Source organism: Hemitrygon akajei, unplaced genomic scaffold (assembly GCF_048418815.1).
Source record: "Hemitrygon akajei unplaced genomic scaffold, sHemAka1.3 Scf000063, whole genome shotgun sequence".
Taxonomy (NCBI): domain Eukaryota; kingdom Metazoa; phylum Chordata; class Chondrichthyes; order Myliobatiformes; family Dasyatidae; genus Hemitrygon; species Hemitrygon akajei.
The window spans coordinates 3,693,482-3,752,126 of NW_027331949.1; the positions used below are offsets into that span (position 1 = coordinate 3,693,482).

A 58,645-nucleotide genomic window follows, 5' to 3' on the forward strand; every position below is an offset into this window, starting at 1 on the left:
CTTTCCCATTCCTCAATTCCACCCAAATAGCCTCCCTAGAGGAGCTCTGTAATCTATCCTTCCAAAGCACCGCCATAAGATTTTCTCGGACAAGCAATGCAACACCTCCTCCTCTGGCCCCTCCTACTCTATCACACCTGAAGCAACTAAATCCAGGAATATTTAGTTGCCAATCACACCCTTCCTGCAACCATGTTTCACTAATAGCTACAACATCATAATTCCATGTATCAATCCACACTTTAAGCTCATCCACCTTTCTTACAATGCTCCTAGCATTAAAATAGATACATTTAAGATACTCTCCACCTCCTCCTCTCTTTTCATCCCTAGCAATGCATTCAAATTTATTATCCTTTTCTTTCTTCTCCCCTACAACTTCGGGCTGAGCGCATCCCTCCTCCATCACCTGCCTGTCCTCCCTCACACACGGTCTACTTACTTGCTCTACTGGTGAACTAACCTCCTCTCCCATAGTTTCCTCAAATTGATTTCCGCCCCCCCATCTTACTAGTTTAAAGTCTGCCCCGTAGCCCTAGCAAACCTCCCCGCTAGGATATTGGTCCCCCCAGGATTCAAGTGTAACCCGTCCTTCTTGAACAGGTCACGCCTGCCCCAGAAGAGGTCCCAATGATCCAGAAACTTGAATCCCTGCCCCCTGCTCCAATCCCTCAACCACGCATTCATCCTCCACCTAATTCCATTCCTACTCTCACTGTCGCGTGGTACAGGCAGTAATCCCGAGATTACTACCTTTGCGGTCCTTCTTCTTAACTGCCTTCCTAACTCCCTATACTCTCGTTTCAGGACCTCTTCCCCTTTCCTACCTATGTCATTGGTACCTACATGTACCACGACCTCTGGCTCCTCACCCTATGGTCAAAGTAAGATTTAAAAGCTCAACTGTTTAATCACATATTGTGTACTGTTTGTTGTTTCGGGGTACTGATTTGTTGCAGGGGACACATCACGCAGCATCCATCCAAATGAGATTTTTTAAGTTCGGCTCGGCTGGGGGTGGGGGAGGGGCAACCACCCCCATTACTAAGCTGCTAGCCGTAGTGAGAGTTACATAAGGTTAGGTGACTGAGTGAATCGCTTCCCACAGTCTAAGCAGCTGAATGGCCTCTTCCCCATGTGAAGTCGCTGGCGTCTCTGTAGGTTGGATGACTGACTGAATCCCTTCCCACACACCCAGCAAGTGAACGGCCTCACCCAGTGTGACCTCGTTGATGTACCTTCAGTTTAGACGAGCAAGTGAATCCCTTCCTACAGTTTGAGCAGATTAACAGCCAATCCCCATGTGAACAGACCGGTGCGCTTGTAGATGGGATGAATGGGTGAATCCCTTCCCACAGTCTAAGCAGGTGAACGGCCTCTCCCCAGTGTGAACTCGCTGATGTACCTTCAGTTTAGATGATCGAGTATATCCCTTCCCACAAACTGAGCAGGTGAATGGCCTCTCCCCGGTGTGAACTGACTGGTGTCTCAGTAGGGTGGATGACTGAGTGAATCCCTTCCCACAGACTGAGCAGGTGAATGGCCTCTCCCCAGTGTGAACTGACTGGTGTCTCAGTAGGGTGGATGAATGAGTGAATCCCTTCCCACAGTCTGAGCAAGTGAATGGCTTCTCCCCAGTGTGAACTGACTGGTGTGCTTGTAGGTTACCTAACTGTGTGAATCCCTTCCCACAGTCTGAGCAGGTGAACGGCCTCTCCCCAGTGTGAACTCGCTGATGTACCTTCAGTTGGGATGACTGAGTGAATCCCTTCCCACAGACTGAGCAGGTGAACATCCTCTCCGCAGTGTGAACTCGCTGATGTACCTTCAGTTCAGATGAGCAAGTGAATCCCTTCCCACAGTCTGAGCAGATGAATGGCCGCTCCCCAGTATGAACTCGCTTGTGAGACATTAGGTAAGATGACTGAGTGAATCCCTTCCCACAGTCCGAGCAGGTGAACGGTCTCTCTCCAGTGTGAACTCGCTGATGTACCTTCAGATGAGATGAGCAAGTGAATCCCTTCCCACAGACTGAGCAGATGAATGGCCTCTCCCCAGTGTGAACTCGCTGGTGTATCTGTAGATCAGATGATTGAGTGAATCCCTTCCCACAGACTAAGCAGTTGAATGGCCTCTCACCAGTGTGAACTGACTGGTGTCTCAGTAACTGAGATGACAAAGTGAATCCCTTCCCACAGTGTGAGCAGGTGAATGGTTTCTCCCCAGTGTGAACTCGCTGATGTATCTTCAAGTGAGATGAGCAAGTGAATCCCTTCCCACAGTCTAGGCAGGTGAACAGCCACTCCCCACTGTGAACTGACTGGTGCGCTAATAGGTGGGATGACTGTGTGAATCCCTTCCCACAGTCTGAGCAGATGAACGGCCTCTCCCCAGTGTGAACTCGCTGATGTACCTTCAGCTCAGATGATTGAGTGAATCCCTTCCCAGAAACTGAGCAGGTGAACTGCCTCTTTCCAGTGTGAACTGACCGGTGTGTTTGTAGGTTACCTAACTGTGTGAATCCCTTCCCACAGTCTGAGCAGGTGAACGGCCTCTCTCCAGTGTGAACTCGCTGATGTACCTTCAGTTGGGATGACTGAGTGAATCCTTTCCCACAGTCTGAGCAGGTGAACGGCCTCTCCCCAGTGTGAACTCGCTGATGTACCTTCAGTTTTGATGAGCAAGTAAATCCCTTCCCACAGTCCGAGCAGGTGAACGGCCGCTCCCCGGTGTGAACTCGCTGGTGAGCCATTAGGTCAGATGACCGAGTGAATCCTTCCCCACAAATTCAGCAGATGACCAGCCTCTGCCCAGTGTGAACTGACTGGTGTGTCCACAGCTGGGAAGACCAGCTGAATCCCTTCTCACACACAGAATAGGTCAATGGCCTTGTCCCAGTGCAAACTTGCTGATGTACTTTCAGTTGAGATGACCGAGTAAATCCGTTCCCACTGTTTGAGCAGGTGAATGGCCTTTCCCCTCTGTAAAATAACGGGCGTGCCAGTGGGTCAGGTGAGCGATTGAATCCCTCCCCAGAGTCTGAGCAGGAAGGATGATCAAGTGAATCCCTTGCTCCACTTCTCAAATATCAGGATAGAGACAGCAAAACTGGCGTGTTGTGTTCGAGATTCCTGGAGTCAACTTCCTTGTCATTTTTACCCTGTAAAAAAATTTTCCATATCCATCAATGGGTGTAAGACGACATTTCAGATGAGATCATTTCTGCCATCATCAATCTGTGACCAGGCTCAGTTTGACTCTCTCCATTGGTATTATTCCCTGTTCCCACTGAGCTGCATGGGTGCCTGACCCCACAGTAACTGAAACACTATCACACAAATAGCCGGCAGTGCATTCCATGCACCCACTACTCTCTGTGTAAAAAAAATAACTCTGACATCCCCTTGGTATGTATTTCCAAGCACCTTAAAGCTATGCCCCTTCGTGTTAGCCATTTCAGCCTTGGGGAAAAAAAACTGGCTATCCACACTATCAATGCCCCTCATCATCTAATACACCTCAAAAAGGCTCCAAACAAAAACAAGGAAATTATACATCATTTTGAGGATTTGTTACAAGTATACAAAATTATGAGGGTATACATAGGGTAAATGCAAGCAGTTTTTTTCCCACTGAGGTTGGGTTGGATGACAACCAGAGGTCATGGGTAAGTGGGGAAGGTGAAAATTTAATGGGATCATTTGGAAAAGCTCTTCACTGAAATGGTTGTGAGAGTGTGGAATGAGATGTCAGCACAAGTGGTGAATATATGCTCGGTTTCACCATTTAAAATAAGTTTGGATGGAAGCCTGGATGGTAGGGATATGGAGGGTGATGGTCCCAGTGCAAGTAATTGCATTAGACAGCTTAAATGTTTTTTCAGCATTGACTAGATGGGCCAAATAGCCTGTTTCTGTACTGAACTTCTCCATGTTTCTATGACAGAGAAGCTGGCCAAACATGTTTGGAAGGGAAAAGGTAGGAGTGACAATGGAGCAGCAATGGCTGGAGATTCTGGGAGCAATTCAGGAGCTGAGTGATCGATACATCCCAAAGAGGTGGAAGCATTGGAAAGGCAGGAGGACACAACTGTGGCTGAAATGAGAAGCCAATGCCAACATAAAAGCCAAAGAGATGGCAAACAAAAGAGCTAAAACTATTGGGAAGCTTTTTAGAAACCAATAGAAGTTGACTAAAAAAAAGTCAGATGAGCTCAGTGCGTGGAATTATGATATTGTAGTCATTACTGAGTCTTGGTAGCACCCAGCAGTCTGAGACATTTAGAGGAACAAAATATCTGGGGTCTCAATATCTCTTGAAAATCAAGGTTCCCTGCAACAGTTACCTTTCAACTTTTATTGTGACAGGCACATACAGACTCTACACCCTCAATATTTCATTTCTAAAGGCCTCCAACTTACCAAGTATTCCTTTGTTAGAAAACAGCCTGTCCCAAACCACACTTGTCAGATCGTTTCTAATACCATCACAATTGACCTTCTTCCAATTTAAAATCTCATCCCGGAAGGCAATGGAGGCCAGTTCTCTGGATGTTTTCAAGAAGGAGCTAGAATAGGTATCTTATGGATAGAGGAATCAAGGGATATGGGGACAAGGCAGGAACCGGGTATTGATAGTGGATGATCAGCCAGGATCTCAGAATGGCGGTGCAGGCTCGAAGGGCTGAATGGTCTACTTCTGCACCTATTGTCTATTGTCTATTGTTGTCCAGACCTCTCTTTTTGCATATTTACTTTGAATTTTACGGCATTATCATCGCTAATTTCTGTCACCAGCCCGGGATCATTTCCTAACAGCTTACTGCAAACTTCTATGTCGGGAATTCTACATACTGATTAAGGGCAATTTTGACAAACTCTATGCCATCTAGTCCTTTTACAGTATGGGAGTCCCAATCAATATATGGAAAGTTAAAATCACTTACTGAAACAACCTTTGTTTCTTGGCATGGTCTGTGATCTCTCTGCAAATTTGTTCCTCTAAATCCCTCAGACTGTTGGGTGCAATCTCATAATTCCTTGTCCTGAGCTCAACTAGCTTTCCTACGATGCTTCTTGCATTGTGATATACACAGCTCAGCACATTCATCGAACCATGCTCAACCATTTGATTGCTGACTCTATCTGAGGTCTGAACAACATCTGACTGGTGTCAAGAAAACAAACTCTCCCTCATTATCACGAAAACAAAGGAGCTGATTGTGGAGGACAGGAGGAATGGAGACAAGCTAATCCCCATTGACATCAATGGATCTGGGGTTCAGAGGGTGAACACCCTTAAGTTCCTCAGCATAAACATCACCAAGGATCTCACATGGTCTGTGCATACCTGCTGTGTTGTGGAAAGAGCACAGTAACATCTCTTTTACCTCAAACGGTTGAAGAAGTTGGGGATGGAACCCCAAATCCTAAGGACTTTCTACAGGGACACAATTGAGAGCATTCTGACTGGCTGCATCACTGCCTGGTATAGGAACTGTACTTACCTTAATCGCAGGACCCTGCAGAGAGTGTGCGGACAGCCCAGTGCAGATGTGAATTTCACACTATTCACGACATTTACAGAGACAGGTGTGTAAAAAGGGCCCAAAGGATACTGGGGACCCAATTCACCACAACCACAAACTGTTCCTGCTGCTACCATCCAGGAAATGGTACCACAGCAAAAGGACCAACAGACTCCGGGACATCATTTTCTACCAGGCCATCAGACTGATTAATTCAGGCTGATACACTTGCATTTCTATGTTATATTGACTGTCCCACGTACAAACTATTATAAATTACTATAACTTACACATTGCACATTTAGATGGATATGTAATGTAGATTTCTACTCCTAATGTATATGAAGAATGTATGCAATAAAGTCAATTCAATTCAATTCAATTCATCCTCTCCACTATCTGTTCTGTCATTCTGGCTCCCATTCCCTCTACAACTTATTTGAACGACATCACCCTTCCCCTCACACTAGCACTAGCAAGCCTTACCACTAGGATATGAGCCCCCTCTTGTTCTGTTCCCCTATCTAACAAATCCTCTATCACCCCTTTGACTTTCCTCTGCCAGGTAATTCCCCCCAACAGTTTCGAAAGTGTTCCATTTGTTGTTGTGCAGGATAGCAACAAGAGTACTCTGCGAAGGCTGTTTAAACACATTCCCCTTCCTGACTCTAACCCAGTTTCCTGTGTTCTGCACTTTGGGTGTAACTTGTCTCTCTTCATGTCATATCTATCACCGCTCCAACTCCTGGATGATCTGTAATTCATCTATTTCAATTTCCAACTCATTAAAGTGCAGGGCTACAAGCTGCAGCTGGATACACATCTTGTAGGTGAGGGCATCAGGGACACTGGAGGTCTCTCTACCTTCCCACCAATGTCCTCTCTAATTTGTAATGACCAATGAGCACATAAATCATGTTCTGTGCTTTTTTTTTTACCCAGTGACAACATGTGCACAGTGAATTTTATATAGAGAGGTATTCATTTTAACACCTAGCAAATTACTATCAATAAGAACTTTGATCTCCTCTAAGTTCGACTGGGTTCATCTGCACTCTCACACAACCTATGTAGAAGGCTTGTAACGGGTAATGAAAGATGTTCTTAACAGAGCTTTTGCACTTTGTCCATGTGGTTTGTTTGCTATATTATGCTTTCAAAAGTCAGATTTCCAAATATCACTCCACTTCCTCCGACTTGCAAATTCTCCAGCAACTTTTGCATCACTACAATACGCACAGGTAACACCTGTTTCTAAATTGACATAAATATTTCCCTTGAACCCTCCTGAGGAATTAAGGATATATGAAATTCATTTTGAACCAATGTAACCTCTGGCTACAAAGAATAATTGGACTAAACTGAAATTTTTGAACTGAAGTAAACTCTGTCTTCAGCGGTTAGCTAGGAGAGGCTCATTGGTGTGTATGGGGTGTCAGGGAGGGTAGCACCTCTGGTGGGAGGGACATGTCACGTCCTTTTCAAGGCAGTTAGCCCACCTTTGGTCCCCATCTGGCTCTCAGATCTCAACTGTGACTCCCTGTAGCTGTTTGCATGCGACAGCGGCCCCATCCTGTGGCTATGACAAGCCGACTAAACCAGGTGAGGGTAGCCGACGGGTCTCAAACCCTCGGTGAGATAGGGAGTTGTCTCCCCCAGCATGTGAAGTCAGACTCTGGTGGATTGAGTGTACGAGACTAATACAAGGTCCAACGGTCAAGAAGGCGGTCTCTGCAAGTGTTGTGGAACGTGTAGAACAGGACAAGACACAGAAGACATCCTGTTCATCCACTGTGCCTAGCCCATCTCCAGTCATCTCAACTCTGTCTTGCCACTGGATCCAGATGGGAATTGGGAAGAGAGAGTGAGGCTGACGCTATGCAAATCTCCCTCACTTAAATTTAAATCATGCGATAGTCTCATCATAATGCTGTTGAGGTCTTCATCGACGATGACGGACGAACAAGACAGACTCATTACCGGTTCTCTGTGGCTTGCAGAGAGACACACTGACAGCTGTTAACATTATACATTGTACCCTCATTTGAATAAAGAGAGGAGGACAATGATAAGGACAGGAATGAACATCTGTCTGTCATCCAATAAGTATTTTACATTTTATTGCTCTCCGTTAGTCCCTCGCCCAAGGCTGATCAGGTACCTTGACAGGATTGGGAAAGAATCTGTTGGGAGACTCATATAAGGTAGGCAAAATTTTACAAAGTGGAAAAGAAGCGGTATCAGGTAAATTTTACTAAATGGGTAGGAGCTGGTACCCGGTAAATTTTACAAAGTGGGCAGGAAGCAGATGTGCCGGGTAAATTTATCAATTGTGTAGGAGGTTCCAGCCGGGTAAATTTATTAAGTGGGCAGGAGGTGCCAGTCGTGTAAATTTATCCAATTGTTAATTGAGCAGGAGGCTTTGCTCCGGGTAAACTACTTAGAGAACATCGGTTAATTGCCGTCGATTGATATGAGTGAGCCAGGAGCAGCCCTACACAGTATGTGTGAGAGTTCACCAGACAAGGAAAAAGATTTGCGAAACTGGAGAAAAAAATGTGGCGGAGGAACCTGCAATATTATTTCATGAGAACAAGCAGTAAATTTGATATGGAAAAAGAACTGTGGAAATATGTGGAAATTATTGAAAAAGGAATGGAAGGAAAGATAGATGTAAAGTGTAACAGTATATTATCAGCAAGTTGGAGGAATGATGCATGTGACAAGGGGATAGAAGTATGTACTGCAGACGTAATGCCTAAAGGCTGGGAGACGGTAAAGTCGGAATGCGAATGGGTGGATGAGCACCGAAAACGAGAGCGGGAAAAACAATGTAAGCAAACCAAGGCCGGTCTAGATAGGAGAGCAGGGCAGGAACATCAGTCTGAAGTTCGAACTGATAGGGAAACAAGGGATCCCGAACCTATGTCTGGTACACTGATCCTGTTTGAGGACAGTGACCGTGATGAGGAGTGGACACCCACCGTAGCCCCACCCCACCTTACCAGAGGCCAAATGCACCCAGTGCTCCCAAACCCCAATCCTCCCAGTACTCAGATACGGTGGCCACTCAGGTAAAACAGCGGCACAGGGAAGGGGAGGTCCCTATGCCCTGAGATCCCAAAAGGGAATACCGAGGATTATTCCGAGACAGGGAGGGAAGAATCCAATCAAACCCCAAAGTTAATGGCTCCACAAAGACAATTGCATGCCCAAATGCTGCCAAATCCACAAGCAGGAGGAGGAACAGCCCTCAGTGATTCCTGTGTATGCACCCTGGAAGCCTCAAGAAATGATAATGATCATGAATCAGATAGGAAAGGAAAACCAGCACAGTTTGCTCAGTGTGTCCGCAGTATTATACAAATGTTTAATGCGACTCTGCAAGATTTATTCAGTCTCTGCTGCATGATTCTCATAGATGCTGATAGATAGATAGATAGATAGATAGATAGATAGATAGATAGATACTTTATTCATCCCCATGGGGAAATTCAACTTTTTTTCCAATGTCCCATACACTTGTTGTAGCAAAACTAATTACATACAATACTTAACTCAGTAAAAAATATGATATGCATCTAAATCACTATCTCAAAAAGCATTAATAATAGCTTTTAAAAAGTTCTTAAGTCCTGGCAGTTGAATTGTAAAGCCTAATGGCATTGATGGGTGGAAATGGAATGGAAGGCAGAATTGAGATACCAACCCTATCAGGAGTTACTGGCGGGAGACCATAATGAGAATGAACAGATAGACCAGATTATTCAAGCCTTGGAAAGGGCTCTCCAGCAACCTGTAAACATCACTAAAGTACTTGAATGCAAACCTAAGCCTGGGGAATCGGGACCAGACTATTGGGAGTGATTTGTGGCCTGCTACGGCACTTTCGCAGGAGATAAAGCCTTTAATGATTGGAATCTGTCCCCCCCCCCCCCCCGCCCCAGTTTATGCCTTACTGCTCCAATGCTTATCAACTAAGTTAGCCAACATGATTAAGACAAATAATATGGATTGGCCTGACAACGACCGAAATCGAATGCGACAAGCTTTGACATATTATTGGGACCTGACTTTCAAATCACGATCAACCCCAAAGGGAACTAATATTAAAGGTGAATATGTTCAGTGGGAAGAAGGAAGTGAGAGGGCGATATGTAGGAATCAGAAATGGGAACAAAATCCTACCAAGGGACAGGTGGGGACAACAACCTGTTTAAAAACTGACAAGCAAGGAAGCTTTCTACTGTGAGTACCACCCCTCAGGCTCTGATTCGTGCCTGTATCCTAGCAACAGACAAAAGTGTGAATGTTGAAACAGACTCCCGTTATGCATTTGGAATTGTACATGACTACGGGGCTCCCTTTGAACATGGGGATTCCTGAATGCCTCAGGCCACCCCATTAGTAATGCCACCTTTGTAAACAACTTACTCACTGCTCTACAACTACCTCGAGTTTTGGCTATTATTAAATGTGCGGCCCACAACCGCATGTCCAACTGGGTCACTAAAGGCAATGCTTTAGCAGATAAGACAGCAAGAAGTGCGGCACAATCCTCGGTAGTTGTAGTCCTCTCAGGTTCCCATCAAGCAGCCTTCCGTGACTTAAGCAGAACGTGTTTGCCAGACATGCAGGAGGTACGTACTTTTCAGGGGGACGCCTCTGAGGAGGAGTTCAAACTGTAGTTCCAGATGGGGTGCCAGAAAGACTCGGACATAGGCTTTTGGATCACCCCAGTGGGACAGGTTTGTGTTCCTGCATAGTTTTTACCTATATTGGTCTATTACATACATAATTGTACACACCTGGAAAAGGAGGGAATGGTTGGTAACCTGCACCCAGCACACCAGGTACGACTCCCTTGCCAGGTGGACCTTCTTCATGTCTACAATTTGATTTTATTGAATTGCCTAGAGTACATTGCTATAGATACTGCTTTGTTATTATAGATGTGTTTAGTAGATGGATTGAAGCTAATCAACTTCCAATAATACTGCTATGACTGCTGTGAAGGTATTATTGTGGGAAATAATTCCCAGGTACAGCCTGCCAGAGATGCTGAGCTCTGACAATGGCCCACACTGGTGGTGAAAGTGAACAAAGAGGTATGTAACAAACTAGCTACTGAAGGAACTGAGTAGAAGGACTCTCTCTGACTAAAGGAAAATGTTTTGGTTGATAGTGGTGTTCGTGTTTATGTCTTTGAGAGGGCTCACCCCAGCATCCGGGGGCCCCCATGTTAACACCTTTTTGTCTCTCTGTCACACAGATGCCAAACAGGTAGAACTAGGGGCCTGCTGGGTTTATGCCAAAATTCTGCAGCATGGTAAAACTATGATTCCAATGTCAGTAATCTCGCTCAACCAGAGTGAGGAACTCTCAGCCTGGGCTTTCTCAAATAACATCCGGGGAAGTGAGGTGAGGAACTGTGGTCCAGTCAGAGATGACTGTGACTGTCAGTGTTTTGCAATGGTATCTCAGGCTCCCACTAATGGAACTTCCTTTACTGGGAAACATGCATGCTGGCCATACTTGCAGGTGCCCAGCAGCGGAGAGGAATAACTGAGACTGAATGATTTTGGATTATCACTTTTCTCTGCTATGGAGCAGCCAGGAATTTACGAGAGATAATCAATTTGGCTACAGCACTTGAGGAGCTGGCCACAATACTGCAGGGGCCCTGACAGAACCTCAGGCCCCAGTAACAGAAATATCCACTGAAATGATTGCAATCCGGCAAACAGTCGTACAGAATCGTATGGCTTTAGATTTTATCCCAGCTGAGAAAGGGGGAACCTGTGCTATTATTGACACAGAATGCTGCACCTATATCCCTGATGAGTCTATTAACATTACATCCCTCTCTGAGCACACTGCCAAGGGATTGACAGCATCAAGAAAGTAGGGCAGGATTTACACGGGTTCACGGAAGGGTCGAAATGGTGGTCTTTGAAGGCCTCTTCGGTAATATGTGGGACATAACGTTGCATTATGGCCTAATAGTTGTACATATCATTGTTATAATTACTGATGTATGCTATTTTTACCCACCGATAAGTCAATGCTGTACTCGGTTGCTTTCTCTGTAAAAAATCACTGCTTTGTTGATCATGTAATGATCAAAAGGAGGGAGTGATAAAGTATGTAAAAGGGTTAACACTTTGTTAAACAATAGCAGTTTGTTTTTCTGAAAGAAACTGCTGATGAGAAACAGATGTGCTAAGCCATGCTGAGCCATATTTCTTCTTGAGGGTAGCTAGCTAGGGTTTCAGGATGCTCATCTCCTTGTGCACTCACGTGTAGAGATAGGACAGCTTCAGACTGTTCTGTGTGTGTAAGCCATTATGACTATTTTGTAATTTGTCTTTAGGGCCTGTCATGTAGTAAATAACTTTGGGTCCAGCCTGTCTTGTGTGTGTGGGGGGGGGTATCAGGACGAAAACCAGAAGAAGAGGGCCTTTAAAGATGGTGATCGGTTGGAGCTTAAAAGAGTTCAGAAGGAACTCAGAGTACAGATAAGGGGGGCAAAGGAGCAGTATAGGAGGAAGCTAGAACAAAAGCTGCAGGAAAAAATCATGAAGGAGGTGTGGGATGGGATGAAGATCATCACCGGATGTGGTGCAAAGCGGGGGGCAAACATAAGTGGAGATGTGGAGAAAGCGAACCAGCTGAACAACTTCTTCAATAGGTTCGACAGCACAATCTCATCCTCACCGCAGAACTCCACACCAGGCTTACTTCCCTCACAGGAAAATAGCCACTCACAGGAGACCTTGCCCACGCCCAGGATTACGGCTGCACAGGTGGAAGGTCAACTGAGGAAGATCTGTACCAGCAAGGCGGCGGGACCGGATGGAGTTTCCCCACGATTACTGAGGGCCTGTGCAACTGAGCTGGGAGAACCACTACAGCGCATCTTCAACATGAGCCTGGAGCAGAGAAGAGTACCCAGACAGTGGAAAACATCCTGTATTGTCCCGGTACTGAAGAAACCACAACCAAAGGAGTTGAATGACTTCAGACCTGTTGCCTTGACGTCGACGTGATGAAGACCATGGAGCGGCTGATAATACAGAATCTGAGGCCACAAACCAGGCACGCCCGGGATCCTCTTCAGTTTGCGTATAAGGAGAAGGTGGGAGTGGAGGATGCTATCATGTATTTGCTGCACAAATCCCTCTCTCACCTAGATGGGGTCAGTGGTGCTGTGAGGATTACATTCCTGGACTTCTCTAGTGCCTTTAACACCATCCAGCCCAAGATCTTAAGGCACAAACTAACGGAGATGGGAGTAGACTCTCACATGGTGGATTGTATAGTGGACTACTTGACAGATAGACCTCAGTATGTGTGGTTGGGAGACTGTAGGTCTGACACGGTGGTCAGCAGCACAGGAGCGCCGCAGGGGACCGTGCTCTCTCCGGTCCTGTTCACCCTGTACACATCAGACTTCCAATATAACTCGGAGTCCTGCCATGTGCAGAAGTTCGCTGACGACACGGCCATAGTGGGGTGTGTCAGGAATGGACAGGAGAAGGAGTATAGGAAACTGATACAGGACTTTGTGATATGGTGCAACTCAAACTACCTGCGTCTCAATATCACCAAGACCAAGGAGATGGTGGTGGACTTTAGGAGATCTAGGACTCATATGGAGCCAGTGATCATTAATGGAGAATGTGTGGAGCAGGTTAAGACCTACAAGTATCTGGGAGTACAGTTAGACGAGAAGCTAGACTGGACTGCCAACACAGATGCCTTGTGCAGGAAGGCACAGAGTCGACTGTACTTCCTTAGAAGGTTGGCGTCATTCAATGTCTGTAGTGAGATGCTGAAGATGTTCTATAGGTCAGTTGTGGAGAGCGCCCTCTTCTTTGTGGTGGCGTGTTGGGGAGGCAGCATTAAGAAGAGGGATGCCTCACGTCTTAATAAGCTGGTAAGGAAGGCGGGCTCTGTCATGGGCAAAGTACTGGAGAGTATAACATCGGTAAGAGCAAAGGGCGCTGAGTAGGCTACGGTCAATTATGGATAACTCTGAACATCCTCTACATAGCACCATCCAGAGACAGAGAGGCAGTTTCAGCGACAGGTTGCTATCGATGCAATGCTCCTCAGACAGGATGAAGAGGTCAATACTCCCCAATGCCATTAGGCTTTACAATTCAACCGCCAGGAGTAAGATATGTTAAAGTGCCGGGGTTGATTGTATTTAATGTATTTAAGTAAACTACTTAAGAACTTTTTAAAAGCCATTATTAATGCTTTTTGAGAGAGTGATTTAGATGCATATCATATTTTTACCGGAAAGTATTGTATGTAATTAGTTTTGCTACAAGTGTATGGGACATTGGAAAAAATGTTGAATTTCCCCATGGGGATGAATAAAGTATCTATCTATCTATCTATCTATCTATCTATCTATTTCTGTGGTGTGAGGGGAATTGTTAGTCAGTTAGTAGGCTGTTCCTGTTTGAGCAACTAACTGAGTAAGCCCCGGATGCTTGGAGTCAAGAGTTTGTGCCTATATGCTCTCTGAGTGACTCTATCCGGATTTGACTTCGACAGAATGGGAGAGCTTTTAAAGGACTGGGCTGCTGGAAGCACATTACCAGACTTGGAGTGATTGCAACTGGATCTGACAGAGGCATAACTGGTTCTTCTGGGCACATTCAGTCTCACTCCAACTATTTCCTACCTTCCTTTGTACAATTATGTAATGTCTAAAGGACCAGTGTTTGAGTAAAATGAAACTCACCAAACATTCTCCTGACTGAATCACTGGAATCTCCGCGACAGATGGGTCCTCTCCAGTTGATGCTCTCAATCCTCGGGCTGGTTCACTTATTCCTGTTCCCTCATCTTCAGTCGTGGTTTGCTTCCAGTTGGGGTTTTTCTTCCAATAAATCTCTCACCGCAGGTCTAACTTTAATGTGAAAGATAATGAAGCACATTAACAATAAAATGGAGAACCAAATATTCTGCTTAATGTTACTAAGAACAAAATTCACTGAAATTTAAACGTTGAAGGCAAATGCAATGATCTCAGTGAACAAACTTTTATTGTCCCTCACACGTCACAAAACGATATGGGATAAGAAGGAGCCATCACTCAGTCATGGTAAGACACAAGTCACAGGAACAGAGTTAGGTGATACGATCCATCTGGTCTGCCCCACCACTCAACCATGGCTGATTTATATTCCAACACCAGTTTCCTGCCCTCCCCCTGTAACCCTGAAACTGCTTATATTATCATTATATTAATCTCTGTCATAAATATAAATTCCACAGATCAGACATCTTTTGGCCAATTTTTTTTTCTCATCTCGCTTTTAAAGGAGGAGCATCTTTATTCTGAGACTGTGCTGTCAGATCACCGACTCTCCGTCTGATGGAAACATCCTCTCCATGTCCACTGTATCCAGGCTTTTGAGCATTCGGTAGGTTTACTTAACCATACATCCCTCCACCACCCCCACCGACCCTCTGAACTCCATTAAGCACAGGTTCAGAACCATCAAATTCTCCTCATACGTAAAGCCGATCATTCCGGAGATTTTTTTCTTGTAAGTTTGTTAGCAGCACACCACGTGACTTGGCGTCAAAAAGCGGAGGGCGGGGCAGATCTGCGGCACACAGCCTCACGTGATCCATTTCAAATCTGCGGAAATAGACAGCCTGGACTCCTGGTTTGGATCGCTTAATGCAGATTCAGTGAAGCCGACACATTTCTGACGAGCTCAGATAACTGGGTACTAAATGAGTAATTGGCCCTCAGTTCGAGTCTCACGGCCAACATCGGATTTCCCCGCTCGGGATCGCTCTCAATACTCACTGATGGGAAAGAGATATCTTCAGCCCGCAGTCAGTGATGCCGATCCCGCAGAATGCCGCCCGCCCGAAGACTGTGAGCATGCGCAAAGTGATTTGTTGCATCACCGGAGGGCGGGGCCTCGGAAGCAGACAAATATGTTGCCCATGTGCGGTTAAATGGGAGGGGTAAATGGGATCACGTGCCCCCCACCCTCGACCGGCAGTGACTCCAGCTATCCATTACTCTGTGGCCAGAAGCAAATATGCCGCTCACATCTCCACTCACCCTAAATGTATTAGACATTCCACCCCCAGGAAAAATATATCGTCCGTGTACTCTATCTATTCCTCACGTAATCTTGTAAACGTCCATCCAGTCTCACCCCAGCCTGCGCCGCTCCGGAGAAAACAACACAAGTTTGTGGAACCTCTCGTTATAGCTCATGCCCTCTAATCCAGGCATTATCCTGGTAAACCTCTTCTGCGCCCTCTCCAAAGCCCCGACTTCCTTCCGAGAATGGGGGTCACCAAAACTGTATGAAATACTCCATATGTGGTCTAACTAGTTTTATAAAACTGTGTTACGAACTGTAACGTTTGAGAAACGAACTAGCAGCAATAGAGTTCACACTGGAGTCTGCTTTTGATGTTAAACCCACTTCTTTATTAGGATCTACATATAATGTAGTAACTTAACGAAATTCAGATTCAGATTCAGTTTGTTGTCATTTAGAAACCACAAATGCAATGCAGTTAAAAAATGAGACAACGTTCTCCGGAATAATATCACAAAAAAAGCACACAACAAAACAGACCACACAAGAAAAAACACATAACGTTTGGTAATTCCCAGTCCGAAGGCCGGAGAGGCTGCTGCGTATCAATATCGCGCTACCATCTTAGCACGTTCCCCGGAAAGGAACTCCAAACTCATCAGACAAAGTTAACAAGTTAATGAAGGAAAGTTAACAGTTTTATGCGTAAATATGTATATATATAATTCCCAAACTATCGAGCCTGAGGGAACAAATCTTAGAGACTTGAGATGGTAAAATTCAGTAATCCACGGAATAAATGATGGCAGAGAGATATTTGTAATCCAGGGTGAAACGTAGAGAAAAGGCCATTACTTCAAAATAACCGTCGACGAAGTTCTTATCCATTGTATTCGTCCACATACGAGTCATCAGCGAAAGTGACCTGTCACAGGAATACCGTCTACCAGGGGTTACCACACAACATACCCAGGCAAGGGATAACACAAGTGCCCCCCCCCAGGATATTCCACTATCCACTCCTATGGATTATACTAAGTGACAGCCACACACATCCGTTGTGGTTCCGTGTACCGATGATCAACCCACTCTTGTGGGCAGAGGAGAGTTCCAAGCCTCAGCTGCGACTAACTGAAGCTATCAGCTTTTCCAGTCTCTCTCTCTCTTTAGACTGGCCGACTGCCTGTCTGCAGATCGCTCTCTCTCTCTCTCTCTTATGGTTAATCCACAGTGAGCGCTGTCAGCCTGTGACTGACGTCATAGTCCCGCCTCCTCACGCCGGCGCTCTTAAAGATACAGTCACAGTACGACCGCAGGCTCCTAACAGCTACAACACAACTTCCCGACTTTTGAACTCAATGCTTCAACAAATAAAGACAACCATGCCATTTGCCTTCTTAACCACCCGATCAATCTGTGCAGTCTCTTTCAGGGAGCGATGAACTTTGAGTCTGAGATCCCTCTGATCATCAACACTGTTCAGGGTTTTGCATTTAACAGTGTACTGTCTCATACATTCGACCTACAGAGCTGCCAAGATGATCATCACTAATCAAATCTCACTGAAATTTCTCAGGTGCTGTTGAATTTATTGCCAAGTGCACAAGTCCGGGAAGGTACAGGTACAGAGAAACGCTGACTTGTGGCAGCATCACAGGCAAGTACATTCAGATAACACACGGAACACAAATTATACGATTCTCTGTCAGTGACAATCTATTATCTATAAACATGTCATTAACCGCTTATAAAATACAGTACATTCTGTCATGATCCACATTAAAATGTGCAATAACAGACTTCCAGCTGTTACGTACTCGTGACACGTGACAGTGGTACCCTTGTCACGTGACTGGGGTTGAAGCTATACTGAACTTGAGGTAATGGTCTTGTGATGGTGGAGTGACGTCATTTTCCCGCCAGTAGAGATCATGTGACAGGTTTATTTTACAGGGTATAAGAGGAGGACCCCTCCTTCTGAGGGGGGGCAGTTCGTGGCTGGATTTGCCATGTTGACTTCATGCCACTGCGTGATTTAATGTGATGACGCAGTTTAGTTGAAAGATGAAGTTTTATCTAATGTCTAAAGTTTAAAAGGTCATTGCCAGCAGTTTCTTTACAATACTGTTGGTTAAGAATCAGTGGAGAGTGAAGATCGGAGTTCGGGAGTTAAAGATCGAGGAGAATCGATTTTCGACGGTGAAACAGGTTCGACCTTGTTTGATCCTTATTCGGAAGGATTTCATTGACTATTCTCGTGTTAATCCCCGGGATGACCAGAAAGGATTTCAGAATGGTGATAAAGGAAAGGTCAGTGCCTTTAAGCCGTTACGTTTCATAAAATTCTTCGTGGGCAGAGTTCGACTTTGGAAGCTGAAGAAAAACGACGTGAAAGAGAATTTAAATCATCTCAAAAAGTCTCTCCTTAAATGGACTGTGAGCATTTTGAACTTTTGGCAATACTACTTTAAAGAACTGTTTGAGCTGCATCGCTTTAAGAGCTTTTGAAGCTGCCACACAGCAGCTGTTTTCTGGTTATGTGAGTGATTTGTTTACTTTTGGGGGGTTTGTTTTCAGTGTTTAATAAACGTGTTATTTGTTTTTAAAAAAAACTTTGCCTAACTCACATATATTTATTGTTGCCTGAATACGTAACACAGCGTTGTGTACGTATTCTTTGAAAATGTTGAATTCGGTCCCTTTCTCCATTCCTCCTGTAATCCACAACCAGCTCCTTTGTTTTTGACACAATGAGGGAGAGATTGTTTTCTTGACACCACTGTGTCGGGGTGATGACTTCTTCTCTGTCGGCTGCCTTGTTATTATTTGAGATTAGGCCAGCCAATGTAGTGCCAGCAAATTTAATTAGCAGATTGGAGCTGTGGGTGGTGACACAAGTCATGGGTGCACAGAGAGTAAAGGAGGGGGCCAAGGAGACAACCCTGTGGGGTATGTGTGCTGAGGGTCAGAGAGACAGAGGTGAAGGAACCCACTCTTACCACCTGCCGGCGATCTGACAGGAAGTCCAGGATCCAGCTACACAAGGCTGGGTGAAGGCCGAGGTCTCTGAGCTTCTTGTCGATACTTCACGCCTTTGTGTGGCTACTGCCCTGCCCATGACTGCAAGGAACTGCAGAGAACTTTGGAGAACAGAGAACATCAGAGAAACAAGCCTCCCCTCCATGGACTCTTCCTACACTTCCCCTGCCTCGGAAAAGCAGGCCATGTACTCAAAGATCCTCACAACCTGGACATTCTTGCTGCAAACCCGCTCCCCATTGGGGAAGAGATACAAAAGCCTTAAAGCGCGTACCACCCGGCTCAAGGTCGGCGTCCTGTCTGCGGTTATAAGCCAAATGAATGATTTGGACCCAACCTCACAATGTAACTCGACCTGACCTTGCACCATATGTCTATCTGCACTGCACTTGCTCTGCAGCCATAATACTTTGTTATAGTTATTGTTTTGTCGTATATTAATCTACTGTTGCTATGTATTGATCTGTGTGGATGGTACGTCATGCAAGATTTTCACTGTAGCTCAGTACGTGATAAGAATAAACAAAATCCTCATTTTAATTGTGTGGAAATATTAGACAGACTGAGCTTCTGCTCTGGAACCACAGAAGGAAACTTAACTGTTTTAATTTCCAAGGAATGCAAATAAATGGAAAAGGCTTCAATCTCGCATTACGATCTGCGGTAACTGGGATCAGGTGACAGGTGGTGGGTCTCCCATATCAATATCAGGATCAGGTTTAATAACACCAGCATATGTCATGAAATTTGTTGTCTCTGCGGCAGCAGTAGAACCTAATTCAGAACAATAGAGTTTAACAAATATGAATTACAATAATATACACATTAAATAATATAAGCAGTGCTAAAATAAAAATAAAAACTGTAATAAACTCTTAATTGTGTGGAAATTCTGGAGCAAAGCTTAACTAAACTGTACACATTGATGAGAAGTTCAGAACAAGAAAAAACTGCTAAATTCCCATATGAGTGGATTATATACCCAGAAATATTGTCTGCACGTTGGCAGGTGGAAACAGTGGAATAAACCATAAGACCATCAGATACAGGAGTAAAAATAGGCCATTCGGCACATCGAGTCTGCTCCGCCATTCACTCATGGGCTGATCCAATTCTTCCAGTCATCCCCACTCCCCTGCCTTCACCCCACACCCTTTCATGCCCTGGCTAATCAAGAACCTATCTATCTCTGCCTTAAATACACCCAATGACTTGGCCTCTACAGCCGCTCATGGCAACAAATTCCACAGATTTACCACCCACTGACTTAAGAAATTTATCCGCATCGCTATTCTAAATGGACGTCCTTCAATTCTGAAGTGCTGTCTTGTCCTAGAGTCCCCTGCCATGGGAAATAACTTTGCCATATCTAATCTGTTCAGGCGTTCTAAATTTTGTAATGTTTCTAGGAGATCGCCCCTCATTCTCCCGAACTCCAGGGAATAAGAGCTGCTAGACATTCCTCATATGGTAACCATTTAATTCCTGGAATCATTCTCGTGAATCTTCTCCAATGTCAGCATATCATTTCTAAAATAATGATCCTAAAACTACACACAATAGTCTGTGTGGTCTCACAAGTACCTTTTGGAGCCTCACCATCGCGTCCCTGCTCTTATATTCTATACCACTAGAAATGAATGCCAACTTTGCATTTGCCTTCTTCATCACCGACTCACCTGGAAGTTGACCTTTAGGGTATCTTGCACAAGGACTCCCAAGTCCATTACCATCTCTGCATTTTGAATTCTCTCCGCATCTAAATAATAGTCTGCCCGTTTATTTCTTCCACCAAAGTGCATGACCATACACTTTACAACTTTGTATTTCATTTGCCACTTCTATTAAATCTGCCCGCCAGGATATTGGACCCCTTTGGGTTCAGGTGTAATCCGTCATTTTTGTACCGGTCGTACCTCCCCCGGAAGAGGCCCCAGTGATCCAGGAATCTGAAGCCCTGCCCCCCTACACAGGTCTCTCAGCCGCACATTAATACGCCTGATCATGCTATTGTTTCATCGCTAACACGTGGCGCAGGCTGCAATCCTGAGATTACTACCCCAGATGTCCACAGGGGTCTGTGTTGGCAACGTTTCTATTTACGTTCTATGTCAATGCATCGGATGACAGACAGTATTGATGGCCCCGTGGCCAAATTTACAAATGAAGTCGAATATTGAAAGGACCGGATAGAGGTCGTGGAGGGCTATAGTATCCGGTTATCACAGTGCCATTAATACAACTTAAATATACAAACGATAGGCTTGCTCCGCGGCTTGAGATTCTTGATTGGAGAATGGCGCTTTATTCTCAAAATCCTCATAGCCCACAGTGACTGTGCACTGATCCCAGCAATGGAACCCGCCACTGCAGCCCCACAGTGCACTATGTACTGATTGCAAAGCTACAAAGTTGCATGTGAATAGCCTCCCCTCTCACAACTCCACTCTTTCTGAGTCACCAGCCAACAGGGACATCTCACATCTCGCTGCCTCCGCCAGGTCATTAAACTGTGAACAACTGTGGTCAGGGACTGATCTCTGGGGTACTCCAAACGCTACCTCCTTCCAGTCTGAAAACGATCCACTCATCCAGCCACACACTACCGATCTCCAACGAAAAAGCCTAATCACCTACTCCTGAAAGTCAATACCATTGCTGACTCTGAGTTTACCGCCGTCAAATGCCAGGAGGGACACAATAATAGAAAGTCTCTAGTCACAGCCGTGTAAATAAAATGTGATCTCAGTGGGTGTGTGGCGCATGTTCAGAATGCGAAGGAGACAGACAAACTGAGCCAGGTCACAGACTGATGAAGGGGAGGAATGATCCATTTTAATACAGAGAGGGAAGCACAGAGTTTGATATTGTGCCTGATGCTCTCTCTCTCTCTCTCTCTCTCTCTCTGTGAAAGTCTGAAGCAGGCTGCTGCAGCTTGTGTCTGACGTCACAGTCCCGCCTCACTCAGGCACTTAAAGCGACACTCACAGTAAACGAACCTGCGGTCTCGCAACACAATGCACCTCTAAAGTCTGACAGCAGACTAGCGAGTGAATCTTCGATGGTGCAGAGTCAGAAACCAAAGAGTTGCCAGCCTGAGTCAGGGTTTTGGGGCTCCAGAGATGGGGTCTAGAGTTTACGAGGAGAAGGAGGAGGAGAAGGAGGAATCAGACCAGCAGGATATGGCTACAAAAGAAAGATCAGAAACATTTGGAAACTGGTTGACCGAAAAAAGGGTGGTTAATTTCTGTAAAATTGTGGTGAACACTGCTCCTGTGGGTCCTCCCACAGACCCCTGTATAAAGGCGATTGAGGCCTGAGCCCGGCCTCATTCTCCAGGATGTAGTGTTGTTCATTCTTCCAGTCAATAAAGCCGATATCTCGCTTCTTACGTCTCAGAGCGAGTTATTGATGGTGCATCAAAAATACTGGTGGAAATCAACAAAAGAAGCAACAGATATGGAGAGGAGTAAATAAACAACTAGTCCGAGCCCCTTCAGCATGCCTAGACTGTGTACTCCTCTGCTTAGTTGCTGCCCGAACTGCAGAGTTCCTCCAGAATTTTGTGTTCGTGCGTCTCTATATTTCCAGCAACTGCAGAATCTCTTGTGTTTCATTTCTGCATTTGTAGGAGGATTTTACTTTGGCATTAGATACAGGTTGATATTGAGTACATTGTTTACTGGAGCAGCTTTCTGCGTTAAAACAGCTGTTGCATTTTCTAAACACACAAAAATGAGCTATGGAGATGGAATGGATGCTCGCAGAAACTTTTAATGGTACTATGGTTATCCATAAAGCCCTGTGTTTAAAGTTTTCGCCATCGCTGAAGCTGCGATCAAATGCGCAGGCGTCAGGATTGATGATATAAGCGAATATCACGCATGCGCGCAGTACACAAAAGGCCTCAGGTTACGAAAGCAGGTAAGAGAGATTCTTCAGGCACTAATTTTTACACCGGCTGACGGACAATTCCTGTGACCTGCGAACATCATGACCCGCAATCCCAGGACAGACCTGCTTTCTTCCCTCTCTCTCAGCCCCACGATCCGTACACGGGCCCCGCGGAGCTTCCGTCTGATGAGGGAATGGGAACCGATGGATCTCTCAGACAGAGCTGAGCTCCAGCTATCTAAATGCAAGGATTGGGAACTCAGAGAAAGGGAACAAAATCTTTTACATCACCAATTGAGAAAATCACCTTTGTTCTACCTCCAATCACAAACAAGAGAAAATCTGCAGATGCTGGAAATCCAAGCAACACAAACAAAATGCTGGAGAAACTCAGCATTAGTACTCTTTTCCATAGATGCTACCTGGCCTGCTGAGTTCCTCCAGCAATTTGAGTGTGTTGCTTGTTCTACCTCCTCTTGTTCTTGAATTTTCTGCCCGTGAGAATATATTTTGACACATTCTCTCTGGGTACATAATGATATCAAACACCTTTGCCCCGGGGAACAAGTAGCTTTAACATCACAAATGTGCCAGTCTCCAATGAGACAGACTACTGCCCTTCCCTTTATATTGGCATTGCCATCAATGAGTTCACCACCGTCAGTCACCTGGGGAAATATTATGTTCAATACAGAAACTGGTGTTACCTGTGTGTATTGTGGTGATGCAAAAGTTGCTGGAGACTTTCCAAGTGGGAAGAAGTGGAGTGATATTTGGAAATCTGACTTTTCAAAGCATCATTCATCAAGCAAATCATGTCTGGATGGTGTGCAAAAGCTCTGTCAAGAAAATGCTACATTACCTGCTACAGAGTTTGTGTGAGAGTACAGATGAACTCGATCAAACCCAGAAGTGATCAAAGCTTTTATCATCAGTGATTTGATAGCTGTTAAAATGAATACCTCAAAATATAAAATTTAGTGCCCACATGTTGTTGTCACCAGGCAAAAAATTACAAATTAGAGGGGACATTGGTGGGAAGGTGGGGAGACCTCCAGTGTCCTTGACACCCTCACCTACAAGATGTGCTTCCAGCTGCAGCTTGTAACCCTGCACTTTCAGGAGTTGGAACTTGAAATGGATGAATTCTGGATCATCCGGGAGTTGGAGGGGGTGATAGATATGACATGAAGAGAGATGACTTACACCCAAGTTGCAGGGCACAGGAAACTGGTTGAGAGTCAGGAAGGGGAATGAGGTTAAATAGCCATTGCAGAGCACTCTTGTGGCCATGCCCCACAACAACAGGTAGACCACTTTAGAAACTGTTGGGGGTGGGTTAACTGACTGAGGAAAGTCAAAGGGGTGATGGGGGATTTGTTAGTTAGGGGAACAGAACTAAAAGGGGACTAATATCCTAATGGTAAGGCTTGCTAGTGCTTCCCTGTGGTTAAGCTAATGTTGCAGGGAGGATTGGAGCCAGAATGACAGAACAGACAGTGGAGAGGTTGAATTGAATTGAATTGTCTTTATTACTTACATCTTTCAGAAACATGAATAGTAGAAATTTTTACATTACGTCTCTGTCTAAGTGTGTAATGTGCAGTTTATAGTAATTTATAATAATATGTACAACAGGATATTCAATATAGCATAGAAATCCAATTGTATCAGCATGAATTAATTAGTCTGATGGCCTGGTGGAAGAAGCTGTCCCGGAGCCTGCTGGTCCTAGCTTTTCTGCTGCAGTAGTGTTTCCCAGATGGTAGTAGCTGCAACATTCTGTAGTTGGAGTGACTGAACACCCCAGTGATCCTACGGGTCCTTTTTACACAGTAACGTAAATAGCCTGGATAGTGGGAAGTTCACATCTACAGATGGGTTGGGTTTTCCGCACCACTCTCTGCAGAGTCTTGTGACTGAGGGAAGTACAGTTCCCATACCAGGCAGTGATGCAGACTCTCAGGATGCTCTCAAGTTGCCCCTGTAGAAAGTTCTTTGATTTGAGGAACCATACCAAACTTCTTAAATGGTCTCAGGTGAAAGAGGAACTCCTATGCCTTTTTCACAACACAGCCGGTATGTACAGACCACATGAGATCCTCAGTGATGTGTATGCCAAGAAACTTAAAGCTGTTCACCCTCTCAAAAGCAGATCCATTGATGACAAAAGCGTACCCTGTCTCCATTCCTTTTGTAGTCCACAACCAGCTCCTTTATTTTTGCGAAATTCAGAGAGAGGTTGTTTTCTTGCCACCAGACAGATGTTCAGACCTCAGACAAAGTCAACAATCAAATGGTTGAGCATGGTGCGATGAATGTGCTGAACTGTGTATATCACAATGCAAGAAGCATCGTAGGAAAGCCAGATGAGCTCAGGACAGGGAATTATGATATTGTAGACATTACTGGGAGTTGGTTGCACCCAACGGTCTGAGGATTTAGAGGAACAAATTTGTAAAGAGATCGCAGATTATACCAAGAAACAAAGGCTGAGATTGTAAGCAATTTTAAATTTCCATATGTTGACTAGGACTCCCATTCTGTAAAAGGACTAGATGGGGTAGTGTTTGTCAAATGTGCCCTTAATCAGTACGTAGAATTTCCGACAAAGAAGTGTGCAATAAGCTATTAGGGAATGATCCAGGGCTAGTGACAAAAATTAGTGTATGGGACCACTTTGTATCTAGTGATCATAATGCCATGAGATTCCAAGTATATATAGAGAAAGAAAGGTCTGGACCATGGTTAGGGATTCTGAAGTAGAGAAAGGTCATTTTGATTGTATCAGAAACGATCTGACAAGTGTAGATTGGGACAGGCAGTTTTCTGGCAAAGGAGTACTTGATAGGGGATTCAATTGGAAGGGGAATAGATAGGCCTTTCTGTGGCCGCAAATGAAACTCCATTTGCCTCCCTGGTGCAAAGGTCAAGGATGTCTCTGAGCGGCTGCAGGAAATTCTGGAGTGGGAGGGTGAACAGCCAGTGGTCATGGTGCACATAGGTACCAATGATATAGGTAAAAAACGGGATGAGGTCCTACAAGGTGAATTTATGGAGTTAGGAGATAAACTAAAACGTAGGACCACAAAGATAATTATCTCTGGATTACTGCCAGTGCCACGTACTAGTCAGAGTAGAAATAGGAGGATATTTCATATGAACATGTGGCTTGAAAAATGGTGCAAGGAGGAGGGATTCAAATTTCTGGGGCATTGGAACCAGTTCTGGGGGAGGTGGGACTGGTATAAACAGGACGGTCTGCACCTGGGCTGGACTGGAACCAATGTCCTAGGGGGAGCGTTTGCTACTGCTGTTCAGGAGGCTTTAAACTAATGTGGCAGGGAGATGTGAACAAGTGCAGAGAGACAGACAGGTGTAAAATGAGGGTAGAAGCAAAAAGTAGTAAGGTGAAAAGTAAAAGTGGCAGGCAGGCAAATCCAGGGCAAAAAGCAAGAAGAGCCACTTTTCAACATAATTGTATAAGGGCTAAGAGTGTTGTAAAAACAAACCTAAAGTCTTTGTGTGTCAATGTGAGAAGCATTCGTAACAAGGTGGATGAGTTGAATGTGCAGATAGTTATTAATGAATATGATATAGTTGGGATCACAGACACATGGCTCCAGGGTGACCAAAGATGGGAGCTCAACATCCAGGGATATTCAATATTCAGGAGGAATAGACAGGAAAGAAAAGGAGATGGGGTAGCATTGCTGGTTAGAGAGGAGATTAACACAATAAAAAGGAAGGACATTAGCCTGGAGGATGTGGAATCAATATGGGTAGAGCTGCATAACACCAAGGGGCAGAAAACACTGGTGGGAGTTGTGTACAGGCCACCCAACAGTAGTAGTGAGCATTAAACAGGAAATTAGAATGGCATTAAACAGGAAATTAGAAACACGTGCAATAAAAGAACAGTAGTTATAATGGGTGACTTCAATCTACATATAGATTGGGTGAACCAAATTGGTAAGGGTGCTGAGGAAGAGGACTTCTTGGAATGTATGCGGGATGGTTTTCTGAACCAACATGTCAAGAAACCAACTAGAGAGCAGGCCATTCTAGATTGGGTATTGAGCAATGAGGAAGGGTTAGTTAGCAATCTTGTCGTGCGAGGCCCCTTGGGTAAGAGTGACCATAATATGGTGGAATTCTTCATTAAGATGCAGAGTGACATAGTTAATTCAGAAACAAAGGTTCTGAACTTAAAGAAGGGTAATTTTGAAGGTATGAGATGTGAATTAGCTAAGATAGACCAGCAAATGATACTTAAAGGGTTGATGGTGGATATGCAATGGCAAGCATTTGAAGATTGCATGGATGAACTACAACAATTGTTCATCCCAGTTTGGCAAAAGAATAAACCAGGGAAGGTCGTGCACCCATGGCTGACAAGGGAAATTAGGGATAGTATCAAGTCCAAAGAAGAAACATATAAATTAGCAAAAAAAAAGCGGCACACCTGAGGACTGGGAGAAATTCAGAGACCAGGAGAGGAGGACAAAGGGCTTAATTAGGAAAGACAAAAAAGATTATGAGAGAAAGATGGCAGGGAACATAAAAACTGACTGTAAAGTCTTTTATAGATATGTGAAAAGAAAAAGATTGCTCAAGACAAATGTAGGTCCTTTACAGTCAGAAACAAGTGAATTGATCATAGGGAACAAAGACGTGGCAGACCAATTGAATAACTACTTTGGTTTTGTCTTTACTAAGGAGGACATAAATAATCTTCCAGAAATAGTAAAGGACCAAGGGTCTAGTGAGATGGAGGAACTGAGGGAAATACATGTTAGTAGGGAAGTGGTGTTAGGTAAATTGAGGGGATTACAGGCAGATAAATCCCCAGGGCCAGATGGTCTGCATCCCAGAGTGCTTAAGGAAGTAGCCCAAGAAATAGTGGATGCATTAGTGATAATTTTTCAAAACTCCTTAGATTCTGGATCAGTTCCTGAGGATTGGAGTGTGGCTAATGTAACCCCACTTTTTAAAAAAGGAGGGAGAGAGAAACCGGGGAATTATAGACCGGTTAGTCTGACATCGGTGGTGGGGAAAATGCTAGAGTTGGTTATCAAAGATGTGATGACAGCACATTTGCAAAGAGGTGAAATCATCGGACAAAGTCAGCATGGATTTGTGAAAGGAAAATCACGTCTGATGAATCTTATAGAATTTTTTGAAAATGTAACTAGTAGAGTGGATAGGGGAGAGCCAGTGGATGTGGTATATTTAGATTTTCAAAAGACTTTTGACAAGGTCCCACACAGGAGATTAGTGTGCAAACTTAAAGCACATGGTATTGGGGGTATGGTATTGATGTGGATAGAGAATTTGTTGGCAGACAGGAAGCAAAGAGTGGGAGTAAATGGGACCTTTTCAGAATGGCAGGTAGTGACTAGTGGGGTGTCACAAGGCTCAGTGCTGGGACCCCAGTTGTTTACAATATATATATTAATGATTGAGAAGAGGGAATTAAATGCAGCATCTCCAAGTTTGTGGATGACACGAAGCTGGGCGGCAGTGTTAGCTGTGAGGAGGATGCTAAGAGGATGGAGGGTGACTTGGATAGGTTAGGTGAGTGGGCAAATTCATGGCAGATGCAATTTAATGTGGATAAATGTGAGGTTATCCACTTTGGTTGCAAGAACAGGAAAACAGATTAGTATCTGAACGGTGGCCGATTAGGAAAATGGGAGGTGCAACAAGACCTGGGTGTCATTGTACACCAGTCATTGAAGGTGGGCGTGCAGGTACAGCAGGCGGTTAAAAAGGCAAATGGTATGTTGGCATTCATAGCAAAAGGATTTGAATACAGGAGCAGGGAGGTTCTACTGCAGTTGTACAAGGCCTTGGTGAGACCGCACCTAGAGTATTGTGTGAAGTTTTGGTCCCTAATCTGAGGAAAGACATTCTTGCCATAGAGGGAGTACAAAGAAGGTTCACCAGGTTGATTCCTGGGGTAGCAGGACTTTCATATGAAGTAAGACTGGATTCACTAGGCTTATACTCGCTGGAATTTAGAAGATTGAGGGGGGATCTTATTGAAATGTATAAAATTCTAAAGGGATTGGACAGTCTAGATGCAGGAACATTGTTTCCGATGTTGGAGTCCAGAACGAGGGGGTCACAGTTCATAGATAAAGGGGAAGCCTTTTAGGACCGAGATGAGGAAAAACTTCTTCACACAGAGAGTGGTGAATCTGTGGAATTCTCTGCCACAGGAAACAGTTGAGGCCAGTTCATTGGCTATATTTAAGAGGAAGTTAGATATGGCCCTTGTGGCTAAAGGGATTGGGGGTATGGAGAGAAAGCAGGTACAGGTTGGAGTTGGATGAACAGCCATGATCATACTGAATGGGTGTAACCAAGACTCATTAATGACAGCAATATCATAATTCCATGCCCTGACCTCATCTGACTTTTTTTTTGTGTCATCTTCTGTTGTTTTTTAAAACGTTCCCAATAGTTTTTGCTTTATTATTTGCCCTCTCTTTGGCTTTTATGTTGGCTTTGGCTTCTCATTTCAACCATGGTTGTGTCCTCCTGCCTTTATAGTGCTTCACTGGGATGTATTGATCACTCAGCTCCTGAATTGCTCCCAGAAACTCCAGCCATTGCTGCTCCGTTGTGACTCCTACCAGTTTTCCCTTCCAAACAAGTTTGTCCAGCTTCTCTGTCATAGAAACTTGGAGAAGTTCAGTGAAGAAACAGACCATTTGTCCCATCTAGACAATGCTGATAACATCTCAGTTATCTGCTGCAATGACCTGCACTGGGAATACAGCCCTCCATATCGCCACCATCCAGGTACCTGTCCAAATTTCTCTCAAATGGTGAAATCGAGCTGGCATCTCATTCCACACTCTGACAATCAATTATGAAGAGGTTTTCCACATGTTCCCGTTAAATTTAGGTTAAATGGGGAAGCCACTTAACCTCTGGTTGTCAACCCACCCAACATCAGCGGAAAAAGCCTGCTTGCATTTACCCTATCTATACCCTCATAATTGTGTATACATCTAACAAATCCTCAAAGCAATATGTAATTTCCTTGTTTATGCTTAGAGCCTTTTTTGGGTGTATAAGATGGTGATGGGCATTGATCGTGTGGATAGCCAAAGGCTTTTCCCAGGGCTAACATGAGGGAGTAAGTTTTTTTACACCGAGAGTGGTGGGTGGGTGGAATGCACTTCCAGCAGTGGTGGTCGAGGCAGATACAATAGGGTCTACTAATAGCCTCTTAGATAGGTACATGGAGCTTTGAAAAATAGAGGGCTCTGCGCTAGGGAAACTCTTGGCAGTTTCTAGAGTAAGTTGCATGGTTGGCACAACATTGTGGGCTGAATGGTTTGGAAAATGCTGTAGAATTCTGTGTTCTATGTTGAACAGCATAGTAACTTTGGCTTTCGTGCAATCCTCTGATAACTCTCCCATCGCTAAGGATGATTTAATTATCTCTGCTAGGGCCCTGATAATTTCTGCACTTGCCTCCCGTAGGGTCGGAGGGAGCACCTTGTCATGTCCTGGAGATTCATCCACCCTAATCTGCCTCAGGAGAGCAAACATCTCCTTTTTTAATCTGTACAACGTCCATGATTTTAATGCCACCTTTCCACACTCACATAGACCCTGTGTCCATCTCCTGAGTAAACAGAGATGAAATATGAAAGATCTCCCCCATCTGCTTTGGTTCCACATGTGGATTGCCAGTCCAGTCTTCCAGCCTTCCGGCCTTGCAATGCTTTTGTTCTTAATCTTTCTCTAGAATCCCTGAGGATTATCCTTCATATTTTCTGCAAGTGCAGCCTCATGCCTTCTTGTAGCCATCCTGATTTATTTCTTATGTGCTCTCTTGCATTTCTTATACTCCATAAAAAACTGCCTGCCTATCCCTGTTATGCAACTCCATTTTGTGCTTCACCAGAGTCTCAATATCTCTTGAAATCCAAGGTTCCCTCCAGTTTCTATCTTTACCTTTTATTCTGACAAGCACATACCCGCTTTGTTCTTTCAAAATTTTGCTTTGAAGGCCTCCCATTTACCAAGCTCACCTTTGCGATAAATCTGCCTGTCCCAGTCCACAGCTGTGAGATCCTACTGTCATATTTCCAGGTGCTGATCCATGGCCTGAACACGTCCGCCTTTCCTATGCTGCTCCTTGTATTTAAATATACAGGGCTCAGCATATTCACTGCACCATGCTCAACTTTTTCATTCCTGACTTTGTCTGAAGGCTGAACAACAACTGTCTCCAAAACCCCTCCACTCCCTGTACTGTTATTCAGGCTCCCATTCCCCCTGCAACATTAGTTTACCTCCCTCCCCACCACCACCTATGCCCACTTCCTACCATGCAGCTCTATCACTCCTTTGGGTTTCATCTCCCAGATCAATAAAAAGGAGGTGCATACCAGGTACAGGCAGACAGGAACAAATGGGGTACTTATGAAGTACAGGAAATTCAAGTGAACACTTATGAATGAAATAAAAGAAGGTATGAGGCTGTCCCAGTGGAAAAAGTGAAGGAGAATCTTTTTCAGATATGTTAAGAGTGAAAAGATTGCAAGGGAAAAAAATAATCCTCTGGAAGATCAGAATGGTAATCCATATGAGGAGACAAAATAGATGTGGGAGATTGTTTTGCATCCATATTTACTCAGGAGATGGACACAGAGTCTATTGAAAGTGAGGCAAAGCTGCATCAACTTCATGGACCCTGTACAGATTACAGAGTTGGAGGTGTTTGCTGTCCTAAGGCAAATTGGCATGGAACAATCCCCAGGGCCTGACAAGTTGTTCCCTAGGGCCTTGTGGAAGACAAGTGTAGAAATTGTCGGGGCCCAAGCACAGATATTTGAATAATCCTTAGAGACAGGCGGAGTACTGGAGGATTGGTGAACAGCCAATGTTGTTCCGCTGTTCAAGAAAGCCTCTAAAAGTAAACTAAGAAATTGTACTTTGGTGATCTTGCCATCAGTAGGGGGAAACTTATTGGACCATATGTGCAGGAACTGGATATATAAGTATTTGGATAGATGTGGACTGATTAAAGATAAGCAGCATGGCTTTGTGCATGGTAGGTCATGTCTAACCAGTCTTATAGAGTCTCTCGAGGAAGTTATCAGGAAAGTGGATGAAGGCAATGCAGCGGATGTTGTCTACATGGACTTTAGCAAGGCACTTGACAAAGTCTCATATGAGAGGTTAGTCAAGAAGGTTGAGTCACTCAGCAGTCAAGATGAGATAGTAAATTGGATGAGACACTGTCTTTGGGAGAAGCCAGAGTGTGGCAGCAGATGATTGCCTCTCTGACTGAAGGCCTGTGACCAGTGGTGTGCCACAGGGATCAGTGCTGGATCTGTTGTTGTTTGTCAACTATATCAGTAATCTGGAAGATAACATGGTTAGCCAGATCAGCAAATTTGTAGATGACACCAAGACTGGGGTTGTAGTGGACTGTGAGGAATACTATCATGGCTTGCAGTGTGATCTGGACAAGCTCAGAAAATGGTTTGTGAACTGGAAAATGGAATTTAATGCAGACAAGTGTGAGTTCTTGCACTTTGATAGGCTGTACAAAGGGAGGTCTTTAAAGTGACTGGTCAGGCACTGAGGAGCGTAGTAGAAGAATGGGATCTGGGAATACAAGTCCTTAATTCACTGAAAGTGGTATCACAGTTAAATAGGTACAGAAAGAAAAATTTCAGCCCATTGGCCTTCATAAACCAAAGTACTGACAACAATAGATGGATGTTATGTCGACTTGTAGAAGACATTGGTGAGGCCTAACTTGGAGTATTGTTTGCAGTTTTGGTCACCAACCTACAAGAAGATGTAACATAGGTTGAAAGAGTTCACTGAACATTCACAAGGATGTTGCCATGTCTGGAGGACTTGGGTTATAAGGAAAGATTGAACAGGTCAGGTCTGTATTTATTTAATGAGGGGACATTTGATTGTGATAGAGGGTTATAGATAGGGTAAATGCAAGCTAGCTTTCTCTACTGAGATTGGGTGGGACTAGAGCTACAACCAGAGGCCATGGGTTAAGGGTGAAAGGTGAAATATTAAGGGGAACATGAGGGGAAACTTCTTCACACAGATGGTCATCTGGGTATGGAATGAGCAGTCAGCACAAGTGCATGCGAGCTCAATTTAAACATTTAAGAGGTTTGTATAGGTACCCGTATGGCAGGGGTATGGGAGTAGACAGTTTAAATAGTTCAGCACAAACTAGATTGCCCAAAAGGTCTGTTTCTGTGTTGTAATTTTCTATGACTGTGACAAGAACATAAAATAATACAAAAATTCACTCTAAGTGCTTTTAACAGCTGTGCAAACCAACCATTCATCTCAGCAGGTAATTTTTACATTGCATTAAAACTGTGATACTGTAAGTTAATAATACATAAAAGAAAATCCCATCTTCACATTAAGAAAGACTATTTGTGTGTGACTGTTTCAGTTACTGTGGGGTCAGGCACCCATGCATCTCAGCAGGAACAGAGAATAATACCAATGGAGAGAGTCAAACAGGTTGGAGATGGCAGAAATGCCCCATTCTGATAGAGACAGAATGAGCATCAGGGAATTGATGGTCATTCCAGATACCAGCACTGTGCCCAGTTAGAAGGTGATTTCTCTCTCCAACTTGGGTTGAACTTCACTATAACAGTGTAATACCAGATCACACCTTGACAAATCAAATAATCTCATCTGAAATGTGGTCCTACACCCATTGATGGGTTGTGTAAATCTTCTTACAGGTTAAACATGAGAAGGAATTTGTCTACGGGAACACAATACACCAGTTTTGCTGTCTCTGTCCAGATAATTCAGAAGTGGAGCAAGGGATTCAATCAACCATCATTCCTGCTCAGACTGTGGGAATGGATTCACTCAGTCATCTCAACTGAAGGTACATCAGCAAGTTCACACTAGGACAAGGTCATTAATCTGTTCTGTGTGTGAGAAACGATTCAGTTGATCATCCCACCTATGGACACAACTGTCAGTTCACACTGGGCAGAGGCTGGTCATCTGCTGAATTTCAGGGAAAGGATTCACTCGGTCATCTGACATAATGGCACACCAGCGAGTTCACACTGGGGAGAGGCCGTTCACCTGCTCAGACTGTGGGAAAGGATTCAGTCAGTCATCTCACTTACTGACACACCAGCGAGTTCACAATGGGGAGAAGCCATTCACCTGCTCAGTCTGTGAGAAGAGATTCACTCACTCTTCCACCCTACAGAGACACCATCGAGTTCACACTGGGGAGAAACTATTCACCTGCTCAGTCTGTGGGAAAAGATTCACTGATTCATCCACCCTACAGGGTCACCAGCGAGTTCACACTGGGGAGAAGCCGTTCACCTGCTCAGTCTGCAGGAAGGGATTCACACATTCATCCCACCTACGGAGTCATCAGAGAGTTCACACTGGAGAGAAGCCGTTCACCTGCTCAGAATGTGGGCAGGGATTCACACTGTCATCCACCCTACAGAATCATCAGCGAGTTCACACTGGGGAGAAGCCGTTCACCTGCTCAGAATGTGGGAAGGGATTCACTCAGTCATCCAACCTGCAGAGACACCAGTCAGTTCACACTGGAGAGAAGCCGTTCACCTGTTCAGTCTGTGGGAAGGGATTCACTCATTCATCCACCCTACAGAGTCATCAGCGAGTTCACACTGGAGAGAGGCCGTTCACCTGCTCAGAATGTGGGAAGGGATTCACTCAGTCATCCCACCTGCAGAAACACCAGCGTGTTCACACTGGGGAGAAGCCGTTCCCCTGCTCAGTCTGTGGGAAGGGATTCACTCTGTCATCCCAACTGCTGGCACACCAGTCAGTTCACACTGGTGAGTGGCCGTTCACCTGCTCAGAATGTGGGAAAGGATTCACTCTGTCATCCCAACTGCTGGCACACCAGTCTGTTCACAGTGGCGAGTGGCCATTCACCTGCTCAGAATGTGGGAAGGGATTCACTCGGTCATCCCAACTACTGGCGCACCAGTCTGTTCACACCGGGGAGAGACGGTTCACCTGCTCAGTCTGTGAGAAAAGATTCTCTCAGTCATCGCACCTACTGAGTCATCAGCGAGTTCACACTGGGGAGAGGCCATTCACCTGCTCAGACTGCGGGAAGAGATTCACTTACTCTTACACCCTACAGAGACACCAGCGAGTTCACACTGGGGAGAAGCTGTTCACCTGTTCAGAATGTGGGAAAGGATTCACTCAGTCATCCAACCTACAGAGTCACCAGCGAGTTCACACAGGGGAGAGGCCATTCACCTGTTCAGTCTGTGAGCAGAGATTCACTCACTCATCCAGCCTACAGAGACATCAGCAAGTTCACACTGGGGAGAAGCCATTCACCTGCTCAGAATGTGGGAAAGGATTCACTCGATCATCCAACCTACGGAGTCACCAGCGAGTTCACACCGGGGAGAAGCCATTCACCTGCTCAGAATGTGGGAAAGGATTCACTCAGTCATCTCAACTACTGGCACATCAGTCAGTTCACAATGGGGAGTGGCCGTTGTTATGAATCCCTAGGTTTCATTTGCTGTGGGCTGTCATTTTGAGAGAGAGAGAGGCAGAGATTAGGATGCCGAGTCAGTCTGATTTGCAGCTTGTTTACATCGCTCACAGCTTGTTTAGTTTTAACCAAGGACACAGACACTCAGAGTCAGACGGAGACGAAGGAGGAAAAATGGAAGGATCGAAACCAGGGAACTAGTGGCAAAGGGTCACTGTTTGGAACTTTACTATGCCCATAAGGGTGGGTTAATTATCGATTCACTATACATCGAATGTGTGGTTGCCACCTCCTTGATCCATGGAACTGGATCAGATTTGGGGTATCCTGTGAAGACCACTTCTGTGTTAACCCTTAGTCCTGGGTGTGGTGTGGTAATTCACTTGAAGACGATACCCCTTGTAACAAGTCACTTTCGGTTATAATTCGTATATGGATTTGGGATGATGATGGATAAAATCTACAGCGACCGTTCTCTCGTTTTATCACCGTGGAACCTGTGGAATTCGAAATAATTGCCTTCTGCCGACATTTACCCTGGATTACAAATATCTCTCTCTCATCACCTACTCCATGGATGAACTGAACTTTCATACTTTACCATCTCAAGACTCTAAGCCTCGTTTCCCCCCAGCTCAATAGTTTGGGAGTTATATTTACACACATGTACACACATTGCACTGTTAACTTTTGTTTAACTTGCTTAAGTTGCTATATTATAAGTAGATAGTAATAAAGATAATGGTTTTAACATCAAAACCAGACTCCAGGTGAAGTCTGTTGCTGCTGGTTTGTTTCTAAAGCATTATGGTTTGTAATAGAATTGGGGCCTGTGTCTGAGATATGAACAACTTTGGGGGCATATTGATTGATTAATTATCGATTTCATTGGGGAAATCCCTTTTGATTTATTTGTGTGTGGAATATCAGCAGCAATGGATGTTGATAGATTTCTGGAAGAGCCAACCTTTGAGGAATTAGAGGACGCCAGAAGGATTGAGTTGTTGAGTATTGCTAAAAGGTTAAAGCTTGTTAAGCTGAAACTGACAATGAGGAGGGCACAGATGCAGAGGATAATACCGAACATTATGTATCTGAGGGTGTGTTTAAAGTGGAGGAGTTGGAGGTATTTCCTGAAAGTAAACCTAGTGTGCTTGAGGTCCAGTACAAGTTAGAAAAATTAAAGATGGAGGCTGTGGAAAGGCAGAGGCAGTTTGAGGTGGAAAAGATAGAGAGATTGCAGCAAAGGGGTCTAGCATTAGACTCTGGTGGTACGTTTGAGGCCAGTCGGGAAGTTCAATTAGTACCTCCTTTTGACGAGGCTTACGTTGATAAATACTTACAGCATTTTGAGAAGTCTGCTCAGAGTTTAAAGTGGCCAAAAGAGGGTTGATGTTTTGACCACTGGTGCCCATATGAAAATATAAATGATGATTTTAACAGCTTGAAAGAGTTGGTTTTAATTGAAGAATTCAAAAGGTGCGTCCCTGATGACATAAAGACATATTTAGATGAAAAGGATGCAGCCACTTTGCAGGAGTCATAATGCTTTGTTACATTAGACAGACTGAGCTTCTGCTTTGGAACCACAGAAGGAAACAGAACTGTTGTCATTTCTGAAGAAAGCAAATAAGTGGAAAAGACTTCAGTCTCGCATTACGATCTGCAGTAACTGGGATCAGGTGACCAGTGATGGGTCAATATCAATGTCAGAATCAGGTTTAATAGCACTGGCATATGTCATGAAATTTGTTGTCTCTGCGGCAGCAGTAGAACCTAATTGATAACAATAGATTTTAAAAATTGTGATTTAAAATAAGAATATATGTATTAAATATTTAAATTATATAAGCAGTACATTTAAAACAAATGTAACAAACTAATTTAATTGTTTGGAACTATTTGACTGGGTTGTTGCTTTGGAAATTCTGAAGTGAAGCTTAACTACACTGTACACATTTATGAGAAGCTCAGATAGACAAAAGGCTAAATTCTCACATAAATGGGTCATACATCCAGAAACATCAGCTGCACCAGCAGGTAAAAACAGTGGAATGAAACATGCTGAAAATATTGCAGAAAAAAAACATACTGTCCACCCACAATGAGAGGACGTGACAGATCCGGATCTCACTGCCTTGTCTGAACAGACGAAAGATGAAGCTACACGTGCACATAGAGCAGTGACCTGCAGATGCTGCAGATCTGCGGAAAAATGTGAACAGGAAACAGGATCATGTGATGGGTGGAGGGTCTCCCACCTGAAATGGTGACTCCGCTCCTCACACCTCACACACTGCCCGACCCATCGACTGCATTTCCCACATTATTCCATATTTACTCCAGATACGTGTTTAGTTTTTCCCTCCATATCGTCCCTGTCCCTTTCCCTCCAGGTCACAGAGTCACGGGCTCGATCCCCATCCCGGTTCTGCACACAATTCAGACCCAAACAGGAATTGTTCAGGTTTCATTTAAATCAGTCTATGTTTATAAACACTAACTTCTATTCACATTCCCCCAGCCTCACTGGACAGGAACACTGAGACACCAAGTGAGAAACAGCAGGAGGTGGCCATTCATCCCCTCTAACCTTCAGCAAGATGGCGACTGCTCTCCCATCTCAGCCACATGTTCCTGATCCTCATTTCCTTGACCTCTTCAGTCTCCACACATCTGCCAGCCTCTGTTCTATGTGAGAACGATTACCGAGTCTTCGCCACCCTCTGTGGTGGGGATTTACAGACATTAACCACCCTCGGAGTGGAGACATTTCCCCTCATCTCAGTCCCAGACAGTCCATCCACTTTTTCAGAGACTGGGATCCCTGGTTCAACCGGTAATGATTTTGTGTATTTCAATGTGTTCAGCTCCCAGTCCTCGATTCTCTAAAAGAAAGGGTTATCATATTTGATCTTTCGTCTTATGACGAACCCAGCACTCCAGGGATCAGTCTGGTGAATCTTCATTGCACTGTCTATAACAAATACTCTCTACCCTCTTTATTACTCTATGGAATTAATTTCCATCTTCGGCAGCCCCATGTTGCTCCAACCACTCATCCCCACCCCTGTCACTATTTCCACCTTCCCACCTCCCCCCTCACCTGGATCGATCTCTCACTCCCCAGCTCTTGCCCCATCCCCACCTCTCACCTCTTTTCTCTGACTATTTCCCGTCCACTCTCAGTCCAGAGTGAGGGTCCCAGCCTGAAATGTTGACGGTCCATTTCCCTCCACAGATGCTGCCCGACCCACTGAGTTCCTCCGGCAGTTTGTTCTATATAACCTGTGTTAGTATGGGGAGTGGGATTTTACACCATATTCCAAGTACAGTCTCAACAAAGCCCAAACAATTGTCACTTTGCCCGGACCATTGGCCCCGCTTGCAGGTCAACAGTTTTTGCAAACATTGTTTGCCCCCCAATGTGGTGAATCCATCTGCTCCCCTCCACCGTGGGCTCAGACATTTCCAGAGATGAGCCCCTCCTGTCCCCACCGGGACAAACATCCTGTCCGCCCCCTCTCACACTATCTTCATCCTTTCAATAAAATCTCCACTCCCACTGCAGGGAACCGGCATCAAACCAACAGGCCGAGTTGTCTCCTCTCAGCGATACAACAGACTCCGGCCGCGGGAGATGCTTCACAAACGCCCCCAACTTCCCGCGGAGGGAAATGGAAATAAATCGAAGATCGGATATTTACTTTGAGATTTCCTCCGCTTTGACGGGGAGAGCGGGCGGCCGCGGTGACAGATTCAGCGGGGGTAACACCCTCTCGGCTGGTCCGCCTCCACTATTGGGTGTAACCAGTGATTAACATCGCTTCGCACCAATGCGAATAGCACAGCTCCTGAATCCCCTGTTGTCAGCGGTGGGGAAGGGTGTGGTCACGCCCTTCACGTGATTAGTAGTTCAGCCGTTAAAGCGATAAAGCTCGAGCACAGTAGCGAGTGGGTGACGTATGACACCGCGCACGTGAGGGCAGATCCTGGTGTGGGGAGCCCATATGTGACGCCACCTGTGGGAGAGCACTCGTATTTAAAAGCACCTCAATGGACGTTTCTTATGATTTCGGTGGGACAACAACATTAATCACGGGTTTCATCACTGAATCCAGTGTTGTGAGATGTAAAGTTCCCTGTTATGTGTCCGGCTGTGCCGTGTTGATGGTGGAGTGGGCAGCGTGGTGTTTGTCTGGATTCGTGTCACAACACCAGAATTGCCAGCGGGGTCCACACAGTGTATTAGTCAACAGAAAACCTCTCGTCCCTGTAGTCTTTGTCTCCTGGTAAACTCAACACCCTAACAATGTTACCTCACCTGCCCCGTTTTTTTTTCAGATATTTACCCCCTTGCTTCTCAGTCGTGAAGGAGGGTTCAACTGGAAACGTTGACTGTTTACTCATTTCGATAGATTCTGCCCGGCCTTCTGAGTTCCGCCAGCATTTTGTTTGTGTGGTTTGCTGAACGCAGCATCTGCAGACTCTGTCGTGTTTGTGATTTACCTCTCGTCTGTCCCTCCCACCTCCGGCCACTGGTGGCGCTGCCGCGAACCTCCTGCTATACGCAGGCCCCGTGCCGACCGCAGCTGTCGCCGGCGGTGTGGTCGCACGGCTAGAGGCTCCGAGCTCTCCAGTCCCGCAGCCCCGGTTTTTGCGCCCGAGCCCAGGCTGTGGGATCAGTTAGTTGTGGTTCCCAAGCTGTGAGGGGGTTTAGGGTGAAGGGGATCTGTCTGTGTGTGTGGGTAGAGGTTATGGGTGGACTGTGGGTGTGGGGTAAGTGGAGGGAAGGGTGTCAGGTGGGGAGGGAGGGTGGGGATGTCTGTTTTGAGGAAGTGGGATGAACGGACGTTCCGTGACCCGGGTCAAATAAAGTTGTAACCAGGGGAGGATCTGCTCCGTTGTATCGGACGCTCGGGTATCCTTTCAGTGAGCAACAATTCTCTCTTCATATGAATTACTGATTAATCTTGCTGTTAACATTGTGTTTGTTACAAAGCCCCAGAGCCTGGGAAGAATTGTCACCACCATGGGCTGTTAGTGCAGATTGGGAAGGCGGTGGGGTGTCAGTGACCTCTGTATCAGAGAAGGACACGGGTTTGTTTGTGAAATATAAATGTCCGCACAGTGGATTCGGATCATCTAGCGTATCTGTAGTTTGCAAGGGGAAAGGGAGAAAGGAAGGGGCTGAGGAGGAAGCATGTTGAGGGAGGATACCCAGAGGTCAGCAGGTCAGACAAGGTATCAAAGTGACAGTGATGTCGTTTCCAGTGTCACGGATATGAGTCGTCTTGAGTGAGGAGTTTGTGTGAAGATGCAATTCCATTGGAATCAGTGAAGTGTCTATCTATATATCTGAGTGTACAATCTTTGGGATTCGCTGCCCCGAGGGCGTGAAGGCCAGGTGGCTGGATACATTTGAGGTGGAGATAGATAATTAATTCAGGGGAGCGAGGGGTATGGCCACAGAAGCATAAGTCAGACACAGCTGTGTTAAATAATCATAAGATCATGTGATACAGCTGAATTCCTCTTCATTTCTGGTCTAAATTATTTTCCATCTCTTCTGAAAGTGTGCCCCCTGGTCCTGGGCTCTGCATTATGGGAAACATCCTCTCCTCATCCTCTCTACCTCGGGTTTTATCCGTTGTCAGGAACTTCCCCCCCACCCGATTATTCTAAGCTCCAGCGGGAACAGGCACAAAAACATCAAATACCATGAGCTGTGATCTTGTTAGGCAGCCTCATGTGCAGCGCCTTGTTAAAGACCATCTGAAAATCCAAAGAAATATCATCCACTGCCTCTCCATTGTCTATCCTGCCTGCTATTTCATCAAAGAATTCCAGCAGATCTGTCAGGTAAGATTTCTCTGGAGGAAAACCATGCCGACTTTGGCCGTACTATATCATGCACCTCCAAGTACCCTGAATCCTCACCGTTAATGGACTCCAACATCTTCCCAACTACTGAGGTCAGACTATCTGTCCTATAATTTCCTTTCTTATGCCTCCCTCCCCTCTTAAAGAATAGAGTGGCATTTGCAACTTTCTAGTCAGCCGTAGCCATTCCCAAATCTAGTATTCCTCGAAAAATTATTACTCATTCTTTAAGAGAAACATGAGGGGATATTTCTTCACTCAGAGGTGGTGAGATTGTGGAATGGGCTGCTAGAGCAAGTGGCAGGACCGATTTCAACTTTTCAGAGAAGTTTGGATGGGTTCATGGATGGGAGGGGTACGGGAGAATATGGTCCTACTGAGGTCGCTGGAACTCGACAGACTGATGGGTTGGCACAGACTAGATTGGCCGAATGGCATTATTCTGTGCTGTAGTGCTCTATGTCTTTAACTTCTGCACAAACTCTTCATGTACCTCTCCATGAATCCTGGGTTGTACACCGTCTGCCCGGGAGTGTCATCTACCTTCAAACCTTTCAGCTTCTAAAGCACATTCTCTCATTAGTAATAACATCTATACTCACTTCTGCTCCGATATTCTTGAAGTATTGGCATTTTTGTGGGGGAAAAAAAGATGCGAAGCCAGGGTAAGGAATATAGAGGGGAAAGGGGAGGAAGAAGTACAAGGTTGGAGGTCATGGGTGAAACTGGAGGTGGGAGGGGTGAAGTAAAATATCTAAGGATATATAATTCCTCAACGAAACCAGGATTCAGCACTCTATGCTGGCATGTGTAACACTAATAAAAGGTACACACCACGAAAGTAAATGAAAACACAATCCAGAATAATGAAGAAATGGTCACTATGGAAGATCAAGTTCACCACTCACGTCCTTCTATAGAAGACATCCCGGGATCTGAGCAGACAGATTCCTCGCAATCTGAGAAATGATTAAGCTTTGCGATGCCTGCACCTCGTTTTACCAGTTGGAGCTGAGAAACAGTAATTATTATACGTTGACAAACTCTCTATAGACTGATAATTGCTACACATGAAGTCTTAGCCTCCAGAACTGCCCACGGGAATGAATTCCACAGATTCACCACACACTGCCTAATCTCATCCTCATTCCAAAAGGATGCCCCTCTGTTCTAAAAATCTTTCCTCTGGTCCTAGACTCCCCCACCATGGGACATATCAGTCTATTGAGGCCTTTCAACATTCCATAGGTTGCAATTATATCGCCCTTCATTCTTTTGAATTGCAGTGAATACAGGCCCAGGGTCATCAAATGGTCTTCATATGATAAGGCATTCAATCCTTTAAACCAACTCCAGTGTTAGCTGCGGAGGATCAGAGGGATCTTGGGGTCTGAGTCCATAGGATGGTCAAAGCAGGTTGACTCTATGGTTAAGAAGGCATACGGTGTATTGGCCTACATCAATTGTGGAATTGAATTTATGTTGCTATATAGGATCCTTGTCAAAGGGCCTGTATTGTGCTGTAGGCTTTCTATGATTCCCTGCTCTAATAAGCTATCATCTGCGCATTCTAGGGACACTCCCTCTTGGGATCCAGCACCAACTTGATCTTCCCAATATATCTGAATGACTATCTTACATGACTATTGTTGCATTGCCCTTTTGGCCAGCATTTTCCATCACTCGTTATAATTTGTGGACAATATACCTACTACTGTTTGGGGTCTCTTGACAACTTCCATCAGAGTCTTTTCACCATTGCTGCTCTTTAGTTCTTCCCACTATGATTCAACACCTTCTAACCCTAAAACTGCATAAAATGCAAACAAACAAGGTGATCAATGCAGAAAAATGTCAAGAGAAACTAGACACAGTCCAACACATTCTGGGCTCCTGCAGCACCTGAACTCAATCTGATTACTTACACAGGTAGAATTAAGTGGCAAATATCATTCACCAAAATCTTGTTTTAATATATAAACACATGAATGACCACCGTAACTTCACAAAGGCAGCATAAATTCAAGCTGCCTTTCAAAATCTTACAAACTATATAACCATACATTATTATTAATAGAACAATCCATTATAACTATCCAGATATAATATTACAGGATAAACAAGCAGGAACAACTCCATCAATAGATAAAACCATTTCCAAAACAACAGGCATTGTTTATGTTGCCAGTCAGACAACCAAGTTATTTTTTCTGTCAATTGACTTCCAAATGTTGCTACTCTATCATTCGTAGCCATGCTCCGCCGAATCCCTTCTCCTCATCATATGATCTTACCACGACCATCGTCCAGAGCCCCAAACTCTGCCCTGTGCAGACCCACCTCTGGTTTCTGACCCTCCTTTGTTCAACAACCAACTAATGGTTTCCCATTCTTCATTTTTAGAATCCTTTTATTAATAGATAATCTTCTACAACTATAGAATAATACAAAACTTCAACGAATTGATATGTATACAATGAATAGAGCTGAAGAAAAAAATAATAATATATAAAAATGAAAAAAATATATATATAGAAAAAAGAAGGAAAAAAAAAGAACCCCATCTAACTAAGAAAAAAAACCCATTAACTACAAAAAAAAATTAGGAATCAACCCCCAGAAGCAATACATTTAACCATCATCTAGATATATAAAGAAATGTCATCAACCGGCAATTCACATTTTTAAAAAAAGATAATAAAATTGGAAGGAAACCATATAGCATAATTCAAATTAAATGGTAATAATTGGCAAATGAACCCATCTTCCCTCAAAATAAAATTGTGGTTCAAAAGCTGTACTTCTAATTTTTTCCAAGCTGAGACATAACATTACTTGAGAAAACCATTCAATTTATGTAGGGGAAGGGATATCTTTCCATTTTAATAAAATAGCCCTTCTTGCCAACAATGTAACAAATACAATTACATGTTGATCTAAAGATGAAATACCCTGAATATGATGTGGAACTATTCCAAATAGAACAGTTAGTCATTAGGTTGTAAAGTAATTTTCAAAGCTTTAGAGATTATAGAAAATAAAGATTTCTAAAACAGTTTTTTTTGTAATTTATTTTTTATTGAAGTTCATCAAACAAACATTTCCATAAGATGTATTTCAGATATTGTACATATATATCATATAATCATATATATCACAAAATCTCCACAAAGCATTTATCTGGGGTATACACATATAGAAAAAATTGAAAAGAAAAAAAACAAGCAAAAGGAAAGAACTATGTACAAGTAGGGAGTGATTTTTTTTTACAACAGGTTCATTGATTTGTGAGAATAAAATCAGGCCTATGAGGCATTATGTAGTTAAACCATTTTCCTCAGTATGAATCAAATTGTTCCAGCTTATGATTAACAGATGCTATTATCTTCTCCATTTTTTAAATGTCCAGTGTAATTTCCATCCATGTATTTAAAGTTGGGCTCTCCTGTGATAACCATTTCCTAGTAAGAGTCTTTTTACCAGCCACCAACAGTATATTCATTAAATATTTATCTCTTTTCAACCATTCTTGAGGTTTATATCCAAAATATATGGTCTTACTCTCCAAGGGTATTTCACATTTAAAGATGTCTTGTAGGGCATTGTGTATCCCCCTCTAATAGTTTTTGATAACAGGGCAGACCCAAAAACATGATAATGATTTGCATTTTGTTTTCCACAATTTCTCCAGCAAACAGGAAGGTTATTATCATAATGGGATTTCTGAGAGGGTGTAATAAAATATCAAGTTTTTCCATCCAAAGTCCCTCCATTTCTATGAATTGGTACACTTCCATTGATAACTCCATATTGTTGTCCATTCTTCCTCAGATATAATTATCCCTCCTTCCTTCTCCCATTTTGTTTGAATGTACGAAGTCGAATGTGTTTTAAGATTTGATAACCCCTTATACATGCTTGAAATGATTCTACTACCATTATCTGAAGTATATGCTTTTCTGAAGAGCTCTATCAAGCACGTACTTGCCTTGGTTACATTTTTAAGCGTCTTATTAACATATTGTCGCATCTGTAAATACCGATAAAAATCTTGTTTTTCTAATAAGTGTTTCTCTTCAAGCATTTCAAAACTGAACAGTGTTACTTCTTTCATTATGTTGCAAAGAACTGTTATTCCTTTAGCTGTCCAGTCCTTAATTCTAGCATCCAATTTATTTGGTGTAAAATCAGAGTCATATGCACACCATTTATGAATTGCAATATCTCCCTCTAGATTATATATAGCTCTCAGTGTAACAAATGGAGACTTGTGTGTGTGTGTGTGTCCACTCATGCCAGAGTGACGAGTCCACCACAGAAGAATGGTCATAGCCAAATGACCACAATGGTACAACAGAATCAAAAGGCAACAGGAAGGTCTGCTGACTGCAGCTGCTCAATCTCTCGCTTTCTCTCTCTCTCTCTCCAACGATTACCACACAACAACTATACCTACCTCAGCACGCATGAACTGAACTGAACTTTATACTTTTCTGTGACAATTCATTTACCCCTAGACATCGATAGAGCTTGTTTATTATTGCTTATTATTACTCCCACACTTTTAGGTTTATTATTGCTAACCTATGTTATATGTATATTTGCATTATTGGTTTTGTTTTGCTTATTTTACTAATAAACACTTTTGAAAATAGTACCACCAGACTCCAATGGATTCTTCTCTCTCTGCTGGTCTGACACCCAGTTACGGGGTACGTAACAAGTTGGAGCCACGTCTCGGGATTTGATTACCAAATTGGGGGGCCAGTGAGTTGGGATAAAAGTCCCTTATCTGATCTGGTTGTGCGGACAACCAGACGGGAAACCAGCAGAGATGAAAATTGACAAATGTTTAAAAGAACCAACTACGGGGGCATTAGAGGATGCCAGAAAGTTGGAATTGGTGAGTGTTGCAAGATGATTGAATTTCTCAGCGGTGAAACCGGCGATGAGAAAGATGGAAATACAGAGAGCAATAGCTGAGTATTATGTATCCCAAGGTGTGTTTCCGTTGGGGGCATTGGACCTGTTCCCTGAGAGGAAACCAGTCAAGGGTGAGGTTCAGTTACAGATAGAAAGATTAAGGTTGGCTGCAGAGAAGGAGAAAAGGGAGTATGAGTTCCAGATAAAGGAGTTGGAGGCTGCAAGGCAGAGAGAAGAAGCTGATAAGCAGAGGGAGGAAAGGGAGAAAGAGAAGCAGCATGAGTGGGAAATGGAGAAGTTAAAGGCATCGCAGGGAAGAAACCGGGCAGCAGACCCAAATGAGGGGTTCAAGATTGGGCAGAAGATCCAGTTGGTACCTCCATTAGAGGAGATGGATCTCGATAAGTTCTTCCTCCATTTTGAGAAAGTGGCTGTGAATTAGAACTGGCCGAAGGGGAAATGGGCTGTTCTGTTACAGAGCGTACTTAGGGGGAAGGCTCAGCAAATGTATTCGGCATTGTCCATGGATGAGTCTAGGGATTATGAGGAAGTAAAAAGGGCTATACTGAGGAGTTAAGAGTTGGTGCCAGAGGCGTACCGGCAGAAGTTCCGGAACTTGAGAAAGCTGTGGAACCACACGTATTTAGAGTTTGCCCGTGAGATGCAAATGTATTGTGAGCGCTGGTGCACCTCAAAAGGGGTCATTGGAGATTATGATAAATTGTTACAGTTAATGCTGATTGAGCAGTTCAAAGGTTGTATCCCTGAAAGTATGAAGACGTACTTGGATGAGAAGGAGACAGTGATTTTGTCTGCGACTGCCAAGTTAGCAGACAAGTATGCCTTAACCCACAAGACAAAGTTTTCCTCAAATAAGAGCTACCTGAGAGGCAGTAGGGATGGCAAAGAAAGCCCACCGGCTAAGGTAGAGAATAAGCAGGGAACTAGTGGAAAAGGTAAGGAGGAGGAAAAGCAGGCTGGCAGGAAGGTTCCTAGCTTTACGTGTTACAATTGTGGGAAAGCTGGTCATATATCATCTAAGTGCTTTGCTCCGAAGAAGGAGACAGGAAAAGGGAAAACAGCAATCCCGAACGGTTGCACTGAGCCGGTCAATAGATCGATGAGGAAGGTGAAGTTAGATAGAGCGCAAGAGAGGCGTGAGGTTTATTTCGGAAGGGTCTGTGAAGGAGGGTGAAACCCCAGTTCCAGTGTGGATCTGGAGAGATACTGGGGCTGGTCAGTCATTGATTCTAAAGAAGGTGTTAGATTTTGGTCCTGAGACTGAGACTGGAGAGGTTGTGTTAAGAGGTATCGAAAAAGGGACTTTTCCGTACCTTTGCACAGGATATTTCTGAAAAGTGACCTGGTATCTGGACCAGTCAAAATAGGGGTGTGGTGAAAACTACCGATGGACGGCGTGGACATCCTACTTGGTAATGATCTGGCAGGTGGTGATGTGTATTCAGCAGTGAAATTAACAAGCAAGCCTGTAACTGCTGAAGACCTGCCCCTAGATTCTAAGATTTATCCCGCATGCGCAGTCACTTGCAGTATGTCTAGAAAGGTGGCTGAGAAAGGAGCCAGTTTAAATGAGTCCAGTGTTGATTTAGCAGAGACGTTTTTACCGATCCTGTACCAAGAGGGGTTAGAGGATGGTAAAACGGAGGATAGTGGAGTTAAGGAAAGTAAGGGAGACGAAGCAGATTTAGTGTTGTCAAGGAACGAAATTTTGACCCTTGTCCATAAGTTACCCCTAGGTGGACATTTTGGAGTGAGGAAGGAGGTTAAGGAGGCACAGAGTAAAGATGAAAAACAGATGAGGCAGTTAGAAGGTCCAGGGTTGGACACAGATGATTTGTCTGGCTTGACAGAGCTGTTTTCAGTTGAAGAAGTTAAGTGTGTTCCTGATTATGTGAGAGCAGTCCTAGATGAAAAGGATGGCACTACCTTGAGGGAGTCTGCTGGGTTAACAGACGATGTTGTTTTAACCCGCAAGGTTGAGTTTACTCCAGATGGGAGTGCCCAGAGAGTACTTGGGAAGATCAGGGGAACTTAGAATTTGAAAAAGGGACTGGTATTGAAAGCCTAGAAGAGGCAGATGTCCCATTTGCTTGTGTTCAGGTTGTGAAGGATGTGGAGTCACAGGGTATTGAACCTTGTGTGGAAGCTCAGAAAAAATCTGAGGTATCTGATTTAGTTGAAAAGAAATGCAGTTCTTTTGGGTCAGATGGACTTGGTTCAGTGGAGAAAGGGTTAACTTTGGCACCGGTAGAAAGAGAGAATTCTCAGTCTCTTGTGTTAGAAGGTGCATTAAAAATTAGCGATGAGATGGAAGCTGGTGAGATGAATATTATTGAAGGAAAAAGGAAAAGTATTGTTCCTAAACTTTTGAAAAAAGTAAATTTAAAGTCGGGTTTGGTTCCAGAATTGTTGACAAAAGGGAAGGGACCGTTAACTAAACAATGGCTTGTTAACAAGGTGCCTGCGAATCAATTTGTATTGAAATTTAAGGATAAACAACTTGATGTTGTTCAAGGATGTGATTTGGAGAGGCAGAACTTGAAGTGTTGTTTTGATCAAGAGGGATCACCTGCAGATGTTAAATTGGAAACTAATAGAATTAAAGACCCTGAAAATAAAATTAATGACCTGCTTAAAATTAATGAATTGTGTGGAAGTTCAGAAAATGGGTTTAGTTTGGAAATCATTGGTGATAAGGTAGCTCCTGTGAAAGGAGTCCGTGAAGGCCTTTTCCAAGCTGGTGAGCAAGCTAACCACATAAGGGTTAAGTGGAAAAGGGACAAAGGTTGACCAAATGCCACTTTGAATAACAGGATCTGGTTTTGTGGGGATTTGACTTTTTTTGACAAAGCATGTGAAAGATAAAAACACCATGGAAGATTGACTGTTTGAATGTTAAGTTTAAAAGCAAAATAGAGATTAGTATTCGCAGAAACTTCTGTAATGTATTACATTATATTCACACATGTATTGGTTCACATTTTATAATAGACACCTAAGCTATGATCACAATCCCTTGGTATTATTGACTAACATGAAAAATAAAAATAGGTGGTTATTAAGTTGGAGTCTATTGTTACTGGAATTCAATATTAAAATACAGCATGTAAAGGGGAGTGACAATGTAATTGCTGATTGTTTATCCAGATGTTAATTTGAACATGTATCTATATTATTTTTGTAGTTAAGACAACTTCTGTATTTTGTTAAACTCTGTAATTCTGTAATATGCTTTATTAGTTAATTTTCACCTTGGTGAAAATTCCTGGAAGGATGGGGGTGTTATGAGTGATGAACAGAGCTAATGCACAGTGGGGTGCAGAGTTAACCATCCCCCCCTTGAGAACCATGAACTATTACTGTTGCTATGCTGCTCATGGGAGAGAGAGAGATGAAACACAGGCACAAACATTTGCTACAGATAAGATGGGAGAGAGAGAGACTGTTGATTTTTGTATTTTGACTCTTCCTGGATTATTTACTTTCACTACAAGGACTTTACTTTGCTCGTTAACATTCCTCAGGAGACTGCAGAAGTGGCCTGATTTGATGGACACAGTCATTCAGAGTTGATGGAAAGCTGAGACCCCGTTAGTAGGGATAAAAGACAGGTCTGGAGAGACACCCTTCAGACACACCAGTGGACACTGACTGAGGGTTGTGAACACACAAGGAAGGTGTGGGTTTCAGAGACCAAATCAGGAGATTGGTCATTATAGCTCTCAGTGTAACAGCAGGGCTGGTGGGGACTTTGTGTGTGTGTGTGTGTGTGTGTGTGTGTGTGTGTGTGTGTGTGTGTGTGTGTGTGTGTGTGTGTGTGTGTGTGTGTGTGTGTGTGTGTGTGTGTGTGTGTGTGTGTGTGTGTGTGTGTGTCCACTCATGCCAGAGTGACGAGTCCACCACAGAAGAACAGTCATAGCCGAATGACCACAACAGTGCAATGGAATCAAAAGGCAACAGGAAGGTCTGCTGACTGTAGCTGCTCAATCTCTCGCTCTCTCTCTCTCTCCAACGATTACCACACAACAACTATACCTACCTCAGCACGCATGAACTGAACTGAACTTTATACTTTTCTATGACAATTCATTTACCCCTAGACATTGATAGAGCTTGTTTATTATTGCTTATTATTACTCCCACACTTTTAGGTTTATTATTGCTAACCTATGTTATATGTATATTTGCATTATTGGTATTGATTTGCTTATTTTACTAATAAACACTTTTGAAAATAGTACCACCAGACTCCAACAGATTCTTCTCTCTCTGCTGGTCTGATACCCAGTTACGGGGTACGTAACACAGGTAACACAATTTCTGTATTGGACATAAATATTTCCCCTGAACCTTCCACCTGACAGTGGTGAACTCAGTGATGGCAATGCCAATGTATATAAAGGGAAGGGCAGTAGTCTGTCTCGTTGGAGTCTGGCACATTTGTGATGTGAAAGCTATTTGTTGCCCGGGGCAAAGGTGTTTGATATCATTATGTACCCAGAGAGAATGTGTCAAAATATATTTTATATAGAGAGGTATTCATTTCAACAGTGAGCAAATCACTGTCAATAAGAACCTTGATCTCCTCTGGGTTAGATCAAGTTCATCTACACTCTCACACAACCTATGTAGCAGGCCTAGAGCAAGTAAAGAAAGATTTTCTCACCAGAGCATTTGCACACCGCCTATGTGTGATGTTCTTGGTAAATGATGCTTTAAAAAGCCAGATTTCCAAATATAACTCCACTTCTTCCCACTTGTAAATTCTCCAGCAACTTTTGCATCACCACAATACACACAGGTAACACCAGTTTCTGTAGTCTACACCAATATTTCCACTGAGCTCTCCCCCAAGTGACTGATGGTGGTGAACTCAGTGATGGCAACGCCAATGAATATGAAGGAAAGGACAATAGTCTCTCTTGGAGTCTGGCACATTTGTGATGTGAAAGCTACTTGTTGCTCAGGGCAAAAGTTTTGATCTCATTATGTACCCAGAGAGAATGGGTTCAAACATGTTCTCACAGGTAGAAAAGTTCAGAACAGGAGGAGGTTAAACAAGCAACACACTCAAAATGCTGGAGGAATTCTGCAGGCCAGAGAGCATCTATGGAAAAGTCCACTAATGTTGAATTCCTCCAGAATTTTGTGTGATTTGCTTGGATTTCCAACATCTGCAGATTTTCTCTTGTTTGTGATTGGAGGATGAACAAAGGTGATTTTCTCAACTGGTGATGTGAAAGATTTTGTTCCCTTTCTCCGAGTTCCCAATCCTTGCATTTAGATAGCTGGAGCTCAGCTCTGTCTGAGAGATCCATCAGTTCCCATTCTCTCATCAGCTGGAAGCTCCCCGGGTCCCACCCTTTTTGACAGGTGACAGGTGTGTGACAGGTAACATTGTGGGATCTATATGGAAGAGACCGTTTTCACCTGTACTGGATGTGGACTAATATCCTACTATAATAACAGCCTCATGTTTCTTCCAACAGTCTGTGACTTCTCTGTAAATTTGTTCCTCTGGATCCCTCTGATTGTTTGGTGTCTGTAGTATAGTCCCACTAACATCGTTATACCTTCCATATTTCTCCGTTCTACCCATAATGTCTCCCTTGATAATTCGTCCAGTCTGTCCTCACTGAACACTGCAGTGGCTGAATACTAACGCCACCCATTTTCCTTTAATCCCTGCCGTTTTGTCACGTCTAAAACAACAGAAACCTGATTGTGGAGGTGAAGGTGGTAATCAAGCGGAGACATTATATAAAGTGTTGTGCAATGGACTCAGTCCCCACCCTCTCTCAAGACACACACACACACACACACACACACACACACACACACACACACACACACACACACACACACACACACACACACACACACACACACACACACACACACACACACACACACACACACACACACACACCCTATGATGTGGTGACGCCTCTTTAACACCACTGAGGCCAGACATATATCGCGAGTCATATTGTCGAGGATTTTGGCTCCATCTACAACAGGAAGACTCACTCTGTGGCCAACCTTTTTAATTTTATTTCTGATTTCCAATCAGACATGCTGGTCCATGGTCATTTGTACTACCAACATCAGGCTGAAGAAGCAACACCTCACATCCCATGTGGGTGGCTCCAACGGCACTTGACGGCATTTGCATCGATTTCTCCAGCCTCTAGTAATTTCCCACTTCTCTCCTTTTTCTGTTTCCCCTCGGGATCCCTTTTCACCCTTTCGTTTCTGCTCAACTGCCTAGCTGATGGCCCTCTTCCTTCTCTTTCTCCCATGGTCCACTCTCTAATACTCACATATCAGAATCCTTCTTCACTTTACCTTTCCACCTATCACCTCCTAGCTTCTCACTTCACCTTCCCTCCCCCACCACAGAAAATTGAGATCAGCTGATCTTCTACTCACTGTAACAGAAATTTTGACCAGGGTGCCCAGACTTTTGCATGCCACTGTATGGGAAAAGGTGGAGAGTGCAGGATGTGATAGGGGAGGGGAGAGGTGGATTGAGAGATAGGGAGAGAAAGTGAAGAAGGGTAATGCATGGGGTGAGTGGTAAATTTAGAAGGTGAGAGAGAGGGAAAGACATTGTAGGATATGGGAGCCAGAAGGGAGAGTGTTTGGGAGAGTGAGGAGAAGAGGGTGGGACATAGGGAGAGAGTTGGAAATGGAGAATGAAGGAGGTTACAGAGAGGCAGAGGTAAGTCAGTGAGAGAGAAGTTAGAGGGAGGAGAGAGGGTATGCGGAGACGGGGAGATGGAGAGGGTAAGACAGAGGGTGACTGAGATTGAGGGTGAGATAGCGGGTGATGGGGTAGGGACAGGGATTGTGGGATGGGAGAGAGAATGGAAGAGTAAGAGAAACAGAGGGGACTGAATGGGAGAGAGTGTGAGAGAAATGAGGAGACAGTCATGAGAGAGTAAGGAGATGAAGAGAGACAGGAGAGAGGAGTATGATTTGTTGATAGAGGGGTAAAAATGAAGGAGGGAGCGAGGAAAGGGGTGAAAGGAAGTACGACACTGGTCAAGTAGGGGTGTAACTGAGAGGGATAGAGTAGAGGGAAGGGGAGGGAGAGAGAGGCAGTGAGGGTGATTGAGATGATAAGGAAGGGGTGAGGGAGAGAGGGAGAAAGAAGGGAGGGCTGGAGTAGAGGGCCTATGATGAAGAGGGACTGTGAGGAGGAAGTGGTGAGGGAGATGGGGTAATTAGCTAGGGATGAGGGAGAAAGACGAGGAGATTGGGGTGTCTCATTAAAATTGTGAGACTAAGTATTTATTCAGTCCCCAGTTGCAGGGTCATTAGGGTCATAAAAGTCACCAAACAAATCCACCGTGGGATTATAGATCCACGCCGGGAGTTTTACCGTGTATGACTCTGGTCTCCATATCCGACAGCGGGGAGTTTTACCGTGTATGACTCTGGTCTCCACATCTGACAGCGGGGAGTTTTACTGTGTATGACTCTGGTCTCCATATCCGACAGCGGGGAGTTTTACCGCAGACAGGGACCTACTGCAAATCGCTGTACAATGTCAACCCCAGCTGATGCTGGTGTTTCTCCTGCTCAGCTGGCAGTGAGGAAGGGGTTGATCTCAGATTTGTGTAAATTGGGGGCCGGTTGCAGTGGGAAAGGGTCGGGACTGGGCCAGACAGCTGGAGGCTCCGGGATATCCAGTTTCGCATCCCTGGTTTTAGTTTTGGGCCTGAGTTGGGATTGCGAGATCAGGCTGTCGTGGTTCCCCAAGCTGGGAGGATGGATGTGAGTGAAGGGGACCAGTCTATGTGTTGGTGTGGGGTGAATGGTAAGAAGTGTGTGGGGCCACTGGCAGGATGGAGGGTAATTGGGGTACTGTGGGTTATCATATCACATGACCTGGGTGGATGGGCAAGGGGTAAATTAAGTTTGTCAATGAGGGAGGATCTGGTCCACTGGATCAGACAGATCAGCTTGCGTGTCCTTTCAGGAAGCAACAATTCTCTCTTCATCTTAATTACTGTCTAATCTTCCTGTTAACATTGAGTTTGTTACAGAGCCCCAGAGACTGCAAACAGATGAGTGGTAGGAAGCAGAGGGTTATGGTGAGAGCCTGTTTCTTGGACTCGAGTCCTGTGCTTAGGGACGTTCCCTGGGGTTATGCCCATTTCTACTTGTCATCTATGTCAATAATTTGGTTGAAAAAGTACAGAGTATAGGGAGAGAGTTTGCAGCAAGTTCAAACAATTAGTTTTTTGAAAGATATTAAGTATAAACCCTTCCCTCTCTTTCCCTCTTCCCACTCAGAAATGACCAAAAGCTACTTCAGTAGATGCAAGATCTTGAACTGAGTAAACTCTGTGAGGGAATGGGAGTGGTTTTAAAGGGCTGGGCTGCTGGAGGCACATTTCCGCATATGGAGTGATTGCAACTGGGACTGACAGAGGCATAACTGGTTCTTCTGTGTACATTCAGTCTCACTCCCAGCTATTTCCTACCTTCCTTTTACAGGTATGTAATGCCTAAAGGACCAGTATTTGAGTAAATGAGACTCACCAAACTTACTCCTGACTGAATCACTGGAAACCCTGAGTCAGAAGGGTTTCTCTCCAGTCGGTGCTCTCAGTCCTCGGGCTGGGTCACTTGTTGCTGTTCCCTCATCTTCAGTCGTGGTTTGTTTCCAGCTGGGGTTTTTATTCCAATAAATCTCTCACCACAGGTCCAACTTTAACTTGAAAGATAATGAAGCACATTAACAATAAAAAGGAGAACCAAACATTTCTGTTTAATGTTACTAAGAACAAAGCTCACTGAAATGTAAACGTTGAAAGCAGATATAATGATCTCAGTGAACAATCTTTTATTGTCCCTCACACGTCACAAAACGATATGGGATAAGAAGGAGCCATCATTCAGTCACAGTAAGACATAAGACACAGGAACAGAATTAGGTGATTCGATCCATCTGGTCTGACCCACCACTCAACCATGGCTGATTTTTATTCCAACACCATATTCCTGCCTTCCTCCTGTAATCCCGAAACTACTTAACAATCATGAATTTGTTAATCTTTGTCATTAATATACCCAAATTGCAGCCTCAACCAACCTCCGTGACAACAAATTCCACAGATCAGACATCTTTTGGCCAAAAAGTTTTTCTCATCTCAGTTTTAAAGGGAAGACTGTGCTGTCAGATCACAGACTCTCTGTCTAATGGAAACATCCTCTCCATGTCCACTGTATCCAGGCTTTTCAGCATTCGATAGGTTTACTTAACCGAGCACAGGTCCAGAACCATCAAATGCTCCTCATACATAAAGCCAATCATTCCTGAGATTATTCTTGTAAATGTAAACCTTGCTAACAACACACCACGTGATCTTGTGACACAAAGCGGAGGGCGGGGCAGATCTGCGGCACAAAGCCTCACGTGACCTGTTGGCGGGACTTCCATTTCAATTCTGCGGAAATAGACAGCCTGGGCTCCTGGTTTTTTTAAATCCTTCAATGCAGATTAAGTGAAGTCGACACATTTTTGACGAGCCCAGATGACTGGGTACTAAATGAGTAATTGGCCCTCAGTTCGGGGCTCACGGCCAACATCATCGGATGTCCCCATCGGGATCGGTCTCAATACTCACCGATGGGAAAGTGATATCTTCGGCCTGCATACAGTGAATCGCGACCCCCTTCTCCCCGATCCAGGAGGCGATAAGCCTTTACCTACCCTGCAGTCGATCCACTTCTGCGCTAAGCGGAAAGGAAAATAAGGTCGACACGGAGACAGTGAGCATGCAGGAATAGATTGTTACATCATCCAGTGGGCGGGGCCTCGGAAACAGACCGAGGTTTGTTGTCCACCTGTGGTTAAATGGGCGGGGTAAATGGGATCACGTGACTAGTGGGTTCTCCCACCTCAGGCATTGACTCCAGCTACCCACTACGCTGTTTCTCACCTTTAATGTATTAGACATTTTAACCCCCAGGAGAAATATATCGTCTATCCACTCTATCTATTCCTCTCGTAATCTTGAAATGTCCATCCAGCCTCACCCCAGCCTGCGCCGCTCTAGAGAAAACAACACAAGTTTGTGCAACCTCTCGTTATAGCTCATGCCCTCTAATCCAGGCAATATCCTGGTAAACCTCTTCTGCGCCCTCTCCAAAGCCCCGACATCCTTCCGAGAATGAGGGCGACCAGAACTGTCAGAAACACTTCAGATGTGGTCTAACTAGTTTTATAAAACTGTGTTACGAACTGTAACGTTTTAGAAACGAACCAGCAGCAATAGAGTTCACGCTGGAGTCTGGTTTTGATGTCAAAACAACTCTCTTTATTAGTATCTACTTATAATATAGTAACTTGATGAAATAAAGGAAAGTTAACAGTGTACATATGTGTAAATATAACTCACCAACTATCGAGCCTGAGGGAACAAAGCTTAGAGACTTTCGATGGTAAAGGAGGGAAGTTCAGTAATCCACGGAATAAATGATGGGAGAGAGATATTTGTAATCCAGGGTGAAACGTAGAGAGAAGGTCGTTACATCAAAATAACCGTCGTCGAAGTTATTATCCGTTGAATTTGTCCACATACGAGTTATCAGCGAAAGTGACCTGTGACAGGAATACCGTCTTCCAGGGGTTACCACACAACATACCCAGGCAAGGGTTAACACAAGCGGTACCCCAAGATATTCCACTATCTACTCCTATGGATTATACGAAGTGACAGCCACACACATTCGTTGTGGTTTCCTGTACCGATGATCAACCCACTCTCGTCGGCAGAGGAAAGTTCCGAGCCTTAGCTGCGACTAACTGAAGCTATCAGCTTTTCCAGTCTCTCACTCTCTCTCTCTTTTAGACTGACTGACTGCCTGTCTGCAGATCGCTCTCTCTCTCTCTCTCTCTCTTATGGTTAATCCACAGTTAGCGCTGTTAGCCTGTGACTGACGTCATAGTCCCGCCTCCTAACGCCGGCGCTCTTAAAGATACAGTCACAGTACGACCGCAGGCTCGTAACAGCTGCAACAAAACTTCCCGACTTTTGAACTCAATGCTTCAACTATTAAAAACAACCATTCCATTTGACTTCTTAGCCACCCGATCAATCTGTGCAGTCACTTTCAGGGAACGATGACTAGGCGTATGAGATCCCTCTGATCATCAACACTGTTCAGGGGTTTGCATTTAACAGTGTACTGTCTCATACATTCGACCTTCCGGACTGCCAAGATGATCATCACTGATCAAATCTACTGAGATTTCTCAGGTCCTGTTGAATTTATTGCCAAGTGCACAAGTACGGGAATGTACAGGTACAGAGAAACACTGACTTGTGGCAGCATCATAGGCAAGTACATTCAGATAACACACGGTACACAGGTTATACGATTCTCTGTCAGTAACAATCTATAAATAAATTTTATGTCATTAACCGTAAATAAAATACAGTACATTCTGTCAGGATCAATATTAAAATGTACAATAACAGACTGAAAATGTTGAATTTGGTCTCTGTCTCCATTCCTCCTGTAATTCACAACCAGCTCCTTCGTTTTTGTCACAATGAGGGAGAGGTTGTTTACTTGACACCACTGCGTCGGGGTGATTACTTCTCTTTTGGTTACCTCGTTATTATTTGAGATTAGGCCAATCAATGTAGTGCCATCAGCAAATTTAATTAGCAGATTGGAGCCGTGGGTGGCTGCACAAGTCATGGGTGCACAGAGAGTAAAGGAGGGGGCCAAGGAGACAACCCTGTGGGGTATGTGTGCTGAGGGTTAGAGACACAGAGGTGAGGGAGCCCACTGCCGGCGCTCTAACAGGAAGTCCGGGATCCAGCTACACAAGACAAGGTGAAGGCCAAGGTCTCTGACCTTCTTGTCGATACTTCACGCCTTCGTATGGCTACTGCTCTGCCCATGACTGCAAGGAACTGCAGAGAACTTTGGAGAGCAGAGAACTTCAGAAAAACAAGCCTCACCTCCATGGACTCTTCCTACACTTCCCCTGCCTCGGAAAACAGGCCATGTACTCAAAGATCCTCACAGCCAGGGACATTCTGGCTGCAAACCCAGCCCCCATCGGGGAAGAGATACAAAGCCTTAAAGCGCGTACCACCAGGCTCAAGGTCGGCTTCCTGTCTGCGGTTATAAGCCAAATGAATGATAAAATGGACCCAACCTCACAATGTAACTCGACGTGACCCTGCACCATATGTCTATCTGCACTGCACTTCCTCTGCAGCCATAATGCTTTGTTACAGTTATTGTTTTGTCGTATGTAATGTACATTTTGCTCAATGTTCTGTTGTAATGTATTGATCTGTGTGGATGGTACGTCAGGCAAGATTTTCACTGTAGCTCAGTATGTGATAAAAATAAACAAATTCCCCATTTTAATTATGTGGAAATATTAGACAGACTGAGTGTCTGCTTTGGAAACTTGGAAGGAAACTTAACTGAACTGTTGTCATTTCTGAGGAATGCAGATAAATAAAAAAAAGCTTCAATCTCGCATTACGATCTGCGGTAACTAGGATCAGGTGACCGGTGGTGGGTCTCCCATATCAATAACAGAATCAGGTTTAACAGCACCAGCAAATGTCATCAAATTTGTTGTCTTTGCGGCAGCAGCGGAACCTAATTCATAATAATAGATTTTAACAACCGTGAATTACACTTTGTACAAACATATAAGCATTAAAACGT

The 58,645-nt window shown here is 44.3% G+C and overlaps 2 protein-coding genes across 2 annotated transcripts; one reads left to right on the plus strand and one right to left on the minus strand.

The window, feature by feature from the left end:
• Positions 1 to 867: 867 nt before the first annotated feature.
• Positions 868 to 15,463, minus strand: LOC140721860 (uncharacterized). The gene is made up of 3 exons (XM_073036686.1): positions 15,366 to 15,463; positions 14,286 to 14,453; positions 868 to 3,160 (listed from the first exon to the last, which is right to left on the minus strand). The coding sequence occupies exon 3, from the start codon at positions 2,750 to 2,752 to the stop codon at positions 1,286 to 1,288; it is 1,467 nt and encodes a 488-aa protein (XP_072892787.1). The 5' UTR covers positions 2,753 to 3,160; positions 14,286 to 14,453; positions 15,366 to 15,463; the 3' UTR covers positions 868 to 1,285.
• A 7,073-nt stretch (positions 15,464 to 22,536) lies between these two features.
• Positions 22,537 to 35,854, plus strand: LOC140721859 (uncharacterized). Its single transcript, XM_073036684.1, has 2 exons — positions 22,537 to 22,581; positions 33,321 to 35,854. Exon 2 carries the CDS (start codon positions 33,638 to 33,640, stop codon positions 35,108 to 35,110), a length of 1,473 nt encoding a protein of 490 aa, XP_072892785.1. The 5' UTR covers positions 22,537 to 22,581; positions 33,321 to 33,637; the 3' UTR covers positions 35,111 to 35,854.
• Positions 35,855 to 58,645: the final 22,791 nt, after the last annotated feature.

What these genes read in the sequence shown, in the direction of transcription:
- LOC140721860 (XM_073036686.1), bottom strand. Translation starts at nt 2,752, where the DNA reads ATGGCTCACCAGCGAGTTCACACCGGGGAGCGGCCGTTCACCTGCTCG.
- LOC140721859 (XM_073036684.1), top strand. Translation starts at nt 33,638, where the DNA reads ATGGCACACCAGCGAGTTCACACTGGGGAGAGGCCGTTCACCTGCTCA.